This window comes from Chelon labrosus (genome assembly GCF_963514085.1).
Source record: "Chelon labrosus genome assembly, chromosome: 10".
Taxonomy (NCBI): domain Eukaryota; kingdom Metazoa; phylum Chordata; class Actinopteri; order Mugiliformes; family Mugilidae; genus Chelon; species Chelon labrosus.
In genome coordinates this window covers 3,647,261-3,719,349 of record NC_140360.1, presented here as the reverse complement: position 1 = coordinate 3,719,349, position 72,089 = coordinate 3,647,261, and the positions used below count along the sequence as shown (strand labels likewise).

At 44.6% G+C, this 72,089-nt stretch overlaps 2 protein-coding genes across 2 annotated transcripts in view; one reads left to right on the top strand and one right to left on the bottom strand.

Moving 5' to 3' along the window:
* krt18a.1 (keratin 18a, tandem duplicate 1) overlaps window positions 1–3,846 on the bottom strand; it is a gene marked incomplete at its 3' end in the record, with an annotated part of 10,180 nt that extends 6,334 nt beyond the window's left edge. The window contains exons 1-3 of the mRNA XM_084554325.1: window positions 3,257–3,846; window positions 1,181–1,263; window positions 690–846 (exon numbers count right to left, since the gene is read on the bottom strand). Coding sequence (XP_084410451.1) covers window positions 690–846; window positions 1,181–1,263; window positions 3,257–3,718 — 702 coding nt within the window. The 5' untranslated portion in view covers window positions 3,719–3,846. The remainder of the gene's footprint in view (window positions 1–689; window positions 847–1,180; window positions 1,264–3,256) is intronic.
* Window positions 3,847–47,408: 43,562 nt separating this feature from the next.
* Window positions 47,409–52,539, top strand: krt8 (keratin 8). Its single transcript, XM_084554150.1, has 8 exons — window positions 47,409–47,945; window positions 49,455–49,663; window positions 50,241–50,301; window positions 50,438–50,533; window positions 50,806–50,970; window positions 51,082–51,207; window positions 51,306–51,570; window positions 51,686–52,539. Exons 1-8 carry the CDS (start codon window positions 47,532–47,534, stop codon window positions 51,946–51,948), a joined length of 1,599 nt encoding a protein of 532 aa, XP_084410276.1. The 5' UTR covers window positions 47,409–47,531; the 3' UTR covers window positions 51,949–52,539.
* Window positions 52,540–72,089: the final 19,550 nt, after the last annotated feature.

Here is a 72,089-nt window from a genome sequence, read left to right as displayed (position 1 = left end):
GGTTGTGTTTTGGCTTAATGCGCTCAAATCATAGTCATTTGAATTCTTTGGTGTTTACTCTCTTGCCAAATACGGATGGGAGCCGGTTTTTACGACGAGGCTTCCCACAGAATTCACATGTGGATATTTCAGATTTCTCAGCAAACCCCCTTCTCTCTCTCTCTCTCTCTCTCTCTCTCTCTCTCTCTCTCTCTCTCTCTCTCTCTCTCTCCCCACTGACGATTTCTCATGGCCTGTTTTTTCGAGAACGCCCTATTCAGGATGCGCCGGCTGCAGTCGTGGCGGCGAAGATGAGCGGGATTATCGGGATGGGCTTGTTGGCTAAAGGTGTGGGTGTTTGCTTGAACAATTGCCAGAGGTGTTTCAAATTTAGAATTTATTGGCATTTGTTGAAAGCAGGCGTAAAAGTGTCAACAGTGAAGAAGCATGAATGCAAGCTTTGACTTTGATGTGCAAAACCGGAACCCGATGTTAGTGTTGCGGCAGGTGATTGAGATCTTAAATCAACAACCAAAATGACTTTTGCATTCTGGGTTTAGTCCTTGTTTTGGTCAATGGGTTGAGGTGGGCGGGACTTCACGTCCACAGATCTCTGGCAGACTTTGGTTTTTATGTTATGTTATGTTACATATCGAATTTTTAAACGGACCTATATGGTTTTCAAGCAAGTTTTCAGTTTTCAAACTCACATTTTCGTGGTTCTTCTTGAGGTGGATGAGCTCCTCCTTCAGGGACTCGATCTCGCTCTCCAGGTTCATGCGGCTCATGTTGGTGTCGTCGATGAGTTTCCTCAGGCCGACGATGTCTGCCTCCACGGACTGACGGATGGCCAGCTCGGACTCGTATCTAAACGGCACAGGGTCATCACAGTGAGGACATCTTTCCATTCACAGAGATTCAGCTAACTAAGCCTAACTGGAAATCTACTCGCCAGAACTCATTAGTTGGTCAGCATTTAATGTTCTGCACTTGCCGCGACATTTGGTTTACGACAAGCCTCATCATTAGTTACAATGCAAAAGGTGATGATTTACGACTACAAGACAAATGACAAATGTCTCTTCAGATCGTGACACTGTGTATTCATCCTGCTACTTGTTCGGCAGTGAAAACAGGGTGGGCCCCTCAGCTGTCTGGGTTAATGTTTTACAGCCTAGGCGGCACAGTAGGCGGGTCTTACTTCACTCTGAAGTCATCGGCAGCCAGGCGAGCGTTGTCGATGTTGAGGACCAGGCGGGCGTTGTCGGTGGTGGCATCGAACACCTAGAATGGGTTTAAGAAAAAAAAAAAGTTGTTTGGACCGTAAACTTGGACTAGGGGGCAGCATAGGCAACTAACACCTGTGAAACACTTACACTAAAGGCAGATTATTTGAAATTTATCTCATCGAGTAAGTAACCTTTGACGGTAAATTGGCATTTTGAGAAATTTTAGTTAAGCCTTGCAAACAGCTTGCCGGCTGTTTTTTGAAAGTAAGAAAATAAATTTGGCTTCTCTTTGTTGCCCCCTGTGGCAATAAGTGGTAATTGCAGGTGTGTTATTATGCACCTCTCTTTTCAGGGATCCAAACAATATCACCTGTGTGATGTCGCCAATCACCTGAATCTTAGCCCCGCCCACTGTCCTACTAGTATCACGCGCCCAGACACAGAGTGTCATAATACTGTAAATAAAACGACTTTGAAACCATTATACCTGTGTATCTTGTACTTAATCACCATTTTGATTACTCCTCTCGTAATAAAAACTGACTCAGCAGATGTTTATAGGAATGAAAATGAAAATGAGGTTGCCACTTTTAACTACTGACCTTTAAGTGGCCGACTCTAGGCGAGGCTAGCAGTTCCTTCCTGCTTTTCACAAGTAATGTACCGGGCAAGTTTTTAAATACTGGAAAAACACCACAAACTATAGCACTGCTTCAAACGCCTGCTTCAAATAAAAGAAATAATGCAAGTACAATTGAGCACTGTGCCAGATGGCTGCAATATTTGCTTTTGCAGGCACGGCGCTGCCGATAAGGACTGGGGCGAATGGCAAGGGAGGAATCCAGGTGGCGAAGTCCACTAGCCAATCAGAGGCTGCCAGGCAGCTGCTGCCCTGTTGCTGCTTAGGAACAGGATCTATCCTGTCAGCAGGTGATTTGCATGGGGACGATGGTGATGGTGGTTGTGCTGGTGGTGTGCTTGTGTGTGTGTGTGTGTGTGTGCGCGTGCTCGGTCATGTGATTGTGTTTGCATGGGTGGTTGCCTTTGCAGCAAGAGTCTGTGTTTTCTCAAGTGGGGGCTGAGGCGGAGGGTATTTGAGAGATTTTCTGCTTCACACGGAAAGAAAAAAAAAAGTGTCTCTTTGACCCTCGGCTGTTAGCAGAATAAACTGAACCTAATTTCATATTTGTTGTTATGCAATGACAAGGCGTGGGAAATAGACGCAAACTCCCCTCTCGGGCCGTGTTTTGCTTCACATTTTGTCAGTTTCAGAGCTCGCTGACCTTGATGCTTCTAGCTGTTCCCCTCCTACGATGAAAAAAATGTCTGCGTGCAAATTTTTTCACAGTGAAAAAAAAAAAGTTGCCCAGTGATGAACTCTTATCGCAGACACGCACGCACACACACTTAGGCAGAAATGCTGCATTGCAGAAAAGCAAAGAGCAGTTTTAAAATTTGGAACCTGATGACTTTCTTGATGAAGTTTACGTAATGACTTTACGTTACATATGTTCCTATTGTCTGACTAATAGCTCCAAACAGGAAAAAGGCAGTTAAGATCATGATGAAGGGACCTGTTACGGTCTGTGAAGTCCCTGGACGCCCCTAATTTTTGTTTGCCTTTGTTTTCCTGTCTCTGTGACCCATGCTCCCGTCAGACATTCCTCCTCCATACTGTTTCCGGTCCAACCCCCCCACCCCAGCCCCTAGCGTAACGTTGCTGAGGACTAGCAGGAACCCCCTCTGTTACCCTGATGGGGTGACATTTAGGTCACCCCATCATCTGAACACGTTTGCAGTTTAAAATACCTTCAGGTATTTGTGAATTGAGCTTTCAAACAGCTCAAACAACAGTTCACATCTTCTCAAAACTTTTATCATCTCACAACATCTCAGCCTGCATTTCGTCTTTCACTTTACTCGTTCAACAAACCTCCCTCCCTCCATTAAACTTCCCCTCCACATGCTTCTTTGTCAGCCCTTAATAAATCAACATGTGCATATTCCCCTGTCTACCCTCGCCATCCTCCCCTTATCCCTCTCCTCACCTTCCTCCTCAGGTCGTCCAGGGTGGCCTGGTACTTGCTGTAGTCTCTGAAGTCTGGGCCGCTCTTCTCCAGGGCCTCCTTGATCTTAATCTCCAGCTTGTGGTTGGCCTGCTCCAGGTTCCTCACCGTCTCCAGGTAGTTGGCAAGGCGGTCGTTCAGGTTCTGCATGGCAAACTTCTCGTTGCCCATGATGTTGGCGGTGTCGCCGCTCACCTGGACGCTGCTGGAGAAGCCCCCGGCCGACCCGGAGCCCAGCCCCAGCCCCATCCCCATCCCCATCCCCATCCCGGATCCCAGGCCGCTGCGGACGGTGGAGGAGACACTGATGCGGGACCCGCCGGCCCCACCATGAATGCTGGAAGCCCTGTAGACGGGAGCAGATGTGCGGGTCAGTGACACGGCAGGGGCCCTGGTGCCGGTGGAGGAGCGCACAGAGTATGTAGTTTGCCTGGAAGTTTTCATTTTTGTCTGCAGTGTGAGACTCGGTCAGAGAGACTGTGAGTGAGTGAGTGAGAGAGAGAGAGAGATCGAGGAGAGGCACCGGCTGGGCAGGCAGAAATTGGAGCTCACAGACACAAGGCAGGAGGAGAGGGAAGCTGTTAAACTTTATAAACCTTGTGGGCCCTCAGGTCCGCCCCTCACCACTCCCCCTGTCGCCTCCCTCTTTTCCACCGACCAAACCGCAGGGCTGCTCAGAGCAAGCCTTTGTCCTTCACAACCCTCCTGAGTTGGGGAATTTACTGGAATTCAATAACCTGGAGATTCAGTAGAATTAATAAAAAAATAAAACTAGAAGGTTCTCAGTCGTCCAGTTCATCATAGTATGTTTTACTGGACATTAAACTTGGACTTTTAGACTATTTTAGCTTCTTCTTACTTCTACCAGAAATTCCCCTGAGTATACTAAGAATGATTCATTAGAATTATGCGTTCTTGTGTAATATTACACCTACACTTCCAGTTAATAACAGCAGCCTTTAGTCTGACAGCAACACTTTACTGTTATTTGGATTTTTGTGTTGACTCTTACAACACGGTGGGCGAGGTTCACTTTAATCCCAATCATGGTCAACAAAAGCTTCATAGACATTTTTTCACACCCACACTTGCATTGACTCCCCCCCCCCCCCCCACCCTTTGTTATTACATATTTGGGCGCCCACATCAATGAGGATTGCTTTTGATTTCGCCACCGCGGGTGGGGTGAGTCCAGCGAATGTCACACCTGGAGGAGCGGGATGTCTCACCCACGTGTCATCCGAGGCCAGAGTTGACTGTGTCACCGGTGGGGGGAGGGGTATGTCGTCTGGTTTTCCCATCATGAGCGTATTCACAAGGCACGGAAAAAAAGAACAGAAGTATCCGCTGGTTTCCACTACATCTGCATATCTGAAATAGCACTTCATGCCTGTCATAATATGCTGCGAACACAACGCTGGAGTGTTTTAAAGCCTTGATACCTAATATACCTGGAGCAAAAAAAAATTAAATAAATAATAAAGAATCAGATAAGAGATTTGGATGCCTTAGATAGCTCCAGATGTTATGTGAGGCACACTGTGTTATCTGTCCTGCGTTGCCGGATGTGTGTCTGATTGTCCCCCTCCCATAAAGGATATGGTCAAACAAAGGAACCATTCCGCAGCCTGTTCAGCAGACATGTGGGAACAATGACTTTTCTACACCAATAAACATAATCCGGGGGCACCCCTGCTGTTTTTTAGTTTTTTTTTTAAACAAGCACATTCCACACTCATTCCTCAACCTGGTATTTCTTGCTACAAAGGCTGAAAACCTTTTCTTTTCTCCACAGTTGTATATTTGCTTTCACTGGTTGTTTGAAGTTCAGAAACGGCGCAGAAAAGTGTGTTTTTACGATTTGCACCTGTCTGTAATTAAAGCCTTAAAATTTGGCTCTGCGCAAGCCATTACGCAACGGCGGTTCACCGGCCGCCGGGTGTAAATTGGTCAAACCGCCCACAGTCTGAGGCATCAGCATCAACTTGTTCCCGGATAGAATTTCGGCAAAACAGTTTTCAAAGCCCGGCCTCATGATTGCTCCACATGTTTGTGTTTGTTTTTCAGGAAGGAACTTGCAGCAGGATATTAAAGTATAAAGAGATCTAGATGAAATCAAAACAACTCCTGTACTGTCACTGAGCAGGCCAACCAAGAGGATTCCTAAGCTAAGCGTAGCAATAAGGCGGCTTCATGTACGACAATGACGATGACGCGAACGCCAAGTGCAACCAAGTTCATGTGTAAGTTCTTGTTAAATTCATGAGCGGTCTATGAGTCTTTTAAGAAGGCCGGCAGACAAACAGATGTTCTTTGGATAAACAGATGGATATCGATCGTTTTTACCGATTAAAGAGCAGCAGTGTCAGGGTTCAGCTTTGTCAAACAGCGGCAGAGATGACTGCTGTGTTTTGTCTGGTCCTCACGGCCGCCACGCCCGGCAGAGAAAACAGAGATTAAGCTCCAGAGATGATAGCGGCTGTAGAGCAGATTGAGTGTCAAGTTTGTGCTGTGCGTGCGATGGATGATGGAGATTAGCTTCGGCCTCTGTGTCTTCTCGTTAAAAACCAACGTGACAAGACAAAAACAAGTGCACAAAGTTATTTTAAAGGAACTGGGTGCTTCCAAAGAAATAGTTCATGGGAAAAGTAGGATAAGAAGACACTTAAAATAGTACTTGCTTATCTTGGAAAGATAATGGACACTATATGTACACTATATATATTAGTTTTTCATTCTTTATTTACTATTATTGCAAAATACTTACATATTTAGTACAATAGTCCTACTTTGTTCCCTATTATTGGTTTAATTTGCACTTTGTGCTATGTGCACTTCTGGTTAGATGCCAAACTGCTTGTCATTGCGTATGAACCAAAATAATGGCAATCATATACCAAAAAAAAATAAGTCATGAACAAAAAAATGGAAATAGTGTACACAAAATTTAAATTGTACACAAAAAATGTCCAAAAAACGGCAATCGTATACTAAAAATGGAAGTCATATACACAAAATCGAAGTTGTGCGCACAAAACGATTGGCGTTCAAGGGGTAACATGAGCTGTACGTTATGAGAACACCATTGCTACATATCCGTTGGTGTCTGGAGGCCACCGAGGCTAACAGCTAGCGAGTTAGCAACAGTTAGCAAGCTAACCGCCGGGTAACTTGACGTAGGAAATGCAGAGGCATAACAAAAAAAAGAGGCTGTCAGGAAAATCAACAAAATTTTCCAAAGATATGTTGTGAAGAATACCGTATGACTAAATTACAGCAGCCTATATTAACTTAGCCACTTCTGCTATTTCTGAAAAAGTCACCAAACACAAGGTTGTGAATGCCACATGGAGGGAACACAGTACGTAGCTGGAGCCAGGACATGTTTAGCTTAGCATATGTTAGCACTGAGACTGGAGGCAGGAAGAGAAGCATGGCTCCGTCACGCTCATATGTGTGATCGCCAAATATCGAAATCCATTGGAATATGCAGTTTCTGTTTATAAATTGTGGTGTATTAAATGGAAATTAGTGAGCGTTAGCTAGAGGTCAAAACGTTTACAGATATTAATGTTAAACCCATCAGTAAATCTTTAAACCAATGCACACTGTTTAGAATAATTTACATTTCAAGGTGGCGATACCATGTACATAACTCTGATGAAACTTGAAGCCGTCCACACAGAGCAGAGATTAGCTGGGAGGGGATCCATTCATGGTGGCTGATGACTATCAGGGCAGTGATCGACGGAAATTCCTGAAACCGGCCCAAAACCTTTGAGGTGACTCATAGGTGGGGTGGCTGCCTGCACAAACTTGGGACAGAAGATAAAAAGGATGAAGTCCAAACATCTAACATTTCCACAGGCTGGGTATTTATTTATTTATATTTTATATCTTTACAGAAATCCAATGGGAGCCGGTTAAGGAAACGAAGGCACCTCTTGACAGCTGAGAGGTGATGTTGCAACCGTTCGAATCTAATGGTAAAATTTGGAGCCATTGCACATTGAGGCGTGAAAAGCTTTTAATGTGCCCCGTACGTCAACCTTGTCATAACACGACCATGTTGATGTTTCCCGGAATGGCGTTAATGATGGCTGACGTTTAAGGCCTGGCACGACAAACATGATACCGGGGAAAAACATTAACCTGTTTCACGCAACAGGATGAAACCAATTGTGAAATAAAGGCCAGATTGTCTGTTGGTGTCATTGTCATAATCGTGCTTTAAAAGGGGAACTACTGTTTTTTACAACCTGGACCTTATTTCGAGGATAAAATACGATCGTTTACTCACCCATATAACTTTTGTGTCATTTGCAGGAGATAATTAGATCAGTATATCCATATAGTGGGAGTGACTGGGGCACCGAGACACAGCCTCTAAATAACGCTTTATCTGCCGTGAAACGGATATACGCAGATCTAATTATCTCCTGAACGAGTGCAAATCACACAAAAGTTATATGGGTGAGTAAACGATCGTATATTATGCTAGAAATAAGGTCCAGGTTGTAAAAAACAGTAGTTCCCCTTTAAAGAGCTGGAGTACCTTAACAGTTTACCTTCATTTTTGCTCAATTTTCTTTTTCTCTTTCGGCGTAAAGCTTCCCACGGTTGGTTGCTTCGACTGTAAACTGAGTTTGAAGATCAAGATACAGACCTTTCTGTAGAATAAGGACAACCAGGTGCAAGGGGAGATAAAGTGGAAATCAGTTCAAGTTTATCTGTGGAAAATCTGACTGTAATGGAAAACACAAAAAACAATGGGTCCAAAAGACGTGTGATCTTAGAAGCTACAATATCTGAATCACTTCTTCATTCGAAATCCATACAAAGGAGAGCCGGGAGGGAACAACAAAGCCGACATTTACTGTGCCTGCCCGGCATCATAATGCAATTGACCGGCAAGTCTGAGAAGTCACAAGACAGTCACACCTGCCGCGGATTGTGCTCTCATTTTTTTTTTTTTTTACGAGATGAGAAGCGAAATAGGGTCGTATTTGCTGAGCTATATGCGGCGTCTACGCTGTCAGCGGCGAAGTCCACTTACAATGACATCAGTTGTCGGTTTGGACGCCGCTTTGTTTGGTTACAAGGGTTGTGTTTGTGGTCAAAGCGGCTTTTAAAGAGCTTGGGCCGTTTTGATAACGAGCCGAAACTCTGCCTTACGGGGGTAAAAATTAACTATCAGTAGCTTGGCTTGACTTGGCTTCGCTCGAGCAGTTCAGAGAGAGTACTGTAGAGCTGTTGTTCAGCCGGACCGTCCTTTCTCTGTTCTGACCTTGGAGGCCCGGAAAAACACCCACGGAAAGCACTAAATCAGAGAAGGCCTGGCAGGAGCGAAGAACATCCACAGAGAAGTCTTATTCAAGGGATCGTCTAACGCCTGACCTCGGGCCAGATATCGGCAGAGGCCTCGGGCTGTTTGTCACTCATCACCTCATTCAGGAGGAGGACAAACAGTCATGGGTGATTAGAGAGGAACTCCCACTGACACAAACACTTTCAGTCAAAACTTACTCACACATTCCCTCAACCTCATGTCATGTGACAACACTCTCTTTATCTTTTATGCCACCTCTGACTGCCAATGAAAATATGCAGCGCTATGTCTGCTATCTGACAGTGGCACTATAGCAGCGCAGTCCGGCTCAGGATGACTCACGTGGAGTCAGGGGGCACAGCTGGTAAACACTTGTGCGCAGACAATTTACAGGTGTGTGTGGAACGTTCCCACCAGGTGAAGTAGCCGACCCCGGCTGCAGACAACGGTGAATCACTGATCTGGGATCTGGTGTCGGGAAATGTCTGCGTCCGTGAGAGAAAACGACAACAGCAGACAAAGTGCGTGCTCTTGATTAAAGGAATGTTTGCTGCTCGAGTCCAGGAAGGCGTGGATGTATTTGTTCAGGTCTGAAAGAATAAGGCCTGCAGGTGGCCGAGGAGAAAGAGGCTGCAGGGTTTTAATGAAGAGTGTGTGTGAGTCACGCCTGACAGCTGTGAAACCCGACAAGCACATGGGTGCCATAGGTTAAATTAGGGCGTTGTCTCGGATTTTGCACCAAGCCCTGTCTGTTTACTAGAGAAAGGGGAGAGTGGGCAGATCCTCGGATAGAAAGTGAGGTCAGGGGTCAGGGGGTCTGGTTGGACTGAAACCAGGGTGGGGCCGTGGAGAAAATGTGGTTTTTCCAAATAAGCAATTAGGACCTTCCCCGTTCCAGCTTTTATTTCATGAATAAAGACACAAATGTGTAAAAAAGAACATCCCTCAGCTTCCAACTACTTCATTTTTTTTTTTTTTTGTTTAGTACGTCTTTACAGTAATAAAATATCTTTACAGCTCATCTCGCCTCCTCTGTTACACCTGAGCTGTAACAGATTGAGTGATAAAATGAATGATTGTGGTGGTAAAGATAAAGGTGATTTGGTTTACCTGGGGAGTTTTACCTGGTGACATCAGTGTTTCACTATTGCTACTTTCTACCACTTTCCAGATGTAATACACAGTCTGGCCAAAAAAAAATAAAAAAAATAATAACCTGGTCATTCAGTATATTCAGGTTGTCAGCTGACTTCATTCTTTGGACACATAATGTTGCTGAACCTAGACCTGAGCAACTGCAGCAACCCCAGATCATAGCACTGCCCCCACAGGCTTGTACAGTAGACACTAGGCATGATGGGTGCATCACTTCATCTGCCTCTCTTCTTACCCTGATGCCCCCATCACTCTGGAACAGGGTAAATCTGGACTCATCAGACCACATGACCTTCTTCCATTGCTCCAGAGTCCAATCTTTATGCTCCCTAGCAAATTGAAACCTTTTTTTCCAGTTAGCCTCACTGATTAGTGGTTTTCTTAAGGCTACACAGCTGTTCAGTCCCAATCCCTTGAGTTCCCTTCACATTGTACGTGTGAAAATGTTCTTACTTTCGCTATTAAACATAGCCCTGAGTTCTACTCTTGTTCTTTGACCACATTTCTTCCTGGAAGACGATGGTTCCCCACTATCCTTCCAGTTTTTAGTAATGCGTTGGACAGTTCTTAACCCAGTTTTAGTAGTTTCTACAATCTCCTTAGATGTTTTCTCTGCTTGATGCATGCCAATGATTTGACCCTCCTCAAACAGACTAACATCTTTTCCACTACCACAGGATGTGTCTTTAGACATGGTTGTTTGAGAAATGAGAAGCTACTCATTGCATCAGTTGGGGTTAAATAACTTGTTGCCAGCTGAAAGATAATCACCCATGCAGTAATTATCCAATAGGAGGCTCCTACCTATTTCCTGTCCAATTTCGTTCGTCTTTAAGCCTTTTTTTTGTGTGTGACTGGGTCAGCGACGTCTCAACTTTGCACCCTAACATCTGTCCAAACTTTGATTCATAGCACAGCCTTCAGAATTCTGCAGAACTAGTCCAGTGCGAATACGGTTTTGGCCTACTTTAAGGAACAGCAAGGTTAATAAATAATGATAACAAGGATTTTGAGAAATACTCAGGCAGTTTACTGGAATCTGTTGACTCGGCTGTTGGAGTTGCGTCCCATAGGGTCAGGCTCTTGGCTCTGCAAAGCATCCAGAAACTATTTTTACTGATGTTTCACGGATTAAAACTGAATTTAAACTCTTTCAGTGGCAGTGGCGCATGTTTGGTTTTCTGTGTTAACTGCACAGCGGCAACTTTCTGGACCGAGTGGTTTCATGTGAATAAACACCCTGGTAAGTAGCTGGCTGAAGTCTGTGGTTGAGCTTGTGTAGTCGCCTGTCTCCCTCTCTAGTTTGAAAGATTCCTCCACTGGGACGAAGGTTGCTTAAAGGACGTTTAAGACGGGACAGCCCTGATGTGTGGGTGGGTATCTGCGTCCATGGATCGGTGGGAGGTGTAGCTTATCGTGTTGTGGAGGGAATAAAAAGTTAAGGACTGGGTGGTTAAATGTGGAAAGCCAAATTTAGCTGGAAACTATCCATGCTTCTCCAGGTCCAGGGGTTTGTGGTGGAACCACTTCTTTATGAGGGGGGAGGTGTAGCGACCCTGTGTGGGGCAGGCCTCCAGTAGGCTCAACTGGTCTAGCTCCATTATGCAAGGTGGTGTTAGTGAGCGCAAACTTCCAAACTATCCTTTGGGCTCCAGCTCTTTAGGATTTTATTATTTTTTATTTTTTTTTTTGGGGGGGGGTTTCTGCAATTCCTCTTTTTATTTTTCGTCACATGTGTGGTCTGCCAATTTTTGTGCAGCCGCGGGCCAGGTTAGGATCATAATGACCCTACTGAAAACTCTCGGAGTATTTAAACTGGACGAGGAGGAAAAGATAAGATTTGTCCAACAAAAACATCCAGAATGTTCTCTTTCCAAATCAAAGTCAAACCGAGGCCAAAGGGATTAGATCACAGATAAAACTGATGCACAAGTTGAGCAAACTTGAGTCAAGCTGTTTATTGACGCCGGGTGTGGTCTGATCCGTTTTACTGTCATCGATAACGGAACGCGCAGATGACGATGAGGCGATCAGTCACTCTTGTATTCGTCCATCGCATTTATTGTGTCAACCAGCAAAAAATTAGCTTTGCACAAAGGAGGGAAGCGGGGGTGACCAGCAGGTTGACCCGCTCTGTCAGAAGGCAAAATGATTGCTCATGCAAAGATAATCTAAGGTCACTGGCTGTAGATTGGAGCACATTAATAACAGAGGCTTCACTCCTCTCAATGCGAATGAGCAGCTTGCGAAACACATTAAAAACACTCCTTTAAAAGATTCTGCGAGGATGCAAAATCAGGGTGATGATAATTGCACGGGCATGACGGCAAAGACTAAGAAATAAAAACACAGCTTTTGTTTCAAGATTCAAGGGTAAGCGTCGGCTTTACGATGTCGGGTGGAGCGAGATGATTTAGACGTAAAGGATGGGAGTGTGTTCCAGCAGAGGAAGACTGATAAAGATGTAAGACGTGTGGAGGAGGGAAAGGTTAATTTATGTTGCTGTATATGAGGAAACGGAGACGTGATGTTGTTCTCGTCTGATCTGCAACTCCTACACGTCAGGATTCCATAGGATTCGTACCAGAGTGTATCACTTCTCGTGAAGCGTTGCAGGGCGGAGGTCTTTGCTTCACAGGCCACTGAAGGTGTGAGTAATTGTTTCAGAGCAGGGCTAGCCCGGCATCTGACGGCTTATTTCTTAATTTGCTGAATAACATTCTCACGCGCGAGCACACTCACCGCGCACGTCACGCATATACAGTACGTGCCGCGTACGTGACTTTCTCAGCTTCTCGTGTCTTTCACACACACTCAGACATTCTTAGCCGCTGTGTCTCCTCCTTTTCCCCTTTGCAGCCCACATACCCGCTCGGTAATTGCTCCCAGAATGCCTCCTTCTGACGCAGGGAGCTCGCAAGGAGAAAGAGAGAGAGAGAAAGTTCCCAAAATGGGTCTTAAAAATTGAGTTGCCGTGGCGACGGGAAACAAATTTTGAGAAAGCGCTCGGCCCGGGCCGCTGTTTTACCGCGCACGACAGGACCCCGCGTAGAAACCTCACCGCATTTCACAGGCGCGTGCAAGAAGCCAGACTGCAAGTAGCCACGGTCCAGTTCTTTAGAGCTGCCCCCCCTCCGAGTCTGCGCTGCTGGGCTGCATGTTTTCAGACGCTTCCAGACAATGGGCTCATTTGAGTGGACGGGCACAGGGTGGAAAAAAGGAAAGTTCTCCAAAGAGTCCTCAGTCTCAGTCAAGGATAAAACAGAATGAAAGGGGAGGAGGGGAGGGGGGTGAGGAGAAAGAAAGAATGACCACTGTCTGGTCTCAAAGAATGTTAAAAGTGGCCAAGTTTGACAAGAATCAGGCATTGAGAGGCAAATGTGTCCGTCCACAGTAGAGGCTTTTAATGAGGAGTCGCAGCTTATTGCACACATGCAGTTTAAAGAGAGACTTTCTAATTTTTGTAACTTCCAAATTAAAAGTTGATGCTTTAAGCAACGAAACACGCCCCTGCACATTTAAACTGCGCTGAAGTGTTTTGCAGCCACGGCCTAATTTGCTCTGGTATGACACGTGAGCATCGCCCAACATCCGTCAGCTGACACGATCAAGCTACATTGGAGCACACATGTACTGTAGATGTAACCGAGAGAGTTTGCAGAGTCTGTTAGCCTTCTCTTGCTCGTGTTCCCGATTTCACCATTATCCTATGTTACCGTACACGGTGGAAAACGTTAAATGTTGACACAGTACGTTAGCTTAGCATCTGCAGCAGCTTTCCTCCAACAGGCAGGCGCGTGGAGAAGGCAAACTTGAAGCATACGCAACAGATTCTGCTTCCATGTCACATCTTGCCTGACTGTGTGAAAGCGGTGGCTGATCATGAGTCAGACCGACGCCATGACCACAAGGGGCAGTTAAGGGATAATAATAAATGCCAACATGCAGGTGATGGAGTGCAGGGGTCAGACTCAGTGAAATTAACAAGTGCATAAACTTAGCCATAGCCAGAATAAAGCATCAGTCCTTCCACACCAAGGAAGGTGTACAGAAAGTCATAAATCCTGCCCCTTTTGTAGGACATGAGTGGACCTAATTCAAGAACACAGCTAGGGACGTCGTTCCTTTTTGGTCAAAGAACCACATTGCTCAAGAACCTCAAGACTCCACTGGTGGAGGTCATGTATTGCAGACAAAACATGTGGCAAGCACTGATACGATCTGAAACAAAGAACTTGGTTGAGGGGGACTCAAACGCACGACCCAAGAACCAGGTGGCAGATTGAAGGCAAAGACGAAGTCCAAAAACCACAAGGAATGAATAAAAATCACTAAGCACACTAGAAAGAGGCTGCTATAATCTTAGCACAAGGAAAAGCTGGCATTGCAGGAAAGAACGCACACAGGCTAAATAGGAGGGGGACAACGAGGCACAGGTGAGGTACATCAGGGCGGGGCCAACAATCAGGAGTAGGAAAAACAGGGGGACAGGAAGTGAAGACATCTGAAATGACAGAGAGTCAAGAAACTTTCAAAGTAAAACACGGACTGAAATTACACAATAATGCACAGTGGGCCTTTATAAGACAAAATACAAAACACAGAATACAAAAGGGAGACACACGAGGGTTAGAACATACACCGATCAGACATAACATTATGACCACCTTCCTAATATTGTGTAGGTCTCCCTTGTGGTGAATCATCAGAGAATGGACATGGGCATTCTGAGGGTGTCCTGTGGTGTCTGGCAACACAATGTTGTTAGTGGGGGGAGGGGCCTCTGTGGATCATCCCACAGATACTTGATCAGTTTGGGATCTAGTGAATTTGGAGGCCAGGTCAACACAATGTTGTTTTTTTTTTGTTTTTTTTTTAGTTTTTAGGGGATGGCTGCTGCCATCAAGGAGTGTCATTGCTATGGGGTGGGGGTGCCTGGTCTGGTCTAGGTGGGTGCTACATGTCTAAGTAACATCCACACCAATGAATGCCAGGTCCTAAAGTTTCCCAGCAGAACACTGAATTGTCACAAGATGGTCAATGTTATTTACTTATTCTTGGTCATAATGTTGTGGCTGATCAGTGTATGTACAATTTATTTGAATTGTATTCCTACTGTGATATTAATCTTGGAAAATGATTTACATTGAAAGTTTTATTACCTACTTTAACACCATCGTAAAAGATGTTTTTAAAAGCTTCAAAGTTATTCTATCTGACGTTACTAATAATGGAAATACTGAATGAAGCTGCAGCAGCTCCCTTAGCGATGAAAACTAGATGTATTCCTTCTTTCTACATGCGTCAAAACAGGGAGAAAAAACCATAGAGATGAGTCAGTTTACTCGTATTTTCCCTTGTTTCCACTGCGTCCAGAAGCCTCTATTCATATCTGTTCCATCAGCTAACGGCCTTGTGCAGAGCCGTGTCTATTTCAGGTACAGTGGCTGACTCATTCCTCCCGTGTAATTACCTCCTGGCTGACCAGATTGTCCAGTAAATGAAGCGTGCAGGGGAGGGAAGCAGCCGCGGGAAATCCCTCTAAAAAGGGGGTATCCCCATACCAAGGAAACCCTCTACATCCCCTCCCCTCCGCACTCCGCCCCTCGTCCGACGTCCACAACGGCCATATGCACTTCTGGAAACCATTACATCTCCCTACAGCTTTCCACTCCTGCTCAGTCTGTCTTTCCATCCCCCTTTTTTTTTTTTTTTTTTCGTGCCACGCCACTGTGGGTGTATACGGCTTTAATTCATTCCAAATGGCGGGAAAAGCATCAATTCCTTCTTCCCTTCTTGTATAATTTACTGGTGAATACACAGTAGAGCACGTATATGCTTCCTCTAATCAGGACACACACATAGAGAGACAGTGAGTGGGAAGTCGGGAGCAGCAGAAAGACAAAAAGAAAGAGACCGAATTGTGGGAGCCGGAGCTGAATATCGCACATGTTCTCTAGCTGCGGCGTATCAGTATGAAAATGCAAAATGAGAAACTGCAGCTGCGTCGGACTGCGCTGTCGTCTGGCCTGAGAATAATTCGTCTGTCTGGCAACCATATGTTGGCATGTCGGGAAGTCGGCCAGTGGACCATTCGGTGACCTTTTGAAAATTCACCCCTCCCCGTGGCTCTCTTGCAGAGCCATGGAAACGCTTCAAGGCTGCAAAAGAGAAAAAAAATGCAGCGTTGGAAGCTGAATTTTAACATGCATTCTTGAAAGCTATACACGGGTGCCAAACATACGGCACGTGGGCCAAAAGCGGCCCACAAGAGGGCCTTAATCTGGCCTGCAGCATGAATTTGCAAAGTCCATAAATTACAATGAACTTTTCAGTGAAAATAACCGCTATTCCTAATTTGTCCACTGTTTTAGAAAGAGAAGTGGACAGAACACATCACTGAGACCCAAGACTAAACAGCAGACACCAATGTGTCCAAACTGCACTTATTAGGTAAGATATTTCAATTTTTTTTCAAGGAGGATATTCTCCTAATTTTCTTCTTTGCACCAAAACAAACGGAAAAAGTCTGGAGTAGTCGTTACTTATAGGTTATTATGCTGTTATCTTACTGGTCCGGCCCCGCTTGAGGTCAAACAGGGCTGTATGTGGCCCCCCGAGCTAAAATGACACCACTGATATAATAAGCTGAAGTGAAACTTGAATTCTCTTCACTGTTTTTCTGATCTTAATACAAACTAAAACGATGCTGTAGCTTTTGTGCATGTTTTCCTCTTTTCCTCTTTTAACAGAGACAGCATATTAGCGTCATACCTCAGCGTGACTAACATTTAAAGTGTATTTTGCCCATTAAAGTCTGCAAACATTAAGGCAGTGTATATTTAACCCTTTTGTCCAGAGGCCAGCATGCAGTAAAATTACCTACGCAATGTGCAGCTGCTACACCAATATAATAACAGCTGCACTCCAAGAATGAATGCAAAGCTATAGGAAGATACACATTTTGTGCATTTGAGTCAAATGCATGACCTTCTTCTGCACAAGCAAAGCAATTATAAAAGACAGCAGATGAGCAAACTTTCAAGACTGACTGCAGATTCATGAAAAGGCTAATGCAGGGGTGTCAAACTCATTTTAGTTCAGGGGCCACATACAGCCCAGTTTGATCTAAAGGGGGCCGGACCAGTGACAAAATAGCATATTAACCTATAAATAACCACAACTCTAAATGTTTCCCTTTGTTTTTGTGCAAAGAAGTACAAGTACGTTATGAAAATACTTATATTTAATCAACTGTACTATTACAAAACATGAAATGAAAAACCGGACAACTGTTGCAAAAGTGCAGTTCTAAGTCTCAGTGTTGTGTTACGTCCACATTTCTTAGTAAAACTGTATGAAACCTAATAACAGCAGTTGCTGTTATTGGAAAAATTGCAGTCAGTGTCTTAAATGTAATTTTTGCACTTTGCAAATTCATCCTGTGGGCCAGATTTGACCCTCTGGCGGGCCGGTTTTGGCCCTGTGGGCTAATGGATTCGGCAACCACATATGGACGAAGGAACGTAAGTCATAAGAAGCCGTCGTTAGCTCCTTCCTACACAGATATTGTGGGATTAGCTCAAATTAGCGCGCTGATGTTGCCATGCTACGTTCACGCTAGCGGCGAGAAAGCACCAAGCGACGATGGGGGGAGGTGATGTGCGGCGCTTTGTGTTGGGAGAGACGTCTTTACATGAAAGCTGAGGCGGCTGTATTAGCTTCACCCCTTCTTGTGTTGTGTGTATACTGTCAATGCTTGTGCCAAACGACCCCATCGATGACCTCTCAGTCTGCGTTGCCAGCGACCGAGTCGTAGCACCAAAACCTTCCATTTTTTCTTCGTAGCATTTATAATTTACAATTTTTTAGTGCACAAATTCAACCCTCCTCTGACTTCCCTGCAATGCAAGTATTTGTGTGATACTTTGACATATTTTTGCACGGAACATAAACAGGCTCCGCCTCTGTTTGGATAAGTGTGAGTGTCCTAGTGTTTCATATGCAAACAGGAGTGTTTGCATATGTGTCTTCTCATTGATTCCATGTGCGACTTCTGGGCGTGGAGTTCATGCAACTTTGGTCTTTTCTCTTGTCTTTTGACCTGGGAGGGGCAGATGATGACCAACAACTGAGCAGAAGAATGCAGAAGTTAACTAGACGTGTGCCTCCCTCCTCCCTTTCCCCTCCCCAAACTGTCTCACTTCCCCATGCTTGAAACTTTCTCCATTTTTTTTTTTTTTGTGGTTGCGTCTCTTTTCCTGTACAAACGTTGTCACCGTCTACGTCCACCTCTTTCGTGTGCTACTTGGAAGCCTGGCCTCCTCTCTGCCTGTGATCTACTGTCTGCTAAGTTTTTCTCCCTATCTCCCATCAAGCTGTGACTACAGATCAACTGTTGTATTCCCTCTCCCCCCCACGGCCACCCGTCTGCCAGCCGCCCAGTCTGTAGCTCCTTCTGTTCCACCCCCGTCATCCCGTCCGTCCGGCTCTTGTGTGCCGTAACGTGAGGCCCCCTAGTCATTTTCTGGCTCTGGTGTGTTTTCTTTTTCTCGCTCCCTCCCTTCTTCTCCTCCCTTTCTCCTTCCAATTCCTCCTGACCTTCCAGCTGCAAGGCTGCGGATCAGATCCTGTTCTGCACGCCTGTCTCCCTGACAGGAATGTGCTGTTTGTACATAAACACGACAAGAGGACTGATAAGAGTGTGTCTCTGTGCGCAAGGACGAGGCTTTATGGTCAGAAAACACAATAGTATCAGGGGAGCTGAGGGGGGCAGGAGGACAGTTGTGTAAGGGGGAATTCCTGAGCAAAGTTACAAACAAAAGGTTTAAATCATGATTCAGTGGTATGTTGAAACAATAGCTTAAAGAAACTTGTATTGTTTCATCCAGGTCAGACATCGACCTGGCACTTTGCTAATGGAAGTGTGTGTCACTTGTTTATTTTGACATCATGCAACAAGCGACTCTGCACGATAAGTCGCACGGAAAAGCTACGTGATCTTGGCTTTCTGCAGGAAACACTCCTCCGGGTCCCAGCGTTGACCGAGGCCCGCGGCCGAGGGAGGGGATGCCCTAAGTGGAGTTCAAGGAACGGAAGAACGACAAAGACTGGCTGAAAACAAAACCCTAGCTGCTTGAGTGTCCCATCCGTTCTGCCTGTTCAAAGGTCGCTTCCTAAATGCTTCGGTCATCATTGGATTAAGTGTTTCATATATTCATACGCAATAGTTCAACATGATTTACAAGAGACTTGAGATTGGATGGACCACGTACCGAAGAGTCCGCAAGCCCAGAACCCCAACTTGCTCCCAGGGCCTGGCACACACTGGCACTCGTGTGGGTAAATTTGATTACCAACAGGTAGAAAAGTACATATGTCGCTGCAAGAAGGTTCTGGGTTCTAACCCATTGGCCGACTGGGGCCTTTCTGTGTTTTCTGAGTTTGCATGTTCTCCTTGTGTCTGCGTGGGTTCTCTCCGGGTACTCCGGCTTCCTCCCACCGTCCAAAGACATGTTCGTAAGGTTAATTGGTCATTCTCTCGCCCCATGACAGCTGGGATAGCCTCCAGCCCCCCTTAACAACCCTCCAGAGGACACGTAGTTGTCCACAAAATTAATAAATGAATGGAAAAGTACATATGCAACGGTTAGCACTGGCGCCTCGCAGCAAGAAGGTTCTATTGCCCAGCCCGTTGGCCCTTTGCGGCCTTTCTGTGTGGTCTTATCCTGGTCTCTCCAGCTTCCTCCCAAAGATGTGATGGTTGGGTCGACTGGTGCTCGACACCGTTCCATCATCTGGTTGTGTTCGTGCTGTTCCACAGTGGTTTAATGACGCCTGATTTGAAAATTGGCCGCAACTGCAATTGATCTCGATGAACCAACACCTTTTAACCCAATAATTTGAAATTTTCTGTTGCAGATTTTCTGAAAATTCAAATGAAATGTGTCACATTTATGATAAAAAACTATATGTTGGTGTATGACACAGCAATACAAGATGATGTAAAATACAACCCACAGTTGTCTGTTCACTGGAACTGGGTTAAGCCAGCGTTGCCTTGGTGCTATTTTCACTCTCTTTGGGTGATAGTTTCTGCACAGCGTCCAAATTTTGCAGAGATGAGACATAACCCCCACCCATCAACGACTGAACCAAACATGGACAGGAAAACCTCCTGCCTCAGCCAATCACCCACGAGACGTCGCAGCGGAGACGGAGGAGTCTCCGTGGAAACGGGACGTAACGGCTGATTCATTGACAAAAATGGATAAACCTTCAACTTCCCCTGCAAAAAATAGGAAACGTTACTCACTGCTGTAAACATCCAGTCTATTCTCTTGAACCACAGACTCAAACATCCCCAGGATCCCCCTCCTAAGATGCTCAAATCATCACCGGTAAGGAATTACATAATGGTCTCCAGTTACTGCAGCTGGGCCACACAATGGCTGCTTTTTCTTTTGCCACTGTGCTGTAATAAAAACCGCCTGGGCATCTCAAAGTGAGGGATGTTTTTTCTTGTTTTTTTCACTTGCATCATTTAGAGTTGCATTTTTTTCTCCTGTCTGCAGTTGCGCTGTTTATTTATTTTCCATTTCTTTTTTTACAGCACGAGCTGCAGCAGAAGGGGGCAGTGTGGTGCAGGTGTTTGCTGCACAGGTATGCAGCAGGTTAGTGTCAGGTGAGGAGCATGATTATAGGCTAATCTCTCCAGACCTTCAGACTCCTCTCCTCGGGGAGAAGGTTTCACCCGCGGCTTGTCCTTTGTTACATAATGTTTCGCTTCCCCTCCTTGTGGCGATGTGGCCGTATCTGAAGTAGGTTACTTTTGGGCGATAGAATCTGTTTGTGTGTTTGTTTAAGAGATAGAGAGAGAGAGCGAGAGAGAGAGAGGACATCTATTGGAGAACAAAAACTACCTCTGTGGGAATTTGAAAGTATGGGCGTGGGCGTGAGTGTGTATGTGCGGGTTCTCAGAATTGCTGTTCTTATCAGCATCGGGCTACATTAAAGGTGTTGTGACTGGTTTCCATAACAATTCCTTATAGGGGAAAATAAACTGTGAGTTACCACATGGCGTTTAAAAAGACTGCCCGACTGTTATCGCCGCTCAGCACGCCGGCAGGGTAGGAAATAACAGGTCTGCAACGGTGCACTCCTCCCTGCTCAGCTATGGCTGACTCTCTGTCACCTTTCCCTCACTCTGTTTCTGCATGGGAGCTTCTGTTTGAACGCCCCTCCGTCCCGGTGCCCTCCTCTTTCAGTTTTAACTATTTTCTCTCTCCTTTATCTCAAGCAGCAACACCTATGTCTTTGTGTAAACCTGTCAGCGGCGACTTTCCTGACCCGTTTGATCTCCAGGTATTCTCTCCCCGAGGCCAGGCTCTGCTGTTTAACCCGTCTGCCCGGCTTTCTTCAAACTGCACTTGTTTGAACTCTTGGACGGTAGCTCCACGGTTTTTGCAGGGTGCAGTTTAAGTGTGGTCCTGGGGCCAGGGGAATGATGTGTTGCTAGAAGCTGGAATACCTTATCTGTAGGTGGAGTTAGTCCTGGCCAATTGCATGAGCTCAGGATTGAAGGAATTATTAGATCATAACGGAGGAAAACTGGAGAAGGTGAAAATCTACACCGATCAGGAGAAGTGAGTAACATTGACCATCTTGTGACAATTCAGTGTTCAGCTGGGAAACTTTTGGACCTGGCATTCATTGGTGTGGATGTTACTTAAGACATATAGCACCCACCTAGACCAGACCAGGCACCCCCACCCCATAGCAATGACACTCCGTGATGGCAGCAGCCATCCCCAGCAGGATGCAGCCTGACACAGACACACACACAAAAACACTTTAGGAACAACTCAAAACAAAAACATGAAGAACAGCACAAGGTGTTGACCTGGCCTCCAAATTCACTAGATCCCAAACTGATCAAGTATCTGTGGGATGATCCACAGAGGCCCCTCCCCTCAAAGGCCCCCCCGCTAACAACATTGTGTTACCAGACACCACAGGACACCCTCAGAAGGTCCATGTCCATTCTCTGATGAGTCACCACAAGGGAGACCTACACAATATTAAGAAGGTGGTCATAATGTTATGCCTGACTGGTCTACAGTAGCAGTGTTTTAGATATTAGTGTTGTGCAAGTCATTTATACAATCTGTGTGCACGTGCATGACCAATCTGAGCAACCTCTAACAGACAATCGCAACATCTCATCGCACGATGTCCGTTACTCAACGTAGTCGGAAAAACCACCAGTGGCTGCTAAAGGGACTTCTTTTCCTAATTCCGCAGGCTTGCCTCACAGTACCGGGCCGTCCACGTCCAGGTCTCCAGTGGACAGTCTGGGACGGCCTACCCCTTGCTGCATAAATGGACGTTAAGTTACACAGGGTTACTGCATTTTCTTTAACTGACTCATACAAATTCCCCCATGTGAAAGTTTCATCTTAAAATGCAGAGCTGGGATGTTGCTCTGTGTTTCATCACACAATAACCCCAGGGGAGGCATCTGAGCCTCCCACATTATTTTGGCAGCGGGACAGGACAGCAGGAATGGATGATTTAGCTTTTCATGTTCGCTTTAATGAAGCTGAATGACCAATAAATATAGTTACACCATAATGATGAAGTGTTGTACGTGCTGCTATGTCTATGTTTGTTATGCTTGTTTCTCAGTGTCCGACAACTACGGATGGAAATTACCTTCTAGCTGAATCAGGCATACTTACTCAACGTCTCGTATTTCTAGTAAGTGTTCATTAACTTAGTCAGCCTTTGCACTCAAGAATGAACTTAACGGAAACTGAAATGCCAATAGCAGCAACATAACCAATTGATTCTAGGTTTCTTTGTCCACTTTTTGTTCTGGTCCTGGGTTTCCAGTGCTGGTGTTTTTGTTCTCTTTCCCTGCTCTCTCTCTCTCTCTTAGCTTAAATTAGGCTCACCTGGGCAGGATTCTGGCAGGAGCACATGACACAGCTGCAACCGCTCTTCAATCGAACACGCTTTAAAAGGCTGGCCATGGCTTCCCTCCAGCGCCAGATAACTCCACATGTTACGGTTTGTGCCAGCTCTCCAGTGTCGCCTTTAAGGTTTAACATTTGCCACTTTCGCTTTATCTCTTGTGTTTTTACCTTCCAGTGCCTCCAGAGAGAGCCTGAATCCTGCCCTGGCAGCCACTTTGAGTTTTGTTTCTCCTGGAATTTCCAGCACCTTTTGTTTCCAGCAGCGTCTTGAGGATAAACTGAACTACATTGACTTTGGGATCCGGCCTCCAGCTGGACACACCTTCACACTTTTTACTACCCCAGTTAAAATATTAACCCTGTCTAAACACCAGTTTCTTAAATTTGTATGAAAACACATTCACTAAAACAGAAAACTCCCTCTTCCGAAATTTGTTGCACTCCATTTTATTTGTGCAGAAGATTACCCTAACCCTAACCCGAAATTTCTTGTGTGAATATTACAGCCTTGAGATGCTACAACTGCTGAATTGAAATCTCACTTACTTCCCTGGGAAATTAATGGATGACCCAGACAAAGATACTAGCAAATCCCCCATTACCATAAACCCAACTGCCTTAGCTCAGTAGAACTTCCACAACTTAACAAATTATATGAGAGGAACAAAATTTGTGTTAGTTAAAAGCCTAATAGCATAGGGCCAATGCCTCATGTACTTGAACATATCCTTAGTTAGCATTTGCACACTATAATTTCTTCTGATTTCTTTACAGAACACATATGATACCGTCTTTCTTTGCTTGATCCTTGTACAGCCGTATTTCCACTCGCGACATAGTAACCCTAACCCTTACCCTAACCCTAAACCATCTACCAGAACGTGTATTTTAAAACATAATATATCAATGTTACAGAGAAAAAGCTTAACGTACATTGAAGGGGATTATATGATTTTAAAAAGGTCAGTACAACAGGAATCCACCTCATGGATGTAATAGAATGGAGTATATTCAGTCACAACCCTTTTCTCATAAAACTCATTTATATGGTGCCCTTGGCACATTTTATTTGAGATATAAAAGAATAAAAATAAATCTCCATAAAAATCCTGGAGCTGCGAGTTCAAAGATAATGCCAGCATTAAAAATAATGTTTTTGTCTAAGGTCACAGTTAATAAAAGCCGCACACTGTTGCAACACTTGAGTTCTTTAACCAGGGTGTGTACTTCATCTTAACAAACCCTCATATTTTTAGATAAGGCTGAAATGTGAAGTTGTGAAAGGCGCTTTTATGTGGCCACGGCTGAGGGTGAGGGTGTGAACGCACAGACCAGGTGTGGGCCCGTATAAATAACTGACACCGAGGGACCACAATAGGTGACGAAGCATCACCCCTGTCGCACAGAGGCGTGCACACACAAACGAATGCTGTTCATCCATTCATCGCTGATCAGATTGTGTTATTAATCCTTTATTTAAATGAATTAATTAAATGAATGCAAATCAGAGTCAACCGCTGATCAGGAGCCTTTCAATAAAGTGTGAACGTGGAGTCAGGGTCTGGGCGATATAAAGACAGACTGGTGAGTTACATAAGTCTGTTGCACAACGAAGCCCAGCCTCTTGAGCTGTCGAATAAATCTTTGCCTGCGTGAGGCCCCTCAGACTCTTACAGCATGTGGTGATGTTGACTCGAGAAAAACCCTAAACAAAATTCCACTCCCCTCCCAGCAAATTATCTTTGTGTCAACAAATATGAACCCCGTCGACACTGCAAGTGTGTGCACTCATATTGTCTTGTATACAATTATTAGAGAGGCCAGATCCACGCCAGGAGCATAGAGTTAGACAGGCGGGGCGGGGTGTTGTTTTGGACCGTTGTGGTGAAGAAGAAGCTGAAGAAAGGCACTCTACATTCAAACCCCTCACCTATGGCCTTGAGTTTTTGGGTACTGAAAGTAAGAATGGCATCCCAGATGAGGTTCCTCCGTGGGTTGGCAGGGCCCAGGCTTGGAGGAGCTAGGACAGCAGTTCCTTGCATGGATGGGGGCCAGTTGAGGTGGTTCCTGCATCTGATAAAGATTCCTCCTGGGTACCTAGGTTTACCAGGCATGGCCAGGTTGCAGGAGGCCCTCTGGGTGGACCCAGAATTCGTTGGTGGGATCATATACGCCAACTGCTTGGGCATAACATCATGACCACCTGCCTAATATGGTGAAAGTCTCCCTTGTGGACTCCACACGAATGCCAGGTCCAAAAGTATCCCAGCAGAACATAGCGTTGTCACAAGATGGTCAAAGTTATTTACTTCTCCTGTCTGTGGTTTCATTGTTGTGACTGATTAGTGGATGTCTCGCCTGGCCTGGGAACGCCTCAAGATCCCCCAAGAAGAACTGGAATGCGTTGCTGGGGAGAGGGACGTTTTGAATTCCTCGCTCGGCCAGTTGCCACTACGACCCGATCTGGAGTCAATAGGAACATTTCTTGAGATGTAATCGAGTAAAACCAAGCTGCAGACTTGTTTTGATGGGACCTATTGTGAAATGCTCCACAGAGCTTTTTAAATCCAGGGCTGTAATAAACACCACATGGATTGTGTTTGATTTGAGACTCTTTTATTAGATATAAACTAGAAGGTCCACCAGGATCTTGGCCTGTGATGGAGTAGCTAAACCATGGTATGCTTTAATTGCACCTGTACTTTGAATGTACTGAAAAGAGTAGCACACATTTCCATAGCAAAGTATTTTGGTGTCATTTGGATATTCAAAAAGGCTTTCACCTCATCAGTCAGGACACATGGCCGTTGCACGGTAGTACATTAGCTTCTTTTAATGCACTGTTAATGTGGTAAAGAAGCAGGTGAGGGTTGGGATGGATTTAAATGATGATAACATCCCTTTTTTAAAATATGTGAATTACAGGCAGTTCCCATTGCTGCGCTACTACAGAACGCTGAATCACGTGGATCGCATGCCTTGAGCAAGCTCCAAACGGCTCCATGTTGGGTTCGTCTACGAAGGAACCGGTTAAATTCTGAGAACGTGCTCATCCTCATGGATGAAAAATAAAGGATGACAAAAAAAGAAGGAAAAGATACTAGAGCCAGCCATAAAAAGACATGCAAGCAGAAAAAATAAAATAAATCCAAAGGAAATAAAATGTTCCAAAATAAGGACTTCTTATCATGTTGATGTTTACTAGCTGCAACAGCACGGCGAGTACTGTCATTCATTCCTGTATCACAAAAGAAAAAGAAGGACATGTTCGAATATTTCCATCCAGGCCACTCATGGGTCAGAATATCAACGTAGTGGCCGAGCCCGTCGTAGGGGTTTTGCATGAGCCCAGATTTCTTAAAGTCGACTGTTATGTGATAAAAGTCTCTGATGACGTCACTAATGAAAACCCAGTGGAAAGTAATGAAATCTATATTCTTGACCTGAATACATATGCTGAGAACAGACAGCTCATGTGCTACATACTGTGAGCTGCAGATATGTATAACCTGTACAAAAACATGCACCACATCAGCACCATCAATAGCATTTAATAGTACTGCACAGCGTTCTTCTCTGTGTCCTGCAACTAAAGGTCTAATAACTTTATCAAATAGCTGATGTTCAGCCTCCTTCTCTCTGTTACCACAGGACGTTTGGTGAAGTTGTTAACTGACTTCTGTCCAGAGGATTTGGACCGTTCCTCTGCTAGCGATAGCGTTAGCCTTTTGAGATGCACTGCACTTTTGTTTTGCACTGTAGTATCACATGTTCCTGGATGTTCAGCCGCTTTTCACCGCTGACACACCAACCACACACACAGACAGACAGACATGCAAACACACTTTACTATCACCAAAGCGCCGCTGACAGAGTCCAGGCAGGCAGTTTAACCTGTTGGCCAACAAACCCGAATACATTTATATCAGTCATCAAGTCCGCTGCCACGCGATAATCTCTCGGTGTGTGGGCGTGTTTCATTTCAACCTGCGTGGTGGATGTGGCGTTTAACACGTGCTCACGCAAAGAGAGAGAGAGTGAGAGAGAGGGAGAGGATGGAGGAAATTGCTTTCTTATAGTAGTCTGCTTAACGAGTACTGTATATCCAAAAAAGTTATACCATGACCTGGATGACTGAGAACCTTCACAGACTTAAAGAGTACTGGTATGTCTGTCTGCAGGAGGCCATCTGTGCGTGGCCGCTCGAGTGTTTCTTGTGTTCACATGTGGTTCTGCAGAAGTTCAGAGAATGAAACTTCAAAGATGCATCACCTGTTATAACAAATAGGTTAGATAATACCCATAGTGCATCTCAGCAGCAGGTCTCCCTCCACCCTCGGGTCAGGACCCTGATAATTCACTCCAAATGTCTGATCTACCAAGGAACTGAGTAATCAAACCAGGCGTGTCCAGACTGTAGTTATGTGATAAAAAGAACCCGGGACAGTAGATTAGTGTTATGGAGGTAATTAAGTGGTATTGCTTTTGTTTGATTCACAACATAAAGTCATTGTGGGAAAGCTGTTTGCTCACGACTTAAGCGTGTTTACTCAGCCAGCAGCGGCCGCCCAAGCGCAGACCTTCACCTTCGCTTTTTTCCTTCCCTTCGCTTAAAGTCGCATGACGGTTTCGTGCCCGGCGCTCCGACCCTGAAAATGAAAAAAAACTTCACATGGGCGAGTCCGCGCAGGTCAAAGTGCCTCCTTTTCAGCCAGCTCCTGAGAGCAGGATTACGGGTTGTGTGGACAGAAGACGAGTGAGGAATTGGACGCCTCGCATTCTTCCCCCCCCCCGAACCCATAAATCTGGCTCTCCCTCCACACTGAGGCTCTTGTTTGGCTCAGGCTCTCTCCCTTTTGCTTTTTTTTTTTTATTGCACTTTTACTTCATTCCACTCCCACAGTTCATCCCATAATCCCGTGCTCGTATTCCTCACCTCGCTGTGTTCATGAGACAGTTTGTCAGGGGCCTTTCTTTCTCCTCCTTCTCTTGGCTTCTGCAGTGCCCCCTATTGCCTGTGATTCATGCTATACAGTTTGTCTGGACAAACTTATTGCTTTTCTTGCGAAAACTAAATACGATTAGCACCCTTACTTCAATCCAAAATGTTTTCCTGATCCCAGATAACTGTTTTCTGGCTGCAGGTGGAGAAGTCAGACTTTCAAACTACATGCACGGGTAATTATCAAAACTAGCAAGCTGCTACAAGCCCTGCGGCTACAAATTAGGTGGAAGACGTAGCATCACCCTGATATTTATGTAGCTTTCATCATAAATAAGTCTCATCTAAGTACTACATGAAGTTATTGCCTTCTGCTGACATTTTATGACTCATACACCGATCAGCCACAACATTAAAACCACCAACAGGAGAAGAACATAACATCTTTTGACAGTTCAGTGTTCTGCTGGGAAACTTTTGGACCTGGCATTCATTCGTGTGGATGTTACTTAGACATGTAGCACCCACCTAGACCAGACCAGGCACCCCGAACCCATAGCAATGACACTCCTTGATGGCAGCAGCCATCCCCAGCAGGATGCAGCATGACTCAGACACACACACAAAAACGCTTGAAAAAAAACATGAAGAACAGCACAAGGTGTTGACCTGGCCTCCAAATTCACTAAATTCCAAACTGATCAAGTATCTGTGGGATGATCCACAGAGGCCCCTCCCCTCAAAGGCCCCCCCACTAACAACATTGTTACCAGACACCACAGGACACCCTCAGAAGGCCCATGTCCATTCTCTGATGAGTCACCACAAGGGAGACCTACACAATATTAGGAAGGTGGTCATAATGTTATGCCTGATCGGTGTAAGCTTAATTAAATGGCTGTGTGAATAAACACCGGTAACTAGAGCAGCATGTCAGCAGCAGAGAATTAAATTGACTGCAGACATTGCTGATGGAAAAAAATGGCATTCACGCACACAGCAACAAAATATCCAACTACTGTACTTTGAGGAAAGCATGGAGACCATTCATCCTGCTTCTTCTTTTCCCCTCAGAGCTGTTTCCACCTCCTGTCCCGCTGCCATAGCCCTCCTGTCATCCTTCAAAACCGCCTTTCTTCCCCTATCTGCGCCCCTCCGTCCTCCTACGGTCACTCCCTTCCATCCCTAATGATGCTCGCTCCCGTTTCTCGTGTTCCTTTTCTCCGTTTGCCCAGTTTGGCACATTCCAATCCCCTGCCATCATACCTGCTGTTTCACACGGCCCAACTTTCCCCTCAGCAGTAAAACCAAGTTTTTGGACAAAGACTCTTCAGTGCTCCTTTGGACTCCTGCTCCCTGCTACTGCACGCAGACAAAAGAGCATAAAAAAAGTGGCTGAAGTTTTCCAGTAAACTCCGGTTTATTCGTGCATTTAAGGGATTTCGAGCTTGCTCAAAAATCCCTGGGCTCCTTTCCACTGATTTTTTTTTATGACACACTCGAGCCCGCTGCCAGAGTGTGCAAATTCTGGTGCAAAGAGCAGACACGCAGAATCGTCTCCACACCACATATTATGAGCCCTTTATGAGTCATCGGCGGTCAGGACGGGAAGCACAGATCCAGATTTGAGGCTTAGATTTGGAGATGTTTGGTTGATTTCTTTTTCCACTTCTTTTTTTCTCTTCCTCACCCCGAGGAGCAGCCATGAGGGAGTGACTCACGTCGGCTATATTTCCCTTTCGTGAGTGCCTGCTGTTTGGCCGCACCATTGTGTTTCGTTTTTATTGTTCCCCCTTCGTCGTGCCAACGTGCAATTCTGCTTACTTTGGAAGGTGTTAAAAGCCTAATTGTATAACCACATTTCAAGTTCTGTTTTTTGGGAATGAATCATGTCTACGAGATGCCAGCATCCAGGTTTTCTTTCTTTTCCTTTTTGTTTTCATAAATGCATGTGAAACCGGTAATGTTTCGCAAACACAAGCCGGACCGTGACGTTTGACCCACCGAGCCTGGCACCAGAAGGTCCCAAACACTTCACGGCGGGATGCTCCAAAGACTCAAATACTGCCTTTTTGATAAACCTAGTGTTCTGCCAACCACAATAAAAAATAAAACACACACGTTATCAGCGATGATTATCTCACCGTAGCTTTGCCAAAGTGACACACCTCGTCTGGAGCACAATAGCCATCAGATTACCCTTTCCCCCGTCTGTTTATGTAAAGCCTCTGATCTCCTTTGTTACTCCCGATGCCATATATTATGTATCACAAAGTGAAATTCAATCACCTGCTGCAAAGGAAGCGCAGCCTTACATTACAATTTCCCAGCTTCTCACTATAGTCTATTAGTTCGCTCCACAGCTCCACTGACAAATTCCTCATATTGCAGCAAACAAACACAAACCGTCCGAGTCTGGATGCCAGACAAACTTCCACGCCAACGCCTTTTTTTTTTTCACGTGGGCTGGAGTCTCTCTGTTGGGAACTCGTTATGCTCCAGCAAAGATCTGCCGGGCCAGTCGTATCATTAGGGCGGGATTTGCGCAGCTTGTTCTTGACACGTCAACCGAGAAGAACTTTTTTCTTGTGTCGTTTCCCGCAGCTATTCTGTGATTGGTCAGAAATTGGAAGTGTGGCACCTCTGTGAGCTATCAGATGCTAATATTCGCAGTGTGGCTGCTAATCTCTCCTGGGTAGAGATCGGCATACTTGGTAGAGATCGTGGCGTGATCCGAGGGACGCGGTCGTCAAAGCGACGGGCCGACATCTGAAAATCGTCCATCTCCCGCATCTCCCACAATGCTTAGCACATGTGACATATCCTTCTGTGGGAGGGCCCTATGAGGACTTCCCAGGAGTTTGGCAATTGAGCTTCTCGTGAAGTATAAATTACCAGGCTGGAACGAACTTTGTTCTTGTTCTTGCAGCCCTAGGAGCGAGAGCAAATGTCCTGCTTCTCACAGAGTATGTAACAAGCTAAACAGGGACACGTCATCTCTGCGCCGTGGAGTTGAATTTGACTATTTAGAGTTATTTATTTAGTATTTTATCTCTATAGGTTCTGATAAAAACCGTCTTCACAAGCATCCTCCATGTTCTGTAATACATTTCAACTAATGCTGCTGCTGACTTTGAGACCTTGAAGCACACGTCAAAATCGAAGCCTCCCTCCCTTCTTCTTCCCCTCCCTGCATTTCTAAAGTGAAGCTTTGTGCTTTTATGGTGAACAGACTCAGAGCCCTGCTTGACCTTTTTGGCATTTTTCTCCCTTAGCTGTTATCTTCAGTCTCCGTGAGGAGGATTTGTCGGAAGGTATGCCTCTGCAACCCAACACTCCTTTACAGTTTTAGAAGAGTTCACAAAGAAAACTGATGTTCCACTTTGACAGTATGCGTAAGAAAACTCTTTGTCCAGATTTCTTTTTCGTCCAATACGCCGCAAAGCCGAGAGCTTCTTCTGAGAAATATCCCAGCAATCATGTTCGCAAATCAGTATAAACCTAAGAGATCACCAGCAACGCAAAACAGATGTGCTTTACAAGGGTTAGCGCTGGAATTCATGAACCTGGACCTTTTCTTCTCAGGAACAGATTGATTGGGAAAACAGCAAGACGCCCACACAGCTATCTGTGTTTATATTCTTCAGAAGAAAAACTTATAATGATGAGATCTTAATTAAATAACTCTTGGATTTTCTTTGTAGTGATTTTATTTATTTCTTTAATGAATGCAATACACTTCCGTACAATGCCGGGTAACTTGTACGAGGAATGTTTCCAGGTCAGACAGATTTAAAAAAAAACCTGAGGGCCTTGTTTCTACCTGCTAACAAAAAGAGAAAGGCATGACAAGGGAGCAACTAATAAGAAGGGTGAGGACGTCATTATTTGTGCTATACACACAAGGTTTTGCTTGGTCAGTGGTGCGTTTGCAACTTTTGAAAAGCAGGGTGTTCGTTTGCTCAGAGGTCACGGAAGATTCGTCCGGTTTTGCAGATTTGTGCGACAGACGAAGGTCACGCTGTAAAATACTTTGAGTCGGTAAAACTAAACTGGACGACTGATCGTAAGTTTTAAAGTTTAACTAAACGTCAGACAGATTCAACTCACATCTTGTTTGTTCAGAAATTTATTTTATTTAGGCCGTTTAGAGAGGAGGAAATTAAAAATTGATCCACCAAAAACAGCCACTTTGAGATTCACTCCTGGCAGGGAAACGACTTCTAAAATCCACCCATGTATTACCCTGATGGTGCCAATATTTTTGCTATATTTTGTTGTAATACCATGGTTTAATCCTCTTTTTTAGCCTTGTTTCAAAAGTAAGAACACATTAAATTGAGTTCAATACCAAAAACCCGTCATGACGATTGGAGTTAAAGCGAAGAAATGCATTCATATAACTTGATGGGGCTGGAAAGCCGTTTGTAAATATAACTTTTCTTATTGATTTTGATATTTTTATGATAAACTATACGTGCATTCAAGAATGGAGCTCTAAGGAAATCAGTCGGCGGACCAAGCTCAGACTCTTCAGCACTAACATCAAGCCGGTACTACTGTACGGAGCAGAGACCTGGAGGACAACCAAGACCACGACGATGAAGATACAAACATTCATCAACAGCTGCCTGAGGAGAATCATGGGCATCCACTTGGCCAGACACCATAACAAATAAAGATCTCTGGCGGAAAGCTGGTCTACCACCAGTGGAAGAGGAGATCAAGAGGAGGAGGTGGGAATGGATGGGCCACAATGTGTGTGCATTAAAAAAACAATCTTAGAAAAAGAAAGCAGGTCTGTCGTGCTGTAGCCAGCTCACTTATTGCCATAATTCAAAGTACGACAGATAAGATACGCTCCACGTTGTTGCGTAAACGCATCCTCACCCATGCCACCCACTCACCGCCGTACGTGGCCTCCGTTGCGCCTTGAAAGGGTAATGACCCTCACATAAGCCGGGCCTCACTCGTCGGCCCGACTTAAACGCCGCAATCAGGCTGTGTATATCATACGCTTTGGTGTCAGTTTAAACACAGACACACCCAGCTGCTCTCCATGAGGCCAGAGTAAGCAAGACTCAGGCTGGGACATGACTATATACACGACATACTGTCTGTCAACACGAGAGAAAAAAAAATGTTTTGTCTGTAAAGAGGAGACGAGATGAAGATTTCTTTTTTTAACTCGTGCAGCTCACCTGTGCCAGACCCCGCCCAGGTAATCTAAGAAGACGCTGGGACGAAAACAGCGGTGCTCACAGTGTGCGCGGTGCTAATCTACCGTCTGCAGGCCGGAGGATGTCTGCAGGATAGCATTACACAAAAATTGTTTGGGTGTTAGTAGCGGGTCCTCCTCTTATACAACTTTTTTATGTGTTTTCTGACACTAATCCCCCGTCTTTGTCCTTTGCAAGCAGTGCGCTACCGAAAGGCATTCTTGCTCGCTCACCGTAACACAGAGGAGCCTTAAAGCGGATACAGGGGGTGGATTTAATTCATGCACTGCTGCGTTATGAGATTGTTTGTTTAGATTCACTCTGTAATTTTGCGGGGTGATTCAGAGAGGAGGTTGATCACAAGGGCTGGCTGCAGTGACTCACTGTCACGTCGCAACAATGCCTCTTATGCACTGAAAAAGTGATGAAAAAAAACAGTGATTTGATGCAGAATAAATATGCATCTATGATATAAATCAATCAAAGCTATAAATATATATATGTGGTACCCACATTCCTCCGTGAGTTTAAAAAGGGAACGTGCAGAAGTCCATTCATGTGGAGCAGAGAGAAGCAGGAGTTACACACGGAGGTGGAGCTCCAGGAGGTGGAGGGCGGGGCTTAACGCTCACTGTGTTTGAGATTTAGTCTCCATAGCAACATACTGTACTGGCCCTTTCTTTTCCTCTTTTTCTTCATCTGTGTTTGGGCCGGTGACCAAAACATATGTTTCCAGGGGGGAAACCTGCAGACGTGCTTAAACTGACGAATCTATTACTGGAAGGCTACTTCATTCATTCTTTTATTCGTCCATTCATTTTCTGTAGCCGCCTCCACCTCTACTGATGTGATGTAACAGACTCTGTTCCTACAAGCAGCGATCAGGCTTAACACTACGACCACTTTCCTAATATTGTGTAGGTCTACCCTTGTGGGGACTCATCAGAGAATGGACATGGGCCTTCTGAGGGTGTCCTGTGGTGTCTGGGGGGGCCTTTGAGGGGAGGGGCCTCTGTGGATCATCCGACAGATACTTGATCACTTTGGGATCTAGTGAATTTGGAGGCCAGGTCAACACCTTATACTGTTCTTCATGTTTTTGCCTGGTCTGGTCCAGGTGGGTGCTACATGTCTAAGTAACATCCACACCAATGAATGCCAGGTCCAGAAGTTTCCTAGCAGAACACTGAATTGTCACAAGATGGTCAATGTCATTTGCAGTTATTTGCCGTAAGTATTAGATTTCCTCAGAGGCCGTGGGTTGGGAGAGGAAGAACTGAGTTGGGTGCTTTGAATTACTAACAGATATCAGGAGGTCTTTTAAAGCAGAAAGCCTGGTTTGTGGTAGAGCTGGCAGAATACAGCGATGAGTCATCGGCATAAAATTTATTTAATCGGTTAAGTCAAAATGTTGCGGATAATGCTGTTGATTGTGACTCCAGGAATGTGGGGCAGTTTTACCTCCTCCACAGAGCCACTCCTCCGCCCACCCTCTTCTATCTCTGAACTCTGTGCCTGCTACATTTGGACTTTACCTCCTCACATTTAATTTTAGATATGACTCCTGCCATAGGGTTTTTTTTTTAAAAGACTGGATCTGTGACTGTCCCGTGGACAGCTGCACAAGTTACGAGCAGATAGGTACGTTACGGATTCAACCTGACACGTATAATTAGAGCGAGCCAAACACATAATTATTACACAGATGTGCACGCGACGCAGAGGAAGATACAAAACTTAGCACCAGGTACACACAGTCCTCATAAACAGACCCATAAAACACATAGCCCAGAGCCTCACATAGCTCCTGCATCATCTATAGCTTTCACCAAACCTCTAAAACGTTTTGTCATTCGGCTGCGACGCGAAGACGAGCTAAAGGTGGAGTTTTAAAACTCTTATAAATACCACTTGTTGGGGGTAAGTGTCACTTATCCCTCCCGAGTTCTAAATATCCTCCTCTCAGTATTCCCACAGCAGCTTTTCCAGGCATGACTCCAGTGTTTTTCCTGTTACTCTTCTTTTCCATGCTGCTTCTCTGCACCAGTGAGCCCTTTGGATGTAAAGCACTGAAACACACTGTGGGCATTGTTCTGGGGCCCCGTGGGCGTATTTGCATTTTGGTTAATGATGCACTTTTACGACCTGTTTACGGCATAATGCACACACATAGGACTTAGCATAATGGAGCGTGTGAAAAAAAGTTTTATTCATTTATCCATCTAGTCTTCTAGATTCATTATGGGGTGTGTTTCAACCAGTAAATACCGCTGCATTCAATTGGACAGTCCACCAACCAATCAGAGGCATTTTGTTGTGAACAAATTCAACTCCACGGCGCTCAGATGCTCTTCTGTACATCGCCACGTCAAGCCCCGCCCACGCAATTTGATTGGCCCAACAGATCTTTGCAGGAGCAGAATCAGCTCCCAACGGAGAGACTCCAGACCAACGTTTTCGGCAGCAAAATTTTAGTGGGCGGAGGAACTGGGGGGGAAACTGCTTCACAAAAAAAAAATGCACTTTTAAAAACTGGCACGTGAAACAAAGTTAATAAAAACAGAACAATTAAAAGAAAAACAATAAAACGCAGAGGAATAAACTTAATAAACTCAAGGTTGAGATTTAAAAGAGATCATAGCTGACCTGATTTCCTCAGGAAGATTGTTCCACACCGTGGGGCCCTCACTGCAAACGCCCTGTCACCTTTTGTTTTCAGGTAGGCCCCTGGGAGAGACAATCAACCTCTGCCCAAGGATCTCAAAGTACGTACCGGCCTGTATAGTGCTACAAAGTTCAGGGATAAAGCCTGGGGCCATGGAGAACTTTCTAACAAACCATTTTTTAGTTTTTATTCTTATTTGCAGCTTTTTACACCAAGGACCTTTCTACTCAATGTTACTATAATGTGCTGTAGACCATGGCTCCCCCTCCCCCTTGTCTTTCCAGACTCATTTATGTAGTGAAGACTCTAAGGAAGTGAATCAATTGTACAACAAAAAAATGCAGAACATGATACAGGATGTGACAGTAAAAGCAGGCCTGTCCTCGCTTTTGTCCTGTTGGACATTTCTGTGACTAATTCTTTCTTCATAACGAGATTATAAATGATAGCGCTGTGTTTCGCGAGGCCACGAGGACCTTTGAGCACCAAAATCGAATCAGTTCAGACTCGAATCCAGGTTTTTATTTGTTCTTCAAATAACAAATTTGAAGAAGTTTCCTCAGTGCGTTCCTGTGAGTTGAAGAAAACTATCCTGACACTCTACCTGACTTTGTATTTACTCTACTCTACCTGTATTTGGAAACCGATTACAGAAGTTCCTGTTCCTTAGACATACACCGATCAGGCATAAGGTCTCCCTTGTGTCTCCAAAACAGTTGTGACTCATCAGAGAATGGACATGGGCCTTCTGAGGGTGTCCTGTGGTGTCTGGAAACAGAATGTTGTTAGTGGGGGGTCTTTGAGGGGAGGGGCCTCTGTGGATCATCCCACAGATACTTTATCAGTTTGGGATCTAGTGAATCTGGAGGCCAGGTCAACACCTTGTGCTGTTCTTCATGTTGTTTTGTTCATGTTTATTTTGAGTTGTTCCTAAAGCATTTTTGTCCAGGGTTAGGGTTAGGGTTACCCTAACCCTCCATCAAAGAGTGTCATTGGGGGTGCTAGGTGGGTGCTACATGTCTAAGTAACATCCGCACCAATGAATGCCAGGTCCTAAAGTTTCCCAGCAGAACATTGAACTGTCACAAGATGGTCAATGTCATTTACTTCTCCTGTCAGTGGTTTAAATGTTGTGGCAAGAAGATTTGATCAGCTTAAAGACAAGTATACAGAGTAAAGCAGCTTCACAATGAGCTCTTGTACAGAGTGATTTCATGATGCAGAAAGTATTACTCAGCATTTTCGCCTAAGTTGCATAACTCTCCACCACTCCTCCTTTATACTACAGACTCTGGGCATGTGCTTTTTCATATATATACAAACCACATGCCCAGACAGCTACCACCAGGAAAGTGGAACGTACACATGCGCATTGTTGAAGGCCACCGCATCTGGAAATGGTTTCAGAAAAAAAAAATATATATAAACCTGTCATCCGTCTTGTCTTTAATCGTCGAAAATGTTTGACCCACAATTCAAATAATCGCATGTGAGTAAATGAATCTGGCGCTAAAACAAGGGAGACTATTGTGAGGCTTTGATTGGAAACAGATTCAACACGAGCAATTTTCTGTACTTCTGCACTCAGTCAGTACAAAGAAAAAAAAAAATAATCTAAATTGGCTCTTTGCAAAATCAAACCCACACAAATACGTGGACTTCCGTTTCCCGTTCAAGGTTTATTTATCTTCTGCATTGTTCTGTGGCCTGCAGGGATTGTTTGGGTTATCACACGTTTAGGTTCCCAGAAATGTGCCAAGGGAACATTCAAGATTAAAATATGAGCCCCGGAGCGTTAACATGAATCTGCTTTACGCAAGGGCTAGGTCTGAGCCCATCTGCCCCGTTCGCTTGCCAGAAAACGGAGAGGCGGCTGCAAATGTCCAGCAAACCCACGAGCATGCTGCAGAGTTTCCACACACACAACTCCACACAATGTGTAATTACGCATTGTGTGGTTCTCGTGTATCCCCGTATCCATGCCAACCACGCTATTTCCATGGCAGTCACATATGCATCTGGCAAAGTCGTCAGCCCTCTGCGGTAAACCCCGTTGCCGTGGCGACGGTGGGTGTGGCGGAGTCGGGGATAGAGTGACGGTGGGCGGGGGCAAACTCTTACAGGGAGATCACCAGAGGACACGGCGGTATAGGAACCAGAGAGGAACATGTGGAGTGTTGAAAGAAACAAAGCACATGGATGAAATGCACGCCGTATGTGACTAATATAAGTAAGAGGGAAGCGCTGCTGCACACACATTCACGCTACAAATGAAGTCTTTGTTTCGTGCGCTGCAGTTGAAAAAAAGTGAAACGAGCGAGAGGAGACAGAAAATCAAATAAGGAACCCAACGTTTTGTGGGTATTGGTGAACTGGGCTCAAGGCCATCGAGCTGAGTGGGACCAGGTTTTTCCATGGAACATGTTTCCCTTCTCCCCGCCTCCTCTCACTCCTCAGTTTTTCTAACCATGCATTTTTTTAAAAATTTTGTTCAAACTCCTGTGAGAGAGTTATAAATATCAGACAAGGGGTTGGTGCTGTGGTTCAAAAATGTCACATCGTAACAGGCTGGATGATCGCAGCAGTGATGCGCATTCATTAGTGGGGAAGGGAAAATGAAAAAGGTCAACCATCCAAAGTTTAATTAAACGTTAAAAAAAATTATTACCCCCCTGTTTTTGCGTCAAGAAGTTTTAGCGAAACATTGAGTCACTGAGTTCAGAGAGGAAGATAAACGTGCCTTCTCATTTCTAGTCAGCAACTGAAATTAAAACTACGTGAAAATCTGTTTGATTTTGTACAGCTGTGTTGTTTTTTTGTTAGCTGTGGCTAAATAGCTAGTGAAGCTAACATTAGCGCCACCGCGCACCAATGGGTTGACAAATAGGCCAACAAGGCACAGGCCCAGGGGCCTCAGATGCCAAGAGGCCTCATGGTCAAACTCTGTGAGTCACAGAATGTCCACAAAGAGATGGAAAGTTACTACAGAGACATAAAAAGAGTCTTGAAACAAGTACAGCGACACGCTACATGACTACAGAAAAATTCAAAACGCCTAAGACATAAAATAAAGGGAGATAAAACCAAAGAGAAACTAAACAACTGCAAAGAGACACAAGACATCTGCAAAGAGACACAAAACAACTACATTCATTCATTCATTCATCTTCTGTAACAGCTTGTTCCTGTGAAGGGTCGTGGGGTCTGCTGGAGCCTATCCCAGCTGTCATCGGATGAGAGGCGGGGAAAACAACTACAAAGATACACAAGACATCTGCAAAGGGACACAAGACAACTACAAAGAGACACAAAACAACTACATAGAGACACAAGACATCTGCAAAGAAACACAAAACAACTACAAAGAGACACAAAACATCTGCAAAGAGACACAAAACAACTACAAAGAGACACAAGACATTTGCAAAGAGACACAAGACAATTAGAAAGAGACACAAAATGACTACAATGAAACAAAACATCTGCAAAGAGACACAAAACAACTACAAAGAGACACATGACAACTACAAAGAGACACAAGACAACTACAATGAGAAATAAGACAACTACAAAGAGACACAAAACAACTACAAAGAGACACACGACATCTGCAAAGAAACACAAAACATCTACAAAGAAACACAAGACATCTGCAAAGAAACACAAAACAACTACAAAGAAACACAAAACAACTACAGAGAAACACAAGACATCTGCAAAGAAACACAAAACAACTACAAAGAGACACAAGACATCTGAATGAGACACAAAACAACTACAAAGAGACACAAAACAACTACAAAGAGACACAAGACATCTGCAAAGAAACACAAAACATCTGCAAAGAGATCTTTCAGTCTCAGTGTCACAAAACAAGATTTGTGCGTAACAGTGCAAACTAGTCGGCGTGTGTGTTGATTCAAACAAACGCACCATTTAATCCATTTATTAAACCAAGTACCATCATGGAACAGATCAACGTTTGACAGACCGGCTGTTCCTTGTTACGTCTGGCATGCTGACGTCGGACAGTGATCTGGGGGGAGGAGTTTGTCTTAAGGTAAGCCTCTGTGTTCTGTTTGCACTTTTGAGGAACAGCAACCTGAAAAAAACAATTCAGTTGTTTTCAGTTTAGCGCAGGCGGTAATAATTACCTGCCCTTGGTAACCACCGAGCTGTCATGTGGGCGTTATAAGGAGGGCTCAGCACACAATGCTCCTGTGCTTCGGCAGGAATGATAGGCATGTCTTTATGAAATAAAAGGTGAGGGCCCCGGTGCAGAGGATGACCCCGGGGCCTGCAGAAGGATTTACTGCTGGGAACAGAGTGGGGCTGCTGTTGCACCTGTACACACTGGGAGCTGGGAGTAAAGTGCTAACATGTCTATAACTAGCTGCAGGGCAGACTGTCACTCCACTGAAGTACAGGAGCAGATTACAAAACTGTTAAACAGTGCTAGTAGTTCTTGCCTTGTTACTGTGTTTGATTGATACTGTTGCACCTGTTAGACAGGACAGCTTACATCATCATTATCATTTATTCTGGGTCAGCTCCAAAGCAGGGTAGGCGTGGTTTCTACTCCTGTTTGTTTTTGGAGAACAAAGCAACGCGCTTATCCCGCTTCTGTCGAATCGAGTGGCAAATTATGACACATCACGTCCGGGCGCTTCATCGTAAATCACACAGACTAATGGAGCTATCTTTATCCTCGCTCATTCATAACTCTCTCTCTCCTTCTGTGTTTAGTTTAGTCCTTCAGATTTTGCCATGATCTCAGTCGGCTAGCCTTTGCTGTTAAGCTTTAACTGTGCAGCCTCCAGCGTCTTTATTCCCAGTTTGAATCCACTCCTCGTTTCCGTTCATCTTCTTCCCATCACCACCCACAGCGAGCAAACCCTTGGGTGGTTTCCTAAACTGTGCACGGCCTTACGCTCTCCCCTCTCGAACATGGAGACATCACAGTTGTTGCACAGTCATAAAAACTCTTCCATAAAGAAAGAATTCAACTTCAATGCATTATCTGAAGACATGCAACCTCTATCCAGTTCTACAGGTTCCTGTCAGAGAAAACATCAGAACAAGCTGTGTCATATTGTTTATCCCAATGAGTAATGTATTGCAGTGTTAGTAGTAGTGTGTGTTTGCATGACCAAAAAGACTTACAATTCATCAGTTAGGCAGTTATTGTCACAATTGGATAAAAATAGAAGTATGACTCTCTCCTGAACCTTGTTGTGTTGTCTAATTCTTGAAAGCTTCACCACACGTCCGTAAATCCAACACTGGAGCTTCTTTTTTTTTTTTCATAGTTTTCTGTATCATACTCTTCTCGTGCCAAAACCTCAACAGCAGGTCAGCATTTAAATCTCTACACTGACCAGCTGCACTCTGCCGTAAGATGAACATTGCACACAGGAATACCACGGCACGCATATTTGTTGCCATTACATTAGTAGGAGAAAAAACACTTTGACATCTTTTCTGTGAAAGTTATGTCACACATAGGAAAGGTGAAAGTGAGTCCCATGGGAGGATCATCTCGGCTTGCAGTCTAGTCCAAGGGCACTCGGATCTAGGGGTTGTACAGACCAGCTGACTGGTCGGTGTGTGGACTTCAGACACTTTAAGCATCATATCGACTAGTCACTGATGACAACAAAAACATGGCTGCCTCCTAGAATACAGGTGAGGAGCCCAGTGGGTCGTTGCCGCAAACTAGCAGCGGTTCATCAAGTGTGTGGAAATACTTCACTAAAGGTGAAGCCCATACTAATGTGACATGTCAGTCCTGAAATACGACAATGCAGTGCATCTGTCTTTGTACACTAGCAGCTAGCTACAATTTGATGGTGAATTTCATTGTTAAAGTTGTCAAAAGTCTTTTAGCTGCAGTACACAGAGAAGGCTTCAGAGAAATACCTGGCTAACAAGTACTATTAGATGGTATTGATGGTGCTCAGCCTGTTTTTATACTGGGTATACATATCTGCAGCTCACAGTACGTGGGACATACATAGCTGTCTGTTCCCAGCATATGTATCCAGGTCAAGAATATAGATTTCATTGTTGCAATGCATCACTTTCTACTGTGATTTTATCAGAGACCAGTCGGTGTCGACTTTCATCACATAACAGTCGACTTTAAAGGATCTGTACTCGTGCAACCCCTATCCAGTTCTACAGGTTCCTGCCAGAGCCAACATCAGAACATGCTGCTTCATATTGTTTATTCCAGTGAATGCATTACAATTGTGTGTGTGTGTGTGTGGGCATATTAAAGAACAAGAAATAAACAATTTTACAGTTCACTGGTGCATTGCAATTCTGCAGAAATCAGCTATTATATTTTTTTCTGCCATGTGCACCACAGTCAGGGCTTGTCTGTGGCAATGTAGAGATAGAGAGACCAAGATCGAGACCCCCCCCCCAGCACACTGACCAAAGGAAGAAGTAAATTTAGCAAAGTACAACATGATGGCTTATTGACTTAGTATTTCATGAATATGAAGTTGTTGATTTGAGCCAGCAGCTACCGACCGTCGGCGCTTCTGCACCTTAGACACTTCTGCACTGGCTTTACTTGTCAGACCTGGTGGCCACGTCCTTCCTCTAAGTAAAGCCTACGCTCTGCACTTTTGAATTTGTATTTTGGAAGTCAGCCTGCGTGTTCCAACACATTTCTCGTAAAAAAGGCGACAAAAACGTTAACTACGGCAGTATGAATGTAGTTTAAAACGCTCGCTTTTGTATGAATCAGACAACGAGTGTTTTCGCTTTTAGCTTTTTCTTCTGTTATACTTTTTCATAGATTAAAGAACGAAAGGTAAATTGAGTCTAAAACTAAACTTAAAATACCATAAAAGGTACACGGACCTTGGAGGAGACAGTTTTTTATTCTGTTTTCGTTCCCCCAACCAGAGACGCCTGAAGAAGCTACCTGGACGAGTGGCGAAACGTCTTCAAATCTGGTCGCCCTCGTTCAGTCTGGAAGATGTTAGAATTGTTCCATGTGTCCCTGGTGTTTACCAGCCTCATGCTATATGTTGCTAAGGCTACTATCAAACTCAGTTCATGTCTAGAAAATCCCCCCCAGACTCTGTTGCTGCAGAGGAACACGAAGTACCGCAAGGGAGGTTTGTCTTTCAACGCTAAATGGTATCGAAGGTTCCGTTGTTGCAAAGGGCTGCCTTAAAGCACAAAGGGTGGTTCAAAGCGCATTGTGGAGGTATCCTGTCAGGAAGGGCCGCTTGGACATCCTGAAAGGCACAGCACGAGTTAAAAGTATGGTCAAATCCCCCTCTAAAGAAAACATGAGAACTAGTCTAATGATGAGGGAGTTTTATTGGGAGAAAGCTCGCTGGGGATGAGTTACAGCCAAGGGTTGCATCAAGTTCACCGTCAAGTGAAATTCCTGCGAAACTCTGTGAATTTGTTTGGATGATTAATGCAGCAAATGTTCCCCCACCCTGCGCGTCCATTCGTGGGCGAGAGTAGCATACGGGTGAAAGAGTTACACCCATCAACATACACCCCACACACACACAACACTGGTGTCACACACACACACACACACACACCTTGTGACAGGTCCTCTGAGATGTTTATATGGTGTTACGACACACACACACACGGTTTAAAGGTCCATCTCTGTGTACACATTCATTCATCCTGCTGTGAAATCCTGCTCAGGGCTCAGCTCCTGTCAAACAAGAAATATCAGCTGATTACCTAGCAGATAGAGGCGTTGTTACGATTGACTTAAGTGAACAGTATGAATGGCAGGCGTAGGCTGATACCGGCCTTGAGCCGGCTTCACATTTCAGTTTGGATTTATTGCTCTTATTTGATTTTGTTGTTTGGTCCTTCGTGCAATCTCAGATTTCATCATGAGTGTTTACAGTGTTGTTTATCAGCTGATGTGCAGTTAAAGCCAGACAGTTTGTGAACTTTTTAATGATGGCTTTAATGAGGGAGCAGTGGCGGCTACTTCTGAACAGAGGTGTGAGTGGATGCAGAGTGGGTGGGTGGGTGTGGACGCCTGCACTGAAACAGATTTCCGAAACAGAAACTGTCAGAATGACTGACTCACACTATTTCATAAATGAGACCGAGGTCACTTGTCAGTTGCTAAAAAAGACCTCTTACGCCAGTCAGCCACAACATTAAGACCACTGACAGGAGAAGTGAATAACATTGACCATCTTGTGACGATTGGCATTCATTGGTGTGGATGTTACTTAGACATGTAGCACCCACCTAGACCAGACCAGGCACCCCCACCCCATAGCAATGACACTCCTTGATGGCAGCAGCCATCCCCAGCAGGATGCAAAAAACACAAAAACAGTTTAGGAACAAGTACAAAAAAACATGAAGCCAAAAGAAGCCTCTTAACAAGGTGTTGACCTGGCCTCCAAATTCACTAGACCCCAAACTGATCAAGTATCTGTGGGATGATCCACAGAGGCCCCTCCCCTCAAAGGCCCCCACTAACAACATTCAGGACACCCTCAGAAGGCCCATGTCCATTCTCTGATGAGTCACCACAAAGGAGACCTGCACAATATTAGGAAGGCGGTCGCAATGTTATGCCTGATCGGAGTATATACGACCCCATGTGTTAAGGGTGCAGAGATTCAATTTGTGCTGTTCACACACAGATACCTAGATGTTGTAATTACGGTGTTGCTCAGGTGTCTAAACATGACAGGCGAAATGTTTTCCTACTGACACGAGCATGACCTGTGAGAAGTGCCCTTTGTGAGTAGCTTTGTTTTAAACTGTTTGCACACTATTGACTGACGGCCGCACTTATCTCCAGCACTCTGAGAACCGCCGATACTGACATCTCATTTATCTCCTGAGTCAATGAAGCCAATCAAAACAGGAACAAAAGAAGCCTCTTAATCATGATTCTTTTAGCGTCATGTGATTGTCTGAAGAGCTGCGCCGAAACCATATTAACCTTATTTATTAAAATCAAGAGGAAAGTCGGGAACGTTCTATTCTCAGAAGTGTGAAGAATGGGAGACTTCAAATCAGATTACCTCTACTGCTGGCTGTGAAGCGTCCCAGGTCGTCACATGAATGCTCTGAGTTGCTGACTAGACGCAAGATTCGATTAGACTCTACATTTTAAAACTTCCGCGTAAAATTCACATCAATCACATCAAATGTCCGTGAAATATAAACGTGGAAACGTCTGCGAAGTTGAGATTTCTTTTTAACGCCTGAAAAATGCAAGATCACATTTAAAATCAAACCAAGTGATTGTGTCAAACCCCTCGACACGTCAAGAAAACTCAACCGGACTGTTAAGCGGTTCTCGGCCGGAGTAATGAGAGTCACACGGCCGTCCAAAACATTTCATAATTTCATAATTCACGGTGGATTTGCCGAAATTCAATTAACTTCCAAGCGCTCTGAGAGGGAACCGCTCACGTGGGTTCAGATCAACAGCCCACATGAGTCATAACCTGCTGATAATATAAGATCACTCTGATTGCACTGCAGTCATGTGAAATTCACAGAGCAAAAACAGGAATTCCCCTCAGGCACTGTTTATTTTTTTGTTGTTTTTTTTCTCCCCCCCAGATTCTCGACATCATTGCCAGTGTCGCCAGCGTTGCCAGCGTTGCCACACTATTTGGTCCCTGGCATCCATTTTTCGCCTTTGATTGAAAGAGAATGGGAGTGTGTTTGAATTCTGTCCGTTTCCATGACGATAATGAGGCTAAAAGGCAGTGGCGGGAAAAAAACAAAAAAAAAAGAAGTGGGGAGAGAGGGTATGGTGGAAAGGGGTTGGATCGGTAATGCCAAGACTCATGACTCATCGTGGCGAGGGACTGGGGGAGGAAATGAAAAGGAGGGAGGAGAGGAACGCGGGAGGACGGTTTAAGGTTGAGCCGCCATCTTCATGATGACGAAGATGAAGTTACAGTAAAGGCAGGACTGAAAGGAGGAGTAGAGGCCGTGGTATCAGAGCAGACAGAGAGCTGCTCCCTCAAGAATGAGCATCGGTTACGAGTCATGGAAAGACCTTTATAGAGATTCAAGATTCTTTAATTCTTTATAACAGTACAGAGAGAGTTTATATAACATGACATCCTGAGGAAGGTACATGTCTTGTAGACAGACACACGTGTCTGAACAGTGACAGCAAGAATAAACTTTGACATTTGTCCTCTTTGTTTTCAAAAGCCCCAGGCTTGTAAACCTAACGTTTCTCGAGTTCAAGCCAGCTTGTTGGTGCAGTTCGCCAGGTTCCTTTTACTAAAGTACATAAACTGTGTCAGGGTTGTGCACAGGATACCTGCAGCCACTGAGGAATTTGTAGCCCTCAAGAAGCAAAAACAAAGTCTTTCAAGGTGTCCTGTTGTAAAAAATCCTCAGAGTAACGGTCTGACGGCAGCTACAGAGTCTGACTGGGTTCGCACACACACCTATACATTATATAACAGGCAGCTGGTTTTCTGTAAACAGTATGTGATTGAATCTGCCTGTTAAACCTCTCAACATTAATGTTATTTTTATCACAGAAAGATTGACAGAAATTAGTCAAACTGGACTGAAATGATGCAGCGCAACCAATGTATGTCAGTAAAAATGATGTACACTTTGCCAAACTTGACTCTGAATGCTCTGATTGTGCTAACAGCTAACAGCTAGTTAGCTTAGCTTACCACAAAGGCCAGGGAAACGGCTAGCCTAGCTAGGTGACAAGAGGCATACACCAGCCCCTCTGCAGCTTTGCAGTCACACATATTACTGCTTTTACTTGCATTTCTACAAACCTTTTAGCAAGAAATCCTTTATAAAGGGTTTAATAATGCTCAGTAGATCATTTATAAGGCAATAATAACTTCTGTGACATGCCGTCTGGTGGAGAATTGGTCACTTCACCCTGTGAATTTACTGCAGACTTACATTTTTAGCAAGTCTTAACAACAACCTTGTTGTTACCTTCGTGACTCAGACAGACTCAGGGTCTGTTTTTGTCTCCAGTTTGCTTACTTGGTTTGATTAGATTTGCGAGGAATGGTTTTGATCTGCGCCCAGGTCTTAGACTTGCAGTCAAACCTGTCCCCTGTGTTTGTTTCAATATGCAAAACACCTGAGAGGAGTAGGTGCTTGCTAAACAGCGGCATGAATGAACTGGGAGAGGTGTGCACGCCCCGCGGCGCGGTTCAAAATAGCAAGCAGTGTTGTTAAAGTGATACAAACGGTGATGCAAGGAAAGAAAATGACACATGGGATGCATTGCATAACTTGACTATATAATACATTGCAGCCCCCATTCTGTGTTCATGGTTGATGTGCTCCAAAAAGAAATCTGCAGCCCCTCCCTCTTTACTCATGCAGACACACATACCTTACCGCTGAATTATTAACACATATCTGCAAACCAGCACACATGAGTAAGAAATAGGGAAATCCTTCATCATCAACCTACCTACTGACCCTCCCCCGCAAAGCTACTGCAGAAGTAAATGATTATTTTTTTAATATTTGACCAGAGATCTAGATCTTACATGAGTCAGAGCTGTGGTGTGTTTGAACACTTTTACCTGGGGGACACACACACACAAAGAGAGAAAGAGAGGGGAGATTAAATCATAAAAGAGACCACTGGACATTCCTCTGAGAGACACAGTCTTCTCTAACAACACAGAGAAGCCTGTAGAAAGAGCAGGTAATAGATTTGAGTGAGTGGACAATGTGTCATAGAAGTGTAATGTTACAGCCCCAGCCCAGCCTCTCACCCAGATCTGCAACCAATGGCAGCTCAACAGAGTCCCCTCCCACAGCAGAGGCAGGCTTTAAAACTCCTCAGTAGTTTCTCCTCTGTCTATCCACTCTGGTCTCTCCCCTCCGCTGGCCTGCCTGTCTGCCTGCCTCACCAACCGAGCAACTCGGTCTGACCTTCCCAGATTCCTCTAATCCAAAAAAGAAAATACAAACTACACCAAGATGTCTTTCAGGACCACGACCACCAAATCTTACAAGAGCTCCTCCGCACCGAGGAACTTCAGCAGCAGCTCCTACGCAGGACCAGGTGGTGTCACCTCCCGCCAGAGCTACAGCGTGAGGAGTTCCTATGGAGGTGGAAGCAGGGGCTTTGGAGGAGCTGGCATCACCAGCTCCTCTGCCTACGGCTTGAGCTCCAGCATGGGCGGCGCAGGAGGCATGGGCATGGGCATGGGCATGGGCATGGGCTACGGTGGCGGCATGGCCGGTCAGGCCCCCATCACCGCCGTCACTGTGAACAAGAGCCTCCTGGCCCCTCTGAACCTCGAGATTGACCCCAACATCCAAGTGGTCCGCAACCAGGAGAAGGAGCAGATCAAGACCCTCAACAACCGCTTTGCCTCCTTCATTGACAAGGTAAGAGCTTGCAACCGTGAGCAGATACTGTGTTTGCACATTTTGACAGAAAATGACAGAAGATCAAGAAAGATAAGTCACGGTGTGGTCAAAAATTCTTCTCAGCGCCGTGACTGAGTGTTAAGCAATGCTCGATAGAGAGAGCCATATGTTTGCCACATGTCCTGTAATGCTGATTTCCTCACTTTTGCTGCGTGTAGAAGTTTGATTTATTCAGATACGGGTTAGGCCGCCTATCTTCTGGCTCCAGCTGCCCTTTTATAGTGATGAAAAACAGACGTGTAGATGGGTGAAAGACAAAGAGAGAACGAGAGAGAGAGAGTTAAGGGTGTGTCAGGGCAGAGCTCAAGGCTTGTGATACGAGTTACCTTGGGAATGGGCCCTCCCTTCGGCTGGGGTGTGGCTCTTTCTGCAGCCCTGGTGGCCCCTACCCCTCCCAAGCACACATATACAGCAGGCACCGAGTACTATTGTTACCTTAATGACAATAACGTCTTTCACAGTGACATTCTATATAAGGAGTGTCCGCTGGGCGTGTGAATAGACAGACTTTTAATTCATTCAAATGTGCATCAAAGTCCGTACAGCGTTTGTGTAATACTCCGGAGAACGTCGGCCCTCTCGACGCCTGAGCAGCGGGTTAATATTTAAAAAGGGCCAGCCGGTTTCATGTTCACGCTCGCTGGCTACGTATCAACTCTCCTTCTCCCGGCGCAATGATTAAATTAAGATAGTTTTTGCATGCTGGACTGCAACACTGAGCAGATAAGCCTGCACTCTATTGTCACTTATCTTGTGGCGGCAGTGCATTTGGAGTCACAGCAGTATCTGTGTTAACTCTAGTTAGGTCAGAGTGTGTCAAGGTGCAAGGTCCACCGAACCGGTATCTCCTTACGCTATCTCTATTTTACTGTTCACGAGTATGCAATCTCCTCACCTCTTCATCTTCCCCATTCACTCTCCTCCTCCCCCTCCCCTCCTCTCATCTGCCGACACATTGCCCACCACCTCACCCTTTTCTCTCCGCTCACTTCCGTCATCGCCGTCATATTGCACAGTTAAATATTTACCTTTCTTCATCTGCCCGCGGACAGAAAAACTCTCCCTTCGCATGTTCTCTCCCACGCCAGTACAAAAACAGGAAGGCATGCAGGGGGAAGGGTTAACTAGCTCCATCACTGCCCTTTTTCCAATGCACTACCTCCTGTCAGGATGCACACATGTGATGCAGGCCTTCCTTTGGAAAAAACAGACGAGTCTGGAAACACGGCAGTATAGATTATAGATAAGGGCAACAAAGAGTGTAGATGGTGAACAGGGAGGTATGGCGAGGGTGATCCTGCCAGGTGATTGATCATCAGGATGTCAAAGCTGGAGCCAGGCTGCAGTTACGTCACACTTTTGAAATGAATTGCTTAAAAGTTCACAGCTGGCCACAGTAAATAAATAGAAAAGTTTTTCTTGTGTTCAATCAGTATTATAATCCCTTATTCTTTTTGGATTCCTTAGGTGCGCTTCCTGGAGCAGCAGAACAAAATGCTGGAGACCAAGTGGAACCTGCTGCAGGGACAGACCACCACCCGCTCCAACATCGACAGCATGTTCGAGGCCTACATCGCCAACCTGCGCAGACAGCTGGACAGCCTGGGCAACGACAAGATGAAGCTGGAGGCCGACCTGCACAACATGCAGGGCCTGGTTGAGGACTTCAAGAATAAGTGAGTGTGGAAGGGGGCATTGGAGGTCTAAGAGCAATAGGCCTGCAGGGCTCGCCCGTGATATGTTGACTTTACGTAGGATTCGTCTGTTTCAGCAGTCTCTCAAATAAGTATCATGCTTCAAAATGAGTTCATCTCTGCGTGGACTCCTCCCTACATCTGTCCATTGTGTTGCGTCATACAAACTCCAGGGAATTACAGCACTGAGAAAGCATGCTCCCAAACACCCATTACGTTACATATGACCCGATGTAAAACTCATTTCACCGGCACCGCCGTCAGCGACGCGGTATAGCTTCACACACGGGAACGCATTCCTGCACATGCTGACACGCACATCTCCAACAGAAACCGGCGCAACAGCGCTGCCACATTATTACACGTTTGGAGCATATCAGCTCAGAGGCCTTCCTGAGGGAGAAAAATATCAGTAACAGCTCTCACCCTTGGCCCGGAGTCAACAGAAACTGTGTGAGGCACATATCGTGTAGGAGTTCAAGAGTCAGGGATGGACTAGTGGCGCCACCTAGTGCCACTTTAGTGTACAAACTCTGAACTTTTGTTTTATTGTTCTCAGGTATGAAGACGAGATCAACAAGCGCACAGAGTGTGAGAACGACTTTGTCCTCATCAAGAAGGTCAGCATTTTAATTTACTTGTCTTTGAGTTAGAAAGAACTAAAATGCCTGGTCTTTAATATCTTCCAGCATGCTTGTACTAAATATAAATCAGTTCTTTAAGATATCCTGTTCTAAGCAAAGCTTTGTCTTCCAGGATGTCGACGAGGCCTACATGAATAAGGTTGAGCTGGAGGCCAAGCTTGAGAGTCTGACAGATGAGATCAACTTCCTGAGGTCGATCTATGAGGAGGTAGGCCGCAAAGCTACAGCCCTTCCACTCTCGTGACTTTAAAACCCTCAAACCACTTGCAGCATTTTTTTATTTTTATTTTTGCAATTCAGCTACCCAGTCACGGCATGCTTGTAATGTTTGCGGTGTCATTCTGGCATAGGTTTCTTTTTCACAGCATTCATTGTTGTTTGCAAGATCTGCCGAGCTTCTTGCCTCGACTCTTGCAAAACATCTGGAACTGCATTAGCTGGACGGGTGTTGACAGAACTCGTGTTTTTCTACTTCTTCAGGAACTGCGTGAGCTCCAGAGCCAGATCAAGGACACTTCAGTCATTGTGGAGATGGACAACAGCCGCAATCTGGACATGGACTCCATTGTGGCCGAAGTCAAGGCTCAGTATGAGGACATCGCTAACCGCACCCGCGCCGAGGCAGAGACGTGGTACAAGACTAAGGTGAGGGAGAAGTCTTTTGAAGCATTCATCAGTGCACTGGTCACTACATATAATATGCTCATGAAGAGGCTTTCCCGTTCCTCATGTCTTGTTTTGCCGATATTCATTTAGTATGAAGAGATGCAGACATCTGCTAGCAGATACGGAGATGACCTGAGGGCTACCAAGACAGAGATCGCAGACCTGAACCGCATGATCCAGAGGCTCACGTCAGAGATTGATGGCATCAAGGGACAGGTACGGATAAAAAAAAGACTGCCGGTGGAGCATCAGGGGTTGTTTTTAGGACAAGAGCTCATAGGACAAAGACTTATCTTTCAAACATAATCTTTTAGCGTAACAACCTCGAGGCCCAGATCGCCGAGGCTGAGGAGCGTGGCGAGCTGGCAGTGAAGGACGCCAAGTCCCGCATCAAGGACCTGGAAGACGCCCTGCAGAGAGCCAAACAGGACATGGCCCGCCAGATCAGAGAATACCAGGACCTGATGAACGTCAAGCTGGCTCTGGACATCGAGATCGCCACCTACAGAAAACTGCTGGAGGGAGAGGAGGACAGACTGGCAACTGGCATCAAGTCTATCAACATCTCCCAACAGAGCAGTAAGTCAACTTCTCCGACACAAACTGTAGCTTTTACAGTTTTAAATCGTTTAAATTTCTCCAGTTTAAGAGGCTCCACGTGTTTTTTAAAGTCTTGACCGTTCTCCCTCCACAGCGAGCTACGGCGACAGCGGCTTGAAGAGCAGCTACTCCGGCAACTACTCCAGCGGTTTCAACAGCGGATACGGCAGCGGATACGGCAGCGGCTACGGCAGCGGCCTGGGCGGCTACGGTGGCGGCAGCGGCGGCAGCTACAGCAGCGGCAGCACCGGCGGCTACAGCACCACCACCCAGACCAAGAAGAACGTCGTTATCAAGATGATCGAGACCAAGGACGGCAGAGTGGTGTCCGAGTCCTCCGAGGTCATTGAGGATTGAGCTGTCTAGTTTAGAGGTGTAGCTACCTGTCTGCTATGATCTCCTCTGCCTCTCTGGTAGTTTTATACTCAAAGTTCATCCTCCCCACAACTATTGCAATAAAGAGTCTGTCCAATAGAGCCTAAACATGTTCTTCCATTAAGCAATAAATCCTAACACTACCAAAGATCTGAAAGGGACCAAAGAATTTATTGTATACGTCTGATGTCTCACTGTTTGTACTCAAAAAAAGTAGTTTTATCTCAAAACACGAGATAAAAATACGGCGAATCGCAAGAAGGAAAAAAAAAACATAAATCCCTTGGAATCTATGCAACTGCTACTCAAGCACAAAGGGCTGTTGTGTTGCATCAAACGGACCTCGGTGTCGTCAAAGGAATGTGAATGTCGTGAAACAGTGCTTCAGTGTTAGTGTTGGTCAACTAATGCCTTAAAATTGCCTGCTACAGTAGGTAGTGCATGTCTTCCCTGTGCGCGTCCTGTAACTGAAACTGTTCGACCCCTTAGGAGGCTGCCCACATCTGACCGTCTGTCCTGAGGTGCTGTTTTTGCTACCAAGCTGAATAAAAAAATGTGTTTACTGAACGAAAAGATGTATTTTTGTTTTCATTTGGAGCAAAAGGAAAATTACGAGTATGCTAACTTTAAATTCAAGCTGTCTAGACTGCCTACACTGCAAAAACGTATTTGCAAAAAGAATGCAAATCCAACGAACAGTGGTTTTGTGAGACAACTGCATTAATGCATTTATTTATATTGTACCATTCATTCATTCATTCATTCATTCATTCATCTTCTATACCGGCTTAGTCCTGTTAAGGGTCGCGGGGGTCTGCTGGAGCCTATTCCAGCTGTCATCGGGCGAGAGGCGGGGGTATATTGTACCATATAAAACCAAATTGTTAGATTTTCTCTCACCCAAAACATTTAAATATATTATATTATACAGTAGTGCGGCACAGTGGCGTGGTGGTTAGCACTGATGCCTCACAGCGAGAAGGTCCCGACTGGGCCTTTCTTTGTGGAGTTTGCATGTTCTCCCTGTGTCTGCGTGGGTTCTCTCCAGGTGCTCATTAGGTTAATTGGTGATTCTAAATTGGCCGTGGGTGTGCATGTGAGTGTGAATGGTTGTCTGTCTCTCTGTGTTAGCCCTGCGATAGACTGGAGACCTGTCCAGGGTGCGCCCCGCCTCTCGCCCTATGACAGCTGGGATAGGCTCCAGCAGACCCTGTGACCCTTCACAGGAACAAGCGGTTACAGAAGATGGATGAATGAATATTATACAGTACTCCCTGCTGCAGAAGATAGTGCACGCCTTCCATGTACAGGTTCTGCAACCGAAACTGTTCGGCCCACATCTCCCCTGAGGAGCTGTTTTTCCTTCCAAACCAAATAATAAAAAACAGATGTTGTTTTCGTTTCAGCCGAAATGAAAATGAAATTCGTAATAATACAAACCCCGATTCCAGTGGAGTTGGAATGAAGTTTTTTTCCAACCTGTTTTTAACTGAATACTCTACAAAGACTAAAGAGTTAATGTTCAAACTGATAAACTTTGTTTTGTTGCAAATATTCCCTCATTTTGAATTTGACGCCTGCAACACGTTCCAAAGAAGCTGGGACAGGGGCAACAACAGACTGGGAAAGCTGAGGAATGCTCATAAAAAAACACCTGTTTGCATCAGTCCACAGGTGATCTACCACCATATTACATCACCTTTCCTTTCAACAACACTCAATAAGCGTTTAGGAACGGAGGACACTAAAACACTTCAGTCATTGTGGAAATGGACAACAGCTGCAACCTAGACATGGACCCCCGAAGTCAGGGCTCAGTATGAGGACATCGCTAACCGAGGACAAGCAGTCTAGACTGCATACACTGCAAAAATGTATTTGCAAAAATAATGTAATCCAACGAACAGTGGTTTTGCAGTGTGAGACGTTTGCATTAATGCATTTATTTATATTGTACCATATAAAACCAAATTGTCAGATTTTCTGTTACCAAAAAAAAAATGCTTGACCAAATTCATTGATAATTCAATATATTATATATTATATATATTCCCTGCTGCAGAAGGTATTGCATTCCTTCCTGCATGTACATGTCGTGCAACTGAAACTGTTCAACTCATTAGGAGCCGGCTCACATCTGATCGTTTGCCCTGAGGAGCTGTTTTTGCATCCAAACCAAACAATAATAAACAGATTTATTGCTGTTATCGTTTCAACTGAAATGAAAGTGAAATTCGTTACAGTACAAACCCCAGTTCCAGTGAAGGTTTTTTTCAACCTATATTCAACTGAATACTCTACAAAGGCTAAATATTTCATGTTCAAACTGATAAACTTTGTTTTTTTGCAAATATTCACTCATTTTGAATTTGACGCCTGCAACACGTTCCAAAGGAGCTGGGACAGGGGCAACAACAGACTGGGAAAGTTGAGGAATCCTCAAAAAAACACCAGTCCACAGGTGATTTACCACCGTGTTACATCATCTTTCCTTTTAAGTGTTTAGAAACTGAGGACACTAAATTGTTGAAGCTTTGTAGGCGGAATTCATTTTTGCTTGAGTTACATCTTTAGTTGCTCAACAGTCCGGGGTCTCTCCGTTGGCACACAGTTTCAATAGGAGACAGGTCTGGGCTGCAGGCAGGCCAGTCTAGTACCTGCACTCCTTTACTACAAAGCCATACTGTTGGAACACGTGCAGATAACAATGTGGACGGTCCTTTTCTTCTTTACCCCGGAAGACACAGCCCGTAACTTCCAAAATCTATTTAAAAAGTGGACTCGTCAGACCACAGCATAACTTTTCCACGTTGCTTCAATACGTCTCACATGAGCTTATAGCTCCAGAGAAGCTGGCAGCGTTTGTTGTTAATACGCACTGCCGGGCCATGATAAAAGCTACCACCTGGATTTAACCAAGCAAATAGGTAGGAGCCTCCTATTGGATAATTACTGCATGGGTGATTATCTTTCAGCTGGCAACAAGTTATTTAACCCCAACTGATGCAATGAGTAGCTTTTCATTTCTTAAACAACCATGTCTAAAGACACATCCTGTGGTCGTGGAAAAGATGTTAGTCTATTTGAGAAGGGTCAAATCATTGGCATGCATCAAGCAGAGAAAACATCTAAGGAGATTGTAGAAACTACTAAAACTGGGTTAAGAACTGTCCAACGCATTATTAGAAACTGGAAGGATAGTGGAGAACCATCGTCTTCTAGGAAGAAATGTGGTCGAAGAACAAGAAAAACAACAGTAGAACTCAGGGCTATGTTTAATAGTGAAAGAAGGAGCATTTTCACACGTACAATGTAAAGGGAACTCAAGGGATTGGGACTGAACAGCTGTGTAGCCTTAAGAAAACCACTAATCAGTGAGGATAACTGGAAAAAAAAAAGGCTCCAATTTGCTAGGGAGCATAAAGATTGGACTCTGGAGCAATGGAAGAAGGTCATGTGGTCTGATGAGTCCAGATTTACCCTGTTCCAGAGTGATGGGGGCATCAGGGTAAGAAGAGAGGCAGATGAAGTGATGCACCCATCATGCCTAGTGTCTACTGGACAAGCCTGTGGGGGCAGTGCTATGATCTGGGGTTGCTCCAGTTGCTCAGGTCTAGGTTCAGCAACATTATGTGTCCAAAGAATGAGGTCAGCTGACTACCTGAATATACTGAATGACCAGGTTATTCCATCAATGGATCATATTCCAAGATGACAATGCCAGGATTCATGGGGCTCAGATTGTGAAAGAGTGGTTCAGGGAGCATGAGACATCATTTTCACACATGGATTGGCCACCACAGAGTCCAGACCTGAACCCCATTGAGAATCTTTGGGATGTGCTGGAGAAGGCTTTGTGCAGTGTTCTTTTCCATTTCACCACCAGGGGGCGATATTACATCATTTAAACTGTTACTGGGTCTGTACTGCTGGTGTGCTCGACAGAAGAAGGCTGACTCAAACTGAGATGTTACACACCTACTTGGGACTACTGCTCGATTGCAAAATTCATAACGGCGTTTGAAAGCCGCTGAACAACCGTCCTAACGGATCTGTTTTGCAAACATGCAGACTCACACTGGAAAATTACAGTTACAAAGTTCTCTGCAAGTGAATACACCACAAGGGCTGCAACAGAGACTCCAATTAGTTGATGCTGATGCAGCTTTTTAGAAAGTCTGTCTATATATCAGAGTCAAAGCATGCCACTGCAGTGAGATATCATTTCTACAAAGTGTGTGCAAATACAGTGTGCATGCGTGCGTTCGCTTACTTGTCATAGTCTCTCAGTGCACCTCTGCAGTCCTCATCCACAGTTGAACCTGGATAAGAATGTGTAACAAAGGACCCCAGCTCACGTCAGCAGTCCTGAAGTCTGCAGATTTAATTGCACAATACGGTTTCATCTTAAATTATTGCACTTTGATGGGGAATACTCAGGAGGGTGGAGCTGTAACGTCTGGCACAGAGACGTCCATGTTACACTTCCCCACAAGGAGGCGCTGTTGTGTTGTTCTAGCAGCTCCCTGAAAACACAACGTCCCTCTTGCACTAACAAGCCTCTCCTAGTTTTCATTCATTAATCAAAGTAATCAAGACAAATGGCTAAATCAGAGGAATAAAGTATACTTCTAGTCACTGATGTGCATGTATGTAACAAGTTTAGAGTGCGTGCTACACCTCATGAAGCATGAACCAGATGCAGCGGCCCCGCCCAAGGTGTCATCATTTGATGCCATAAAAGTCTGATTCATAGTGATTTATGGGCACGGTGGGTGAGGTCTGAAAAAGGGAGGATAAAGTGTTGACCTTTTGCTTTTGTCTTCCTGTCTTAAGTGCTTTACCTACTGGTTTTCCAACACGCACAGATGAGCACGTATTTGGTTTGCCAAACATCCAGAATCCGGAAACAATGCTGATGCTGGCGCGGGGGCGTTCTTTCCCATCCAGCCAGGATGGGTTTGGTGCTGAACTATTAAAGTACATGTATGCACGGTGGTGGACGATAAGTTTGCTCAAGTGAAAGTAGCAATTTTTAAATAAACAAGTAAAATTGCTGCATTCTAAACTTTAGCAGATGTGCCATCAGCAAAATGTACTTGAAGTGAACAAGTACTCATTACACATGCAAGGCCAGTTGCTATATGTTTCAGTAATGGATTATTATAGTGATGCATTAACTACAAGCAGTATGTGTATGTGTTTGTTTTTTTTTTTTTGTTTTTTTTTTCACAATGTAATGATGGTTTTTAAAAATCTGGATAAAGTGGAGTCAAAAAACTTAATGCTCAAGTACTGTGCTTGAGTAAATGTACTTTTTTTTTTTTTTTTTACTTTTCAGCCTGCACACTACATGTAACCCGGTCGTCATTCATTGCCTCTTGAGAAGAAATTTTCACTTTCATTTATCTTCAACTTTAAGGTGACCACTTGCCTAGGACGGCTGTTAATGCTAGGTCTGATCGGGGTCCTCTGGGTGGACGAAACGGGGACTTCTGGGAACAATGGCTTCCGTGTTCGCTTCCTGATTGGGTCATAAGGTTCTAGCGTTCCTAGAATTTCAAAAAGTAGAATGGGAGGTAGAGCTTTCAGCTATCAGGCTCCTCTCCTGTGGAACCAGCTCCCAGTTTGGGTTCGGGAGGCAGACACTCTCTCTATTTTTAAGGTCAGGCTTAAGACTTTCCTTTTTGATCAAGCTTATAGTTAGGGCTGGACTAAACCATCCCTTAGTTATGCTGCTATAGGCCTAGGCTGCTGGGGGACGATGCACCAAACACATGGCCTCCTTCTTTCTTCTCTCTCCTCTCTCGCATCCTCCACTTTCTTTTCTCTGGCACAGAGCTCTTGGCCTCTAATTTCCTATCTACTACTAGTCATGCAATTCTGTGCAATTACTGTATAGAATGTTTACTGCTGTGTGTCCCTCACCTCCCCTCCCTTCCCCTCCCCTCCCCTTCCTTCTTCTTGTGAGTATCTCTGGCCTGGAGTGGTGTGTTTCCTGTGGAGCTCTATACTACATCTGTTGTCGTGGTCTCATCAGCCTGCCCAGTCTTCATGGAATCCTGCAGTTATCCACTCCTACCTGAATGAACAATTCTCCAACCTGCCTATGATTCCTCTTACATTTTCAAACTGTCATGTAACATCATCAGTTTGTATCATAAGATTCCACATGTACGCTTTAGTCAGATATGTGTATCTATGACAGATGTATGTTTATCTTGCTGTTCTCTCTTTCTTCTGTCTGTACCCGGCTGGCCTTAGGCAGATGGGTCCCTCCATATGAGCTGGGTTCTGCTCGAGGTTTCTTCCTGTTAAAAGGGAGTTTTTCCTTGCCACCGTCGCCTTCAGGCTTGCTCTGGGGGTTTCAGGCCGGGTTTTGTAAAGCGTCTTGAGACGATTTGTATTGTTATTGACGCTATATAAATAAAATTGAATTGAACTGAACTGAATAAATGATATATCCGTCAGCCATGGTTCGTAGCTGTTGTGCCATACTGATGTCATGCTTGCATCATTCTCATTTGCATGCTCACACACACACAGCTGTGACTGGTGGCGTTATGATTTCAAGTTGTCTGGCAAATCTCAGAAACGCTCGGGGGGAATTTCTTCAAGTTTGGCACAAACATTGACTTGGATTCAAGGACGGTGTCTAACTCCTGAATCAATATGCAAATGAAGACAAATTACACACGCTTGCATAGCTCATGTACATCATATTCTTCCTCCTGGATGTGGTCGGGGTAGGGTTGGGTATAGGAGGCCTCCTGCTCCTCTGGAAGCTCAACACAAGCTGATTGGTGTAGCTGACTGGGCATGAACATAATGGGAAGTTTCACCAAAAGATACACTTAATTTATTTTATAAAATTCATTATTCACTACATTAATTGAGTCTTTACAGACATAGAAACTGAACTTAACAGGTAAGGCATACAGTCCAGATCTGTATGAGTCATAACTGTTGACCTTAATCACTAAACAATAGCAGCAATTAACCTCCAACAGGTAAGTGAGTGTTAGATCTGTATTAACCTCGGTGAGGATTATGCATTGTCAGTAAGCATAACGTCTATTGCTTGATATGGCTTCATGCTTTTCTTGTGCGTATCAAGACAGTGATTCATACGGAAGATTTGCATATTCACATAGCTCTGGGATGCTAGCCAGGAATCCAGAGCAGTGTAAGAACGCATATGGTAGACTACAGGTGTAATTTGATACAGCAGCTAATTGTTCCAACACCAACAGCCTGACGGCTAGAGTTGATGCAACTGTGACAGTGTGGTTGGATTTTCAAACGTGCACAAAGAGGGGCAGCTGTCTTGGGGCGTCGCGTGTTGCAGCCGTGCCCACCTCCCCTGCTGATAGTTGGTGTTGCTTAACGACGCTCATGTTGAAGCAGTACACAGGTATAAGAGAACAGGGTTGTTGCCGGGTCATGGAGATGTAGACAGTGCTGTAGTTTCTATATATTTGCATTAAACTGTGTGTCTGTGGAGACATTGTGGGGAAAAAAGAATCGGTGTTCATTTAACTCAATGAATATATCATTGTATGAATGCAGAGAGCCTAATTGTGTCATGGTATGGTCTTGGGGTTGCCAACCGTCCCTTGAAGAACGGAATTGTCCAGTATTTAGAAACAAAAGTACGCGTAACAGTGCGCTTTATATGAACATTTACAGTAAACCTATTCCCAGGCCGTCTCCTGCGAAGAAGATACCTGAAGACAACGAAGCAACAACTTTTCCTCACACTTTCTGTTTGCACTTTTCTTATTGCACTGTTACAAGAGGAATGTTCTGCTTTCTATTGTTTAATATTCATTTATACAGTTTCTTGTATCTTGTATAAAACATAAATTGTTCAATAATAATTTGTTTTCCACGTGTTCATGTCACTCAGAAATATGCATCTAATTCAATTCAGGTTCGTGTGAAATTGCTAAAAAATTGTTTCCCACGCAGAAAAAAAGTGCTAAACAAAATCACCACGCCTCGAAGGGTGAAGGTGATCGGGTTGGCCGGCCCTGCCAATGGGTGTTTCAGGGAGTTGGCATCCCTAATGGTCTTCTGAGTAGTTTCTGTGACCCAGTTTGGGTCAGAAAGTCCTTCCCTAGTTTATCCTTGTGTGCTCCACCCTCATTGGTTTCACCCATGTCTCGTTAACCCCTCTGCCTGTGTGGGCACATATGTAGCCCTGCCTTTCCCTTCCCTGTTCTGCTACCTCTGTGATGTTACCCCTGTTGTTTTGCCGTTCAGTTTCTCGTCCCTAAGTTCTCATCTTGGTTTTGGTTCTCACCTGTTTTTGGATGCCCTGCGTCTCTTGCAGAGCCCTTTGTTTTGTCGTTCTGTCTTGCATTTGTGTCCTACTTCACCAGAATCGTGAGAAATTGTCTGAAAGAGTTCAGCGAATGCTGCTAAAGTAAGCAGAACACACTACTGCTACTACTTCTGCTGCATTTAGCAGGAAAAACACAACTCTTCCTTTATTGTGACGTTGTGTAATGTGTCATATTAGTCTTTTTGTTTTGTTTTCTTGTTGACGGCTTGCTGACGTCAATTTGAAATATTAAAAGCAACAGTGGAGTAAGGCGTAGCAACCGTATTGATCTGGTAGATGAAGAGCTGCAGGCGACATAAAGTCACTGATTCCCTGCCGTTCACAGACTCGTGCTCACAGAATCATTAAAAAAAGGCCAGTTCCTGTGTAATTTTATTAAAACTACAGTGGCTTGTTCTTCCCTTGGGAAGTCTTTAATCTGTAGCATTGAACCAAGTTTGCTGATACCACTGGTGGTTTCATGGAATCAGTCACCGCGAGGTGTTTTGCTTATTAGATCCTCCAGAGGTATTTCCTCCGTACCTCGCCTCTTCAGCGGTACGTCTGGGCTTGCCTAAGTTCCAACCCCTCGGTGACGCTTGGTGTTAGAAACTACATTGATGGATTAATCTATGAACTTCCATTCTTTTTTATAATATCTCCTGACTCACCCAGTGCAGTTATTACAGTCTGCTCCCTGTGCTCTCTGCTCTCTGTTCTGATTGGTGCCTGTAGGCGCTGCTTGTCCCTACCGCTGCCAGGAGAAAGCAGGTTTGGGCAAGACAGCAGCATAACTCACCAAGTATTTAACAAGTCACATTTGACTCCCTGCTGAAAAAAAAAAAAGAAAAGAAAAACCTCTTAAAGGAGTAACCAGTGAATTTAGTTCTTGTTAGAGCCTGTCTTTTTTTTTTTTATGCGTAGACCTTTTAAGGTTTACGGAGCAGACCACACAACTCTTTTCAGTCAACTCTTTGTCTTTTCCTAATCAAGATGGGAAAAGACGGAATAGTGTGAGCATGGCAGGTTTGATTCGAGCTGAGGTTTACACTATTTTACTCATTCACGTATTATTTATTAGACGTTATTCATTCTACTTTTGCGTTATTTCGTCTAGCTGTCCTGTCTGCAGACGTCACTTCTCTGCCTTTTTGGCCAAGACCAAGTGTAGTATCTGGTCGCCCAGCTTCCCCGCCTCTGGAACACTCTCCCACCTGACATCCAAAACTCTCTGCCAACCTGCAAGTCCCCTTCATCTCATTACTGCATCTGCATACATTTTTATTGTGTGGTTTTATTCTTATGATGTTTTATACGACTCCGGCTTCCTCCCACCGTCCAAAGACATGCTGGTTAGGTTCATTGGTGATTCTAAATTGGCCGTAGGTGTGAGTGTGAATGGTTGTCTGTCTTTCTGTGCATGGAAGGTATTATGAAGGTGGTCATAATGTTATGCCTGATCAGGGTGTCTACAGATCATACAATTAGTAGAGTGTGATCCTTTATAATAAGGATTAGGATACCTCGGGTTCACAAAGTTTATTGTATGTCTGTGATTTTAGACCTAAAGGTCAGTATAAAGGAGTTCCTACATGTGAGTGAAGGTGACTCCACTGGAATGCGTTAAATAGCTCATTACCTGCAGTGAAACCCTGGAGACCTTTTCCAAAGAGAGGCAGAGCGAGTGGGACAAGCTACGATTGGAGGAGAAAGAGATAGTGGCAAAGAAGAAAAAAAAATCCAGCATGCTTAATGATACGCCTGGAGGCGGGTCCCTACCTCGAGGTTGTTGATGTTCTTTTCTGACAGAGCTGGTCTTTCAGGTGCCCAAGGAAACCAAGCCTTCACCTGGAGTTCGGGGGGGGGGGGGGGGATCAAAACTGACCATAAATCCTTCAGCCTCCAGCATCAAGGCATTTAACAAGGGGGACGCATGGGAGAAAGTGAAAGATGATGGATTGGGATGACAAAACAGTGGAGAGTGAGTTATGGGGTCGGCGGTGGGAAGGGGCTGGTTTGGATTGGTTGCATGTCGGTGAAGGATCTCAATCATCCAGGTCATGGTATATCCAAAAACGTTAAAGAAAGGCAACAGGACTTCGCCTCTTGTCGCCTGTGTCTGAGATAAAATTCACATTTTAAATCATCAGAAAGACTATGGGACAATCTGGGATTATCTATCTGGGAGTTGTCTGTTGTACATTTCAAAATCAAAACTCTGCAAAGGCCCAGACAGAACCAGACACACCAAATACAGAACAACCAACTTTGGACGACTGTCCCATCCTCTCATGTTGCCTGTGTCTGGACCAATAAGTTCAATTTAAAGACTAAATCCGCCAGATACACGCTGGTGTCTGAATCTTTATATTTTCAAAAGTTGTGGCAGAGAGCAAAGGAGAAAATTTTAGGTAAATCTATTGTTTTTGCTTCCTATATGAGTCTAAATGTCTTGGCTGAATACCTGGACACGCCCTCCGTTCAGACTGCAGCTCGTACAAGGGGATATTCTAGGATTATCTATCTGGGATTTGTCTGCCGTAAATTTTAAAATGAAAAATGCCAAACAACCAATCAGTGCCGACTGTGCCATTGCCTGGTGTCTTGACCAAAAAGCTTCAAAAGAAAAGAGTTTCAAGACATCTTTAAGACTACATCCAAGTTCCAGATGCTCTAAAAATGCACAAGAGGAAATAACTATTCATACCTGCAGGTGGCATTTTCACAATATGTGACACAGAGCAAACAACTAAATGTTACGAAAATAAACACCTTCTGCTTTCACTTGTCTTTTTGGAATTCAAACCGCTTTTAAACACAGGGAAGTTGCTAAATCTGCTGAACACCGCTGGACGCGTCCTCCATTCAGAGCGCAACTCCTTCTGCAGGTTAATTCACTCCGAGATGACTACCTATGGGAAAGTAATTAGAGAAGTGATGCAGGTAGAGGCTGCAGAGTGGGGCGCATGTACGGGAAGGTGTGGGGGAGAGTGTGGGAAGAAGCACGGTGAACGAGTCACTCTCAGGAGTCAGAGCTTCCAATATGAATTTATGTTCCTGGAGCGAGTTTAATCATTTGCCAACATCAGCAAACAGAAAAATCAAGAGACTCACGAACAGTGAGTCACTCGTGATATATATACATACACTTGATGAACTGCTGCTAGTTTGCTGCAATGACCCATAAATACTCTTAATTCATAAGCTTCTCTATTACATGTTTAATCATTGTATTTTCTTACTTACTATTAATGATCAGTTTATGATTTATTAATCTAAGAGTAAAGCATTTACAAACAGTGGTCCGTAAGCTCATTTAAAGCGTGTAAATAAAGGCAATGACTGGAGTATAAAGCATTTTGAAACCACTAATTAAGGTCCATTCATGTTGGAGCACTGATGCCTCACAGCAAGAAGGTTCTGGGTTCTAATCCATGGGCCGACTGGGTCCCTTCTGTGTGGAGTTTGTATGTTCTCCCTGTGTCTACGTGGGTTCTTTCCAGGTACTCCAGCTTCCTCCCACCGTCCAAAGACATGCTGGTTAGGTTCATTGGTAATTCTAAATTGGCCGTAGGTGTGAGTGTGAATGGTTGTCTGTCTCTCTGTGTTAGCCCTGAGATAGACTGAAGACCGTCCTGTCCAGGGTGGACCCCGCCTCTCGCACCAAAGACAGCTGGGATAAACGATGAATTATGTATTTGTTTAATGCTTTACTAATGATTTACCGGTGTCACTATAAAGTGTTACCAGAAAAAGAGGCTTTCACAGGAGCAAAAACATGCGATGTGTTAACGACTTCAAGAACAGATTATGTTTGGATTGATAGCATCTAAAAATACCAGCGCACTCGTGGAACAGCATTCTCAGGAGAGACGAAACTCCGGTCCACCTGTGCCAGAGTCACAAGGAGATAAAAGTATGTGTGGAAGGCTTCATGATCCGAATCATACAACGTCCTCTGTAAAACAGCGGAGGCAGTGTCATGCATGGCTCTGGTGTTTGCCGATGATGTGGCTGAAGACGGACGGAGAGGTGAAGACGGATTTCAGAGGTAAAGGCCTGACAGTGCAAGGAGCCTGGGTTCCTTTTACTTACAAAGGATTCTGGGCAAACTATTAAATGTTTTATTTATGGTTACGTGGCCCCTGAAAATAATAAAGGCGGTTCTAATTCCTGCACACGTGCTCCGATTTAGATGTAAAAGCTGAAAATCTGCACTTTAACCCAATATTGTGCAGACTTTTGACGCAGTGACCATGCTCTCCACCCTGTACTGGATTTCAGATACACGAAGAGACAGAGACAGAGAGATCTGAAATATACGATATCTTGAGATAATTGTTAATATTTCCCTTGATGACAATGCCGGTAAAAGGGTCTATTACTGGAAGCTGCAAAGCCTGTAGTGTTTTTCATCACAGTTCATGTTCTGCAGCATGGCTTTCAAGCCCTTTCATCATGTTTATTAGCTTTGCAGTGACAGCGATGCCTTCGGGCGTCACGTCACTCTCTCTGTTTGTGATTGACAAGCAGTGAAAGTGTCGCATGAAAGCCAGTGTGATCTTAAGGTTACGATCGCTTCACACAAAGCCACGTTTGTTTTCGACTGTGAGTATAAAACGATGTGAGCGTTCAGATCCCTGCTGAACTTTGCACCGACGCACGACTTCATAAAACGCCGCTGAGCGTGTGTGTGTGTACATTCTGTACTTTTAAGGATGTCACATCAAATATTTTGAGCTTTCAGGGCGTGCCGCGGTGACGGCGAGGAATGAAATCAATAAATCAGTTCGATGCACTGATTAAACCCCGCCAAGCGTATCAGAAAAGGGCAGAAACTGCTTTTTACCTTGCAAATGGCCGGTGGCGGGCGGTGTTGCTTTGTGTGCACTTTTACAGAAAAAGTCAAGCAAGACCCGAGGGCGGCACTTTTAGAAAGCAGTTTAGTTATCTAACTGCCAATGAGAAAAGCGTTATGTAACAGGTGACCTGCTGCAAGTAGACTCTTGCTCTGACAGTGAACATAGAATATGAGGCCCCCTTCTAGCCTCGTTGCTGGGCTATATGTCACTCATACCTGCAATGCACCGTCAAAGTGGATCATTTAATATATGACCTCCACCTGCAGTGTCAGAACACGTTCATGATACAGAATGTACCCATAAAAATGCCTGAGGGGATAGAACCCTGTCAATGCCGGTTTACACAACTGTCCCTACCTCAGCAACTCTATACGGTTTGTCTTTAAATATGTTATTTCTGAATCTCTTGATGACTTTCCTTCTACAATTGTTTGGAAAAAATTCACAATACTTTGGTTTCTGAAACCCCTCACACAGAACAACAGAAATCTACATGGATTAAAGTGTGGATCGCTTTTGATTGCTTTTGCACAAAAATGCATTTCTAAATTAGACCACAGTCAGCTCACTGAGTCACCGAGTCACATACGAGTGGCTTGTAACCCGTAAGGATGCCAGGATGGATCCCATGTGTATTGACATGATGAGCATTAGGGGTTGCACAACTTGTTACGTGATCAAGTCAACACAGACTAATAAAAACACAGTAGAAAGTAATGCTTTGCAACAATGAAATCTATATTCTTGCTGAGAACAGACAGCTCATGCGCAACATTACTGTAAGCTGCAGATATGTATAACCTGTATAAAAACATGCAGCACCTCAGCACCGTCAATAGCATTTAATAGTACTCCACGGAGTGTTGTTAGATGGGATAGTGTAGCCGAGTATTTCTCAGCTGAAGGTCTAATTACTTTGACAAATTGTTGATGTGCAGCCTCCTTCTCTCCGTTACCACAAGCTGCAGGGGCGGACTGGGACAAAAAAATCAGCCCTGGCATTTTGGACCAAACCGGCCCACCACATTCCATAACGCACACCTTTTCAGTCTTTTTGGTCTCCTGAATGTGTATGCCAACTGTGCAACTCTTTAAATCCACGTACCTTAAGCCACGCAATGAGTTAACGGGAATCAGTGAGAGTGGACACATCAAATACTTCCGTCCAGTAATGAATTTTAAAGCAGCATTCATCCGTTTTTGCTGGTCAATATCCTTTGCACTACTGGATCTTTGGCATTTTGTTGTGGGTGGTGATCCAAAAAGCTCTGTAACATAGAAGGCTCAGGACGGACAAAGTAAACCATGTCCTCCTGGTCTCTGCTCTCTTCTCTCTCACTAACACTCTCCTCTTCTCTGGATGCTATCTCAACCTAGCTCAACAAAACATGAATAGAGACTGTGAGGTGAGTAGTTAAACAATTAATAGCCTAATAACGGAATCAGAATGCTGCCCGCTGACTCACTTTTCATGTTGGTGAGTGGTGGCTTTACATTTACAAATACGCCTAGAATGATTGGATTCTCTTGTAAAGAGGCGCACAGCTGCATTGGCATAACATAGGCAACAGATAAAATTATATAATTTTTAAAAGTGTGATTTTCTTTCATTTCTGTTCATTGTCCCTAACCACCTACAAAAAACACATTTTTCCAGGGCCAAAAAGTAGCTTAGCCTTGGGCTAGCCTACTACTCACCCCAAAAATGATAATAGTCTTATAATGAAATTAGAGTGCTAATTACTGTTACAATTATTGTTGGTGAATGGTTGTTTTAAAAAGTTCCTGTTCACTGTGAGTACCATTGCCAGAACTGCCGTCACCACCACCACCACCACTGTCATCAGCCATGATGAAGGCCCTGCCGTGGCAAACATGTCAGTAATTTTGGCACGTTTGGCAGCGTTTGCTTGAAGAGCAAGTTTCTTTTTTTTTTTCTCACAGTTTCTCTGCACCTCCTTTGCGTTTTTCCTCCATCTCAGAAGATCCTACATTCATCCTACATTACACTGCACACTGGCGCACCACCGAGCCGAAGGGGAGAGGTTTTTCATGATATGATTGGTGATTGGTCCAACCCCGTGTCAGTCAAGAAAATAACCGATGGGCCGCAGTGTGCCTAGGGCAACTATTGCGCTCACTTTTGTTTTTGTCAAATGCATTACGAAGGTAGGACCAAAGCGAAAGCGGTTGATGGTGAACAATGTGATTGGGCCAGCCCAGTGTCAATCGGACAGACCAAAAAGTAAATTAAAAAAAGTATCGGGACTGTCAGCCCAAATAGCACGTTGGCCCACCCGGAAAATGCACGGTATGCCAGATGGCCAGTCCGTCCCTGGCAGGGTGTTTGGTGAAGCGGTTAATTGACAGCTGTAGAGAGCATGCATTAGCTAGCGTTAGTGGATGCCTTTCCAGATGACTGGTTATTGCTGTAGTATTTTAGTTGTATTTCAGGACTGACATGTCACGGTAGTATGGGCTTCATCTTTAGTGAAGTGTTTCCACATGCCAGTTTGCTGCAATGACCCGCTGAGCTCCTCACCTGTCTTCTAGGAGGCGTCCATGTTGTTACTGTTACGTGATCAGTGACTAGGCGACATGATGCTCAAACTCACTAGTTGACTAACCTAGTACATATGCGTGTATGCAAACTATTCCAACATTCACATTCCCATACTAGCTCTAGCTAGCTCACTGCCTCTACTGCTCATGTGCATACTGAGTCTAGTATGATGATTTTTGAGGATAGACGTGGAACATGAGAAATGATGACACGTTTTATTCTTAACATCTTTGATAAAAGGTCAGTGGCTTAATATACAATAATAACTCAAGTTTCTTTTTAATATTTGTCTTGATGTAGCTGTCATTGGGGTGAGAGGCGGGGTACAACCTGGACAGGTCTCCAGTCTATCACAGGGCTAACACAGAGAGACAGACAACCATTCACACTCACACCTACGGCCAATTTAGAATCACCAATGAACCTAACCAGCATGTCTTTGGACGGTGGGAGGAAGCCGGAGTACCCGGAGAGAACCCACGCAGACACAGGGAGAACATGCAAACTCCACACAGAAAGGAACCAGTCAGCTGACGGATTAGAACCAGTTGACCAATGCGAGGCGTCAGTGCTACCAACCACGCCATTGTGCCGCCGGCGCCCCTCAAGCTGTTGTGCAAGAATTAAAACAAAAAAGAAAAGGTTTAATGACAAATATTGTCACAACATAATGATTTAGACTTTGGAAAGATTCAGTTTTATCTTGTTCAGACAGAACTGTGTTCCCTCACTTTTCAACAGGTGTTGTGTCCCACTAAGCCCCTTAATAGGTGCAGTGAGAGCTTCAGCATATGACTGTGATTAAGGTGTGGCTCTGACTGTCTGCACCCAAATTTACTGCTCCCTGGTCTGTTTTTTTTTTTTACATGCACAAGCTTACCTTGTCCTGTAAAAGTCACACTACAAGGGAGTGTTAGTGGACTGAGTCCATCACGCCGGAGGGGAATTCTACAATATTGTACGGAACAGAAGATTAAGGAAGCTGCCACACCCTAGGACGAATTAGAAAGATGTGGTTTGAATTCACACACCATGGGGGGAAAGATCACAGTGTCTTTAATTCAGACTGATGAACAAGCATCGATAGTGATCGATAGCACAATCATCACCCGAAGCAATCTCGTTTTTTGGCTGATAATACTTGTGTCTGTTACCGATGCTAACCGAAACTAAATCTAAAGCTCTAAAGCTCTAAAGCTAATCAAAGCAAGCAGGAAGTGTAGATGGTTGCAGGGGTTTAGGCCTGACTGCACAGAATATGCAACTTAAAATGATTTAATCATTATTATTTCAATTAGTTTCATGCATTTCCATTAAAACAGACACTGAGTAGAAAACGTCCCATGCGGACACAAACACAAAACCGAATCTGGTGATCAAACGGTACCACCAAATCTGAAAGTCTTCAAAACCGACTTTCAGATTTTGGAGCTGATAAGAACATGTAATTTACTGCATTTCTTCTGCAAGCCATGAATGTGACACAAGCAGAATCTGTCAGTCTACTGCGCAAATGCCATTAATCGGGCTACACCTCTCTCCAATTCCTTTACTTTTCCAGCCACACCTAGTACTACAATAGCCCTGGGGCAAACTGGCACGGTGGGGGCAAAGCTGAACTTGACTGTGGCAGTGCAGAACAAGAGCATTAAATATTACTTTGCTTTCTTCAGAACAAATAGGTGAGATAATTAACACATTGGGGTAGAGCTTCAAAGGGCTGTTGGATAATTAAGACTTGTTATTTCAGAGTTCTGGTTAGAATCAGGTTTACAACAGGGTTGAAAATGTAACTGAAGATCCTCACACACAAATGTACAGAAGTGTGTGTGTGTGTTAGCAGTTAACACAGAAAATCAACATCAAAGCAGTAACTCTTGATGCTATCTGAAAAAGGTGACCACACCCTGGTATGCCAGCTCTCTGAATCTACCCACATCAGCGCCTAATCACTTCATCATTGTTCCAAAAATGATTTTCTTCCCGTATTGTTTTTTAGCTGCTCAGTCAATGCGCTCAGTTGAGCTCCATTAAACGCTTGTATTGTTGTTTGACAGATCACATAAATCAATCAAAGAGCAGACTTGTCAGTGACTCTCGGTCTTCCCAGGTCATGGCATGCCAGAGTGGAAACACAAATGCATCCGTTTAGACGCGAGGGCTGTGGCACACATCGCTCACGGGCGTCGGACAGTCGGTGAGAATCTGTGGCTCCGGTTTTGGCGTTGCTAACTAGTCATACTCTTGTTAGCATGAGCAAACTGACCTCATTTTTTTTTTGCAGCAACTGCTGTTTCTTTAGGAGTTCTCTGAGCCATAATGCTTCTCTGGGCAGTTGCATTGCTTTGTCCTGCAATTAATTCAGTTTTGTCAGTACATACGGCAGCTACCCAAAGATATTCAACTACCCTAGATTTATCTTTAGCTCAGCTTTACCAAAAATCAAACAAATACACACATGTGAATTGACTTTTTTATTCACACAGCACAATACTGCACTGATACACTTAACACCCAACTGGTCTTTATTGCAAATTGCAAACACTGTGCACCAATTGATTTGTCGATTGTTTAGGTCCTCTTTATTCTCGCAGCAGTTCCTTCTGCCAAGTTTCAGTGAAGCAAACTCCCATGTCAAGGTTGGTTCTCACAGAGAAAATTAGCTTGTGAACATTCCTCTACATGTGCTGACTGGAAAGCCTGAAACGCCGCCCATCGTATCGTGTGGGATCAAATACAGTCTTGCTGATTTGTGAGTGCCACTGCCTTTAAGGGAAAGAAGACGTTTCACTTTATAATCCGGTGCATTTTGATGGACGTGGCTGCACCACAACATAAAGGCTGTCAGCCTTTCTGAAAAGGTTAAAATAGTTAGTGAAAGGATGAGGTATCCTCGGTGTTCTCCTGCTGAATAGTACATTGGTGTGAGTGGACGTGGTTGGGGAGGCGGGGTCGGGTCTGTTTTTTCAGGCATCTGATCAGAGGAACTTGGTAGCATGCTAATTCTCAAGAGTGTCTTTAGCTGCAGGTTTCACAGGCAACTTGAAGAAGCCAAGGATATGCACAATGTCTGCAGTAAGACAATGTGTCTGTGAGGGGTGTGTGTTTATGAGTCATAGTCAGTGGAGGATGAAGGTGCTGGGTGAGGTAGTGTTGTAGACTCTGATCACTCTTGGGCAAGAAAGAACCCCTGAACACTTTGAGACACATGACTGGATGAGTCAGTGGCTGAATGTAGATCTTAGCTACCTCATCTCAGCACAGAGAGGATGAGGGGGGTTGTCGTTATTGTCTTCCAGCTTCCTTTTCACCATCGTTGCCTCCACCTTGTCCAGCTCCATCCCCACCAGCTGCCCATTTTGTTGGCATCACACCTCTCACCGCCACCTGCCAAGTACACCACAGCAAATAAGAGAACTCATTTGTCCACCAACATCTCCTTGGCCTTTCCAGTGTTCTGCCAAATGCGGTTGCTGTTGCGCCATCCTACAATGCTCCTTACTAGAACCCCGTTGTCTTTTACCTAGTGTGTGATCCAGCCAACAATGAAGGAGTCATCCAGCAAGGTCTGTAAACATCTGTAAGCCCATTTTGTTGGCACCACACCTCTCACCGCCACCTGCCAAGTACACCAGAGCAAATAAGAAAACTCATTTGTCCACCACCATCTCCTTGGCCTTTCCAATGTTCTGCTGAAGACGGTTGCTGTTGCGCCATCCTATGATGCTCCTTACTACAGTGGTTCTCAACCTTTTTTGGGTCCTGGATCCCCTCCATATTTTTGATCAACCCTGAGGGACCCCCACCCGATCTGGGGGGTGGCGGTGCAATTTGATAGAAACAGCAGAAACTGCATTTTAAATTGCATTATGGCATTCATTCACTCTTTGAGGCAAATATGAGCTTTCAGTTGTGTCTCAGTCACATTTGAATAAAATAATGCTATTTCTATAAATCCTATAAATTTTTGTAAAAGATATTTTATTTTCACGGACCCTTTGCAATTACACCACGGACCACTAGGGGTACACGGACCCCCGGTTGAGAATCTATGCCTTACTAGAACCCTGTTGTCTTTTACCTAGTTTGTGATCCAGCCAACAATGAAGGAGTCATCCACTGTAAACATCTGTAAGCTCATTTTGTTGGCACCACACCTATCGCCGCCACCTGCCAAGCACACCACAGCAAATAAGAAAACTCAGAAGATCTGAGCATCTTTAGAAAGAACCTGCTGTGTCCTTTTCTTTGGAGGGCCTCAGCATTGTCTGACCAGTCCACCATGCTGTTGAGGCTCACCACTTGGTCAGTGACAGGGATAGGGTTGTGTCTTGTTGTGCTGGATGTCCACCACCATCTCCTCTGTCTTTCC

What these genes read in the sequence shown, in the direction of transcription:
- krt8 (XM_084554150.1), top strand. Translation starts at nt 47,532, where the DNA reads ATGTCTTTCAGGACCACGACCACCAAATCTTACAAGAGCTCCTCCGCA. An exon ending in GTTGAGGACTTCAAGAATAA is followed by an intron (nt 49,664 to 50,240) that starts GTGAGTGTGGAA and finishes TATTGTTCTCAG; the next exon opens with GTATGAAGACGAGATCAACA. An exon ending in AGACGTGGTACAAGACTAAG is followed by an intron (nt 50,971 to 51,081) that starts GTGAGGGAGAAG and finishes ATATTCATTTAG; the next exon opens with TATGAAGAGATGCAGACATC.